The sequence below is a fragment of the Opisthocomus hoazin genome, chromosome 2 (assembly GCF_030867145.1).
Source record: "Opisthocomus hoazin isolate bOpiHoa1 chromosome 2, bOpiHoa1.hap1, whole genome shotgun sequence".
Lineage (NCBI taxonomy): Eukaryota > Metazoa > Chordata > Aves > Opisthocomiformes > Opisthocomidae > Opisthocomus > Opisthocomus hoazin.
Genome location: NC_134415.1, coordinates 118,472,911 through 118,544,999, shown reverse-complemented (window position 1 = coordinate 118,544,999; position 72,089 = coordinate 118,472,911). Strand labels below are relative to the sequence as shown.

At 43.0% G+C, this 72,089-nt stretch overlaps 1 protein-coding gene across 1 annotated transcript; it reads right to left on the bottom strand.

Annotated features, from left to right (window-relative positions):
- Positions 1–56,250: 56,250 nt before the first annotated feature.
- Positions 56,251–61,292, bottom strand: MYCN (MYCN proto-oncogene, bHLH transcription factor). The gene is given in 4 exon segments (XM_075410833.1): positions 56,251–57,769; positions 58,885–59,114; positions 59,116–59,707; positions 61,277–61,292. Coding segments are annotated over 3 exon segments (1,329 nt in total). The 5' UTR covers positions 59,601–59,707; positions 61,277–61,292; the 3' UTR covers positions 56,251–57,155.
- Positions 61,293–72,089: the final 10,797 nt, after the last annotated feature.

Genomic DNA, 72,089 nt, shown 5'->3' with positions numbered 1-72,089 from the left:
ACAAAAACCCCACATTTTTGCCTTCAGAAGCTCCTGACTATCAAAGTTATGGACAGTGGAAGAATATCCTGAGGAAATATCACTATCTGCTTATTCCTTAAGCTTTTTGCAAGACAACTGGTTTTGGTCTGTGTAGAAGAAAGGAGGACTTGAGACTGTCCTAGAATGATGTTTTTATGCAAGTACACTGCAGTAGGACACAGCTGCTGTTAAGTCCCGGTTTCTGGCTCTCTTACACAACTCCTGTGTGATCTGGCAAATCTCTTAGCAGATCCACTCACTGGCACAAATTGTGTCTTTTTCATATTGAAGCCTCTGGGAATGAAATGGCTGATTGCTATTTGTAAACTTGAAAATCAGTCACCGTTGCCTCAGTTGCAAGTTTTGCAATAAAATACTTCCTTACCTACCTGACATGTCGGTGAATGACAGTCTGCAAAGCTCTCAGACACCCTCAGAGTTCAGACCTTGGACAGAAAAACACAGCTCTTACAAAACAGGCACACTGTGTTCTGCTTCATCCCATCCCACACTCCGTGTGCCCAGCCCACAAAGGGGTAAGCTGTAAGTGCTCAGAGTAGTAGCGTTTGGATCACTTGGCATTTGGGCGAGGAGGGGAGCAGAAGTCTGTGTTCAGAAGGCAATAACCTGGGATAGGAAAACCTATTTTCACTCTTGACATCATTCACGTGATATGACTGTCAGAAGATAAAATCATCAAACCATAAATTTCAGAAAGTTAACCTGATTCGGTGAAGAATTTGCCATATAAGATGTTGAGCATTTTGGTCCTGCTCAGGGCAAGTTCTGAAGGATATGCTTTAAACATTAAAAATATTCAGTCACAGGGGTTTTAAGTGGCAAACTGTAAATAGAGAAGCACCTGGTAAAGAGTCATTAGCTTCAAAAGATAGGTAGCCTGGCTTTCACCACAAGAGTAGTTACTTCTTCACCACTTTGGCTACAAAAGTTCTTAGGCAACTCTTGATCTTTCTGTATGCTCTTAATCTTCAGAAGATCTTAGTTCTCTTGCCTCCCAGCAGCTTCCTTGAATTACTTGCAGTGGATGAATCAGTTTTGTATTTCTAAGGCAGGAAAGACCAGCTCTCTTTCAAAAGTTACAGTTACGGCGATTATTTCCATTTCCACTAGGCTCCAACTCGATGAAGGCTCTTTTACACCTTCTAGCTCTATCAAACACCAATGCTACCAGATCTTGCATTGACAACAACCAGTAAAAAATGAGAGATGTGCTAAAGACTTTGTAAATTGCTGTGGAATGACTGTGAGTTAAATGCATTTGAAATTGAGATGCCACAAAGCATGCAATCATATAGCTTAAGAATTAGAACTGGAGTAGTTTATTTTGGAGTACACACACAACACACAATACCCACATCCTGTTCACAAAACCACATTAGTAAAAATATATATTCAGTCATTTTAGCATATTGTGTACCCTACAGAAATGGCCATTCTTACTTACTACCACAGCTGCAGTAGACAGCATTGTGCCTGCAAGCACCAGAGCAATAAGAACCTAAGATGCTAATTATGCCAAGGAATACTAAGCCATTAAACTGTTTCTGGTAGACCCAGCCCATACTATTCAGCACAATTATGTAAAGCAGTGAAATGGTAATTAGTGACAAAGCTTGGTACGTGTGAGCTTTACAACATGACTCACATATCTGGAGATAAGATTTCATTAGTCAGTTATTGACCATTAAAGCATGAAATTTTTGCAACACTTTCACCTTACCAAGATTACTATCTCCACTTCACTACCAAAAGTCAGTTCCTGAAGTTATAATGCTATAATGCGAATGTCAGAAAAGCTGCAGTAAGAGTTTTCATAGCAGTCAATCAGACCAAGCTTAAGGTTAACACAATATATAGTGATGTTAGATGCCTCCTTTCCAAAATACATTTTTATGTAATTATATGGAATCACTGTGAATGGGGGTGTTCACTTCAAACAAAAAGTAAAACCAACAGACAATTGAAAACCAAACACTTTAAGAAACAGATGAATGAAAGAAGAATGGAGAAGAGAAAGGAGAAAAGGAGGAAAGGAAGGGGGGAGGGACAAGAAAAGAAGGAAGGAAAGCAGAAAGGAAGGCAGGGAGGGAAAGAAGGAGGGAAGGTGGGAAGGCGGGAGGGAGGGAGGGAGGGAGGGAGGAAGGAAGGAAAGAAGGAAGGAAGGAAGGAAGGAAGGAAGGAAGGAAGGAAGGAAGGAAGGAAGGAAGGAAGGAAGGAAGGAAGGAAGGAAGGAAGGAAGGAAGGAAGGAAGGAAGGAAGGAAGGAAGGAAGGAAGGAAGGAAGGAAGGAAGGAAGGAAGGAAGGAAGGAAGGAAGGAAGGGTTTCTTTCATTTCTATATCTGTATGGCAGATCAGAAGACCGAAGTCATGAACTAATTCAGTGTTCTCAAGCAATGAACACTGCAATACCGTATTATTAACAAAACTGATAAAATTTTGTTTCACATATGTGCAAAGGGGAAAAATCAAAACATTTCGCTGATTATATACAACATTTTAGTACGGATTGCATGTTATAAATTTTAAATGAAATAAAAAATAATTTGACAAATATTCCTAGAAGTTTTGATCATAAGCTTGTGCAAAGGGTGCCCATCTGGCTATTTGTGTGCATTTAGTTGGGGAGGCAAGTAGTTTGACATTAGCTTTTTTTGAACTGTTCTCTTCACAGGTTTTAGACAGAAATCTTAGTCTGATAATAAAGCTGGATTTTATTACACTTCTTCACACTGAGTAGTGCCTTGTCCTCTGCAAATTAAAAGTGGTAAATCAGCAGTAATGTTCTAATGGCTTTGAATGGTCTTTGGGTTTGGGCCTCTACAAAAGTCTCACTAACATAGTGTGATTTTTTGCATAGAAAGGTTTTAGTCGGTAAAAAAAAATATTGATCGTTACCATACATTATTTGTAGCCTATTTTAAGTACACTTTTAGTCTGAAAAGACCGAGGCTACATGAGTATGTGCTGTTCTTAAAGGGACTTCCTCCCTCCGCCTCTGCGTCTTGTCTGTGTCCTTCCTACATAGCATAAGATCTGGTTTAAATGAGCTGGTACTGCCATTCAGTGTGAGTTGTATAATTCTGTACCTATGCAAAACATGCCATAATCAGTGGCACAAAAAAAGCCCTAAAAGTGAGGCCTGTGGCTTGAAGATACCACCTATGCTAGAGAGGGTGAGTGAGGCTAGAAATCAGCCCAAGAAGGAAGGGCACTTCCCTGGGATGCAAAATGAATGCCTGAGAAGCAGCATGCAGCGGTACTTACCTTCTTCTGACCCTGGTTGATGACTAGCGAAGTATAGTGTCAAAATCCTCCTCACATGCATCTCCTGTAGATGAAAATGCAAATAAGAAATGCCCCTATGGGACAGTTCGACTATTTTTTCCAAATGGCTTGCACAGTCTTGCATGTGCAGAGGTTTTATCTCAAAATATATGGATCTCACCATGCAGAGATGGAGGTGCACTTCCTTGGTTCCTTCTAAGTCTGTTCTGTACAGCTCAGCTAGTACCACTTAAACTTTAATCGGTTGACTTTCATGAGACAAGCAGAACTTTGTTTCATACTTAACTTCAGAGACATAAGTTGGATCAAGTTTTCGATTCAGTTCAACCTACACAACAGCAGCAGAATCTTGTCCAGTTTTCTGCTTTGCTCAGAGTGTCCATGCTGTAAACTACAGACAAGCTACATCACAGTAGGATCAGTGATTTGTTTTGCTTGTGTTCTTGCCTAGGGTGGCATTTTTATCAAAATACAAAAATGTATATAAAAAAAAAAGACAACTGATTTGAATGTACACTATGATTAATTTGGTTTTCAGGATAGACAAAATCATCTTTCAGTGATGCTCTTTCAAAGAATAGATATACAAATCTGTACTTGATACAGGAGAAAGAAGTATACATATATGTAGAAATACAAAAATAAAATAAATTTCCTTGGTGTTTTTGAAACAAAACTGTGCAACATATAAGATGATTCATGTGTGCAACTAAAAAGAAAATGATAAATGACAGCCAACTGGAGGAAGCTTCTTAGTGACACCTAGCAAGGATTGGTCTTAGCTACCATGTCATTAAAAATCTTCATTCATGCTCTCAAACAAAAAAAAACCAGCATGTTGATGAATCCATGACTGCTCACACATTAGGAAGTACATGATAGCACAGAGCAATGATGTACAAGACCTGCAGAGACTAACAAAAATTAGTGTCTTTGACAAATACATGTTAGAATATCTCAGGGAAAAGAATCAGAAAAACAAAATATTTGTTGGCAACAGAAATCTGGAAAATAATGCTGTCAACGAGCAATTACATGCGAAATTTCATCACAAAAAGTCATGAGAATGCTACAGTTTGTCATGGCACACACAAACGTCTGATCACAGAACACAGCACTTCCACGTGACTCCTGCCCAACCACATGTACAGTTCTGTATCAGACCCTCATCCCACCATAACTAATGAAAAGTTGAGTTCTGCAGGGTTTTTCACTAACAAAAGGAAATTGGGGGTGCTGTGCAGTGTTTCATTAATGCAGTCCTGTTCGTTAGCACTGATGTGCAGAGCCTTCTTTCCTTGAGCACCAAGGAATGAAACTACAAGCCACACGTCAGATTTCAAAGCCTGTTTTGTGGCAAGCACCTATTCAAGAGCTACCTGAAATTTTCTGTAAGCTGCTGACTGTGCTCACCAGCTGTGCCTACGCTAGTAAATTTAGCAAGACCAGGGTGCAGGTCTACAGCGGTCCGTACCACAACCATTGCACTGTCTCTATAGCCTACGTTGTGACAATTATCACTCTCCCAGCCAACACTGAGGTATAGTTCAGGAGTTAGCATGGCCCAGGGACCATTGCCAGTGAGAACTTTGATACAGCCAACATATTTTGGGAAGGTATGAGAGTTTAGCTGTATGTTCAAGAACGATGCCAGACCAGTTCACGGACTGTTTTATTATTTAGTATATATCTAGGCACATTCTCAAAGGTCTTCTGTTTCAGACTGCTGGCATTTTGCCCTGCTTCTTGCTTCTTGCAAACACATTTATTTAGCTGTACACTTTCTCTGTCATTACCTTGTCTTCTACTCAGCTCTGCCATGCAGATTTTCCTTAGGACACAATAGTTATATCAGATCTTTGTAAACAACCATCTCTTTGCTTGTTCCGTCACTTAATTTAAACTGATTTACGCCCTATCCCCTCTGACACAAATCCAGCATTTCACAGAATCACAGAATCACAGAATCACATTTTCAAATGAAATTCAAAATAATAATCTCTCAAAGCCTCTTTCAGACAGAAAGAAAAGGTTAATTATGCATGTATACAGAAAGCGTCTTTTTATCAGGTATTTCCAGTCACTAAATCAAATCAAATCCTGTCTCCATTCCTTTAGAAATATTCCTGTGCATGCCCCACTTTTTTCCTAACTATTGGGTGGAGTGGGAGTGGGGAGCTGCTTCCTACGAGCCCTTAGAGAATTTGTGCTGTTTTCTGCAGAGTTTCTTGGCTGTGATAAACAAGTCCAGAATATTTGGGTTTCCCTATGCAATGTCTTGCAGAACAACTTTGTCTGGGAAACTGTATTAAACTTCAGCACCATGGTATATAGATTATCTTTTTGCATATATTTAATTGTATTCATAACGCAAATCTTAAAAACAGCTTTATTGGCAATGGGCTGTTACTGTGGAGGACACCTTCCAAATTTAAACAAGTTCTGAGCACTTAGCTTACCTTGTGCAAGACTGCCTTAGCAATCTAAACCTTCTGTTTTAAAATTTTCTAGTCTCAGATCACAGAGTCGTAATTTTAGAGGAGACTATGCTTGTTTTCTTTAATAAAATTATGACTTTTTCCAGTTTAAGTTAAAATAATCAAATTAGTCAGAGGTTTCTGATCCCTTTTAGGAGCACCACAGGCCAGGTTGCTGCAAGTTTTTAGCTTTTTCCCAAGTATAACTAATTCTGAGTACTGTTTTATACCCTTTCTAACTGACATTCTAAATCTATCAAAAGAAATGCATTTTTTTTTGCCAAGAAAGTTTGGACAAGATAATCCTTGAGGCCCCTTCCAACCTAGTGTTCTATGATTCTATGAAATGCTTTTTTTTTTTTGAGATGATAGGTGGCTGTCAATATCATGGGTACTTGTCCCAGAGCTGTTCCACAAAGGTGAATCTTCAAAATCCAACCAAAGCTTCCTATCATCCTGCTAGTCAGCAGCTATGCTGGCCTTCCCAGTCTGGACAAAATAACTTTAAAACCTCACAAGCTTTCCCAAAATATTTTACGAGTTATCACTGAGGATCTCATTTCCTTTCTACAAATTTGGTATATGAATCATTTTAAACTCAAATGACACTTTAAATTCTCTTGCATCATTGGCATACGAATTTATTATTGTGTTTGAAAATGATTTGGTGTCAAACAGTCCTAAGATATTAGTGACAAAAGAAAAATCACTGCCACTCTGGGAAAGAAGCTGTGTTTATCCACACATTTCCAGGATATGTAGTAGATGTAGGTCCTGTACTTGCATCTGAGGACTCAGGCATACCACTACACTGCATATGTTAAATTATGATAGTACTTTAATAGCGATAGTAGAAAATACCACCAAAAAGAGCCTTTGAATAAAAAGCTTTGGCACCTTATTGTATCTAACAGTAGTTGAATGCCACTGAGAAGATTTTAGAAATTAATTTCAAGCTGATGCTTCCAAATGGAAGCAAATGTCATAGTGGAACCATGGTTTTAGTGAACAGCAATTGTGTGATTTTCTTATTGGAACTAACTTGCAAACTTGTTCTTTGACGTTATCTAGCATGGTTCACATATTATTCGGTTCCCCTGCATTTCAGACTGATATTCCTTGCTGAGGTACTTAACATAAGAGGCAGAATATGCAGCATGCTTCAGTCCTTCTGATTTACTATTAGCAGTCGCAGCTAAGGGTTAAGATTCTGGACCACAGCCTGTTATTATTAATTCAAGCCTTACAGTCACCATTAAAATAGGCAAAAGATTTGCCATACTTTTACCAGAAAGGTATGAGGTAAATGGTTGTACAGGGCTATTGGCCAACAAATGTTAAAAATAAAAAAATGGATCTCTTTTAAAAATATATTTTGAACAGAACATTGAGCTCCCTCAGGCCATAAATCCTCTGGTCCCCTCTGTGTGGTCCTCCAGAATAAATTAATCACTTGTTATAAAAGCACCCATGAATTAAAGCAGTCATAAGCACAAAACATAGGTTTGATTACCAGTTCTCGATACCTTAGTTAAAGCAGCAATGTCGGTTACATTGACAGTGTCTGGGACTAATAAAAGCCATGAAATATTTAACTGTCTAACAAATAGACAGGCCATGTTAGCTTTCTCTTCTCATTACAACTTGTATCTACTATAAAACCTTTCCTTTCAAAAGTGCAATACTGAGTAAAGCTCTTTCCTGTGGAAGGCAGTGTATGTCAATATAACTTTTGATCAGAAATCAGGAAACAGAGTACCTTACAAAACCCTGAAGAAGATGGGTAGCTCCTATATTGCTGATTTCTGGAGCTTTCTTCTGGAAAAAAAAAAACCAACCATAAACACCTGCATCAAAATTTGCAATAGATAGCTCATTATTTCAGGCTGTCCTTTCTCCAGTGGCATTAGTTATTATCTGGAAATATAGAATTTTTTCATTTAATTGAGTCAACATTGATTAATGAATATTTATGAACTACCAAGGAGCTTCATAGGAATTGTAATTCCTGCTGCTTTACATCACTAGACTACTTTCTGAATCATGTACATTATATAGAATATCTCTCTAGGCAAGATGTTCCAGTATCTCATGCACATGAAGTTTAGCAGTTGAATATTTTTCTGACAAAAAAAAGGATTTTTTTTTTTTAACACCGTCCTGCCCTATTAAAAAAAATAGCATTTGGACTAGAAGCATACATCTGTTGCTTTACTGAAATAAATGTATTCTCCTCGTGGTCAACAGGTTCTGCTGTGCTAAGAGCCAAAGGCATTTTATAATTCTGCAATGCACTGGCTAGTTCTCACATTGCTGCTTTTTAAAGCCATGTTTCACAGAATCACAGAATCACAGAATGTTCGGGGTTGGAAGGGACCTCTGTGGGTCATCTAGTCCAAACCCCTGCTGAAGCAGGGTCACCTACAGCAGGCTGCACAGGGTCACCTACAGCAGGCTGCACAGGACCGTGTCCAGGCGGGTCTTGAAATTTCTACTTCAGGAAGAAAAGATGCATCCGAAAAATGGCACATCCTTTAGAACCGCTTTCCCAATCTGACCTGCAAGTGGAATTTTTCTAAACACAAAACTATGCTACAAGGAGAAAAAGGAAAAATGTATTTGGATTGAGTAGAGGGACCTTCTCTTCTACCAGGAATTCATTTATTCTTCCTCAGACTACCATACTGTGATCTCAGTCCACGCCTTTGAAAAAAAGAAGTCTATAAAAAATTGTGAGATACGACAACATTTTTCCAGATGTGCTGCAACCAAGGAAGAAGTAAACATCTAGCTTGGGAAAAGACAACTGTAGAGGGGAAAAAACACTTTTAAACAGTATTACTGGTCTTAAACAATACTATTTGGAAAGTCATCTCCTTCTCCACCTATCCCAAATAGTAAAATACATCATCTTATAGACATTTTCAAATGTTCATAATTATTCATATTATTTTACTAAATAAGGTCCAGCCTACAGGATTGTGGGGTGGATTTGTATTGTCCTTTATTACACTTTTCCTACCTTATACAGTCAAAAGCTACAAGGCACAGGTCTTTGTTCTTTTGTTTTAATCCACTACCACTATAAAAATTTCCCCTAAGCAAACTCTTCTTCCAGTTAACTTGTGGAGGCTACAAATTGCAGAGGGGAGGGGACTGGACCTGCCGACTTCTCCCACAAATTCTCCAGTATCTAGAGACTACGGGGGATACTGCCTCTGGCTCATCTCACCCTTTTTCCCCCTGGAAAACACTGCTTAAAAGGCATGACCCCTCATGAGAGGCTTTATAAAATTAGAGTGTCATTTCTAAAAGCACTGAAGTATTTGGCTCAGTTCTGCTCCCACTGAAATGAAAGCTAGGACTCTCGCTGGCACCAAGGGGAAAAAATAACTTCTTCAGCAGGGGCTAGCACGCAATATGTTTCACAAGCCCAGCCCCCACAAGTTACACCCATTACCGTAAAACTAAAGATTTGAAGCATTTCTTTCAATGCATTCATACTCTTCCATTCACGTATATGTCTTGCAAATGGGAATACAGTCACTTATGCCTGTAGTTAAAACAGTGCCTATTTTGTCAGCTCAGCAGCTGAAGACTGGGGCAATTAACAGGTAAGATCAAAGAGTTTAAATAGCCTCTGCGGTCAGAATGACAAAATGCTTACAGCCTCGAATAGGATGTAGTCATTAGGCTGAGGAAATTAACGATTTTGCTGAATGGGCGCAACGGTAACTGATTTGGAGTGAAACAATGGGCCTTCACTTCATTGTAAGATCAGGAAGATTTGCTAGGTACACAGGAACGCTGCAGCTTCGTTTTGAAGTTAATATGGGATGAATAAAACAATGGGAGAAATGATCCAAGCAGGGCAACTTTAGAGCAAGAACATTGATGGGGTCAGGGTATTTTGACCTTTAGGGTTAACCAGATCAAAGGGTTTTCTGATTAGCAAACTCGCTATTTTTCTTATTTTAATTACCGTAAAATTGGCGTCTCCATGGTTATTCTTTTAGTTACCTTTGCAGGTAGACATTGTCTATATGAAGCAGAAGAAAACATTCTCGACAAGCTCTTTGTAATTTGAGAAGAGAAGGTGCATCCACTACAGGAAAACAAATCTATGGAATGTGTTTTCTTAAGGAGGACACTAATTCCTCCTTTAGCGTAAATGCCTGATCAAGTGCCCACTGCAGTCAATGGAAAAACTGCTTAATGGCTTAAGAAAAGTTTGTCTCAGCCTTTAAAAGAAGTTACTTGGCTTATTTTATCAAGTAACTAGGCCTCTTTTGCTGTTTTGAATCCATAATATTTTAAATGTGTGAGAAAGTGAAGTCATTATTTTCATTGCAAAAATGGTGCAATAATAATAGGGGAGAAGAGGGCTAAGAAGGTGCATTTTTACAAATGAATGTAGTGTCCCACCATATCAATATGTCATACTTCTATGGTCCTTTTAATTTCTGGAGTATGAGAGGTGGACCCACATTATGGGTCTGCCCGTTTTGCAAGACAATGGGAAGGTACAATTAAAAAATTCACTTACTAGAATTAGGCACCTTAATCCATATTTAGGCAAATAGATTTAAGAGTGTGGCCCTAAATGACATGCCTATGGCCACCAAAACTTTCCATGTTACTCTACCTCTTCAGAGTTGTTTCTCTTATCTTACATGAAGCAATTACAGAATCACAGAATCACAGAATCACAGAATCACAGAATAGTAGGGGCTGGAAGGGACCTCTGTGGGTCATCTAGTCCAACCCTCCTGCCGAAGCAGGGTCACCTGCAGCAGGCTGCACAGGACCTTGTCCAGGCGGGTCTTGAATATCTCCAGAGAAGGAGACTCCACTACCTCCCTGGGCAGCCTGTTCCAGTGCTCCCTCACCCTCAGAGGGAAGAAGTTCTTCCTCATGTTCAGACGGAACTTCCTGTGCCTCAGTTTGTGCCTGTTGCCCCTTGTCCTGTCACTGGGCACCACTGAAAAGAGCTTGGCCCCATCCTCCTGACACCCAACCTTCAGATATTTGTAGGCATTTATAAGGTCCCCTCGCAGCCTTCTCTTCTTCAGGCTGAACAAGCCCAGTTCCCTCAACCTCTCCTCGTAGTGGAGATGCTCCAGTCCCCTCACCATCCTCGTAGTCCTCCGCTGGACTCTCTCCAGTAGCTCTTCATCTTTCTTGAACTGGGGAGCCCAGAACTGGACACAGTACTCCAGATGAGGCCTCACCAGGGCAGTGTAGAGGGGAAGGAGAACCTCCCTTGTCCTGCTGGCCACACTTTTCTTGATGCACCCCAGGATCCCATTGGCTTTCTTGGCAGCCAGGGCACACTGCTGGCTCATGGTTAACCTGTCGTCCACCAGGACACCCAGGTCCCTCTCCGCAGAGCTGCTCTCCAGCAGGTCCGCCCCAAGCCTGTACTGGTGCTTGGGGTTGTTCCTCCCCAGGTGCAGGACCCTGCATTTGCCTTTGTTGAACGTCATCAGGTTCCTCTCTGCCCAGCTTTCCAGCCTATCCAGGTCACGCTGAATGGCAGCACAGCCTTCTGGTGTATCTACCACACCTCCCAGTTTGGTGTCGTCAGCAAACTTGCTGAGGGTACATTCTAACTCTTCATCCAGGTCACTGATGAAGAAGTTAAACAAGACTGGGCCCAGTACTGACCCCTGGGGGACACCACTAGCTACAAGCCTCCAACTAAACTCAGCGCCGCTGATGACAACCCTCTGAGTTCTGCCATTCAGCCAGTTCTCTATCCACCTCACCGACCACTCATCCAGCCCACACTTCCTGAGCTTCCCTAGGAGGATGTCATGGGAGACTGTGTCGAAAGCCTTGCTGAAGTCGAGGTAGACAACATCCACAGCTCTCCCTTTGTCTACCCAGCCAGTCATGTCATCGTAGAAAGCTATCAGATTGGTCAGGCATGATTTCCCCTTGGCGAATCCATGCTGGCTACTCCTGATAACCTTCTTTTCCTCCACTTGCTTGATGATGGCCTCCAGGATAAGCTGCTCCATCACCTTTCCCGGGATGGAGGTGAGGCTGACCGGCCTGTAGTTCCCTGGGTCCTCCTTCTTGCCCTTTTTGAAGATTGGGGTGACATTGGCCTTTCTCCAGTCCTCGGGCACCTCTCCTGTCCTCCAGGACCTCTCAAAGATGATGGAGAGTGGCTCAGCAATGACATCCGCCAGCTCCCTCAGCACTCGTGGGTGCATTCCATCGGGGCCCATGGATTTGTGGACATCCAGATCACTTAAGTGATCCCTCACACCGTCCTCCTCGACCAAGGGAAAGTCGTCCTCTTTGTAGGCTTCTTCTCTTACCTCCGGGGCCTGGGATTCCTGAGGGCCAGTCTTAGCACTGAAGACTGAAGCAAAGAAGGCATTCAGTAGCTCTGCCTTCTCCGCATCCTCCGTCACCAGGACACCCGCCTCATTCAGCAGCAGCCCCACGTTGTCCCTAGCCTTCCTTTTGCTGCTGATGTAGTTGAAGAAGCCCTTCTTGTTGTTTTTGACATCCCTTGCCAGCTTCAATTCCAGGTGAGCCTTGGCCTTCCTCGTCGCATCCAGTATAAACTTCAGTTCTTCTCACTCCCACAGATAAGGAAAATCAGTGCAACCAAGGCATTTAAAAAAATACTCAGTTAGCTCCAACTATTGCATTGCTTCCTTGGTTATTTGGAAGCTGTTTCAAGTTAGAACAGTTGTCCAGGAAAAAAGAAAGAAGATTTAGATGCAAAAAGCCAGGTACCTTTTAGGAAAAGACCTGGAGCTCTGCAGTCCTTCCTCCATTGTCTTCTTGTTTTCTGGGAACTTCTGATGCTGAAACCTCATAGCATTTCCTAATAAGTCTGTGAATGACCTACAGCCTCATCCTCTCCACACCTGCAAGTGACCTGTTCTCCTTCAGAAAATCCTGTCTATCAGTTAAAGGTCTAGGTCCAAGGGACCTGGTTCTTTATCCTTGGACTTCTAATTAAAAACCAGCCCTTTGACACTGGAAATCTCAAAACTCTAAACAAAATTCACATGCTTTTGTTATCACTTGGACGATAAACCCATTTTTATATTTCTAAGACAGCTGAAAAAAAATCTGCCAAATTCAGATGGGGACTGTATCTTCATATCTCCCAGATGTTATTCAGCATAAGATCTGTGCACATTTTGTAGACAACTGCATCTGTGCTTGCCTGCTGCAAGAGAGAAAGGTGTTTTCCAAGTCATATTTGTAACGGAAAAGTAGCAGAACATAAATTTTTCAGATGAGAAAAAGGGCATGATTTATCAAAGGGTAATAATATATTCAGATTACTCTTGCACCAGTACTGTTAGAACCCCAACATACCTTTGCCTTCCATCTAGAAGTGATTGCTATCTAGAGGCTGTCTAGATATTTAGTTTGAAAGACTGATCCCTTCTACTGAGCCACTGCTGTCAGATCTATACATGTTCACATACAAGTAATGCCTATTAGTGGTCATGCGCCCACTGGATTTTTTTAAAAGACTCCTTAGTAGAAATATCTTCCAAATATATTTATATTTGTAGTTGGATGGGCTGACTTATTTAAAGTATGTATTTCAAATTGGAATTTCTGAAGTAATTTGTCTTTGAGAATTACAGGTTTACAGACCAAAATGCAAGTTTTAAGGAAAGTTATGGAATAGAGAGGAAGTCAAAATGTAATAAATCTTGCCTCAGACATTAAATGCTTTCTAGGTATGTCCTATACTTTGTTCAAGAAAATTATTTATCTGTACCACAGTTTCCTTGGGATGTAAGAAAAGTGAGGGACATACATTTTTCTTCCATATTTGTTAAACATTTTCTACTAACTGCATTTTAAGAAGCAGATAAGTATACTTTAAATCCCTATCTTTCTGAATTCTAGAATATTTTGTGAACTCAGCGCAAGTCATATCCAAGAAAATTCAGGTTTACAATATGCTTCCATGGGGAGGATTAGACCAAATGCAACATCAACAGATGAAATCAGAAGATGTTCTGAACTGGAAAGTGTATATACACACTTAGAATTACTGCAGCCTTTCTACATTAAACCAAAAAAAGAAAGCAGGCGTTTTTCCAAAGCAGCTAGGAGAGCTAGCACTGAGCTGTACATGAGTATCTCATAAATGTTAATGCATCTATCCTGAAGTAAGAAAGTTATGTTATCTCTGCTTTGGAGAAAGATAACTGAGAAGTAGAAATTCTAATGCTGTAGTTGTCAGTGGCCATCTTACTGCTTCGAGTGAGGTCCGGGTTTCACGTAGACACATTTCTAATTTCATTTCAATTTCAGTGATTTATTTTTAAGCTCTAAGCCTCAAACATTAGCTACTGATTCTAGATTTTACCAGGGACATAAAACTTTTTCTAGATTTTACCAGGGACATAAAACTTTTTGGGGAGTTGAGTCTTAGAATTTTTATGGCATTTAATCACTCGTGATAAACATTTGCTTTAGAATAAAAAGTTCAGCAGGGGTCAGTACTGGGCCCAGTCTTGTTTAACTTCTTCATCAACGACCTGGATGAAGAGTTAGAATGTACCCTCAGCAAGTTTGCTGACGACACCAAACTGGGAGGTGTGGTAGATACGCCAGAAGGCTGTGCTGCCATTCAGCGTGACCTGGATAGGCTGGAGAGCTGGGCAGAGAGGAACCTGATGAGGTTCAACAAGGGCAAGTGCAGGGTCCTGCACCTGGGGAGGAACAACCTCATGCACCAGTACAGGCTTGGGGTGGACCTGCTGGAGAGCAGCTCTGCGGAGAGGGACCTGGGTGTCCTGGTGGACGACAGGTTAACTATGAGCCAGCAGTGTGCCCTGGCTGCCAAGAAGGCCAATGGGATCCTGGGGTGCATCAAGAAGAGTGTGGCCAGCAGGACAAGGGAGGTTCTCCTTCCCCTCTACACTGCCCTGGTGAGGCCTCATCTGGAGTACTGTGTCCAGTTCTGGGCTCCCCAGTTCAAGAAGGATGAAGAGCTACTGGAGAGAGTCCAGCGGAGGGCTACAAGGATGGTGAGGGGACTGGAGCATCTCCACTACGAGGAGAGGTTGAGGGAACTGGGCTTGTTCAGCCTGAAGAAGAGAAGGCTGCGAGGGGACCTTATAAATGCCTACAAATATCTGAAGGTTGGGTGTCAGGAGGATGGGGCCAAGCTCTTTTCAGTGGTGCCCAGTGACAGGACAAGGGGCAATGGGCACAAACTGAAACATAGGAAGTTCCGTCTGAACATGAGGAAGAACTTCTTCCCTCTGAGGGTGACGGAGCACTGGAACAGGCTGCCCAGGGAGGTTGTGGAGTCTCCTTCTCTGGAGATATTCAAGACCCGCCTGGACAAGATCCTGTGCAGCCTGCTGTAGGTGACCCTGCTTCGGCAGGAGGGTTGGACTAGATGACCCACAGAGGTCCCTTCCAACCCCTACTATTCTGTGATTCTGTGATTCTGTGATTCTGTAATAATTTCCACATTAGCTCTGTGGTACTTGTTAAAGACGTAGCAGTGGACCACAGCACCCCAGATGATACCAGTATGGGGGAGTGCCCAGGAGGACACTCCTGCTGGACACTCCTCCTAACCACTGTCCTCCTCCTGCTCAGAAGGACAGTGGTTAGGACATTCTTGGAGATCCTGTGATTGCTTTGAAAGATTTTGGAAAGCAGCCTTTATGGAAAATATCTGGAACTCCCTCAGACTGGCATAATTTCAGACCTCATAGACCAAGAAGGCATTCAAAGCAAAACCCAGCTCCTGAAGGGATAATTTACATGGAAATTTTGCAGTGTTTGGTATTTAGGAACCTGGATTCTATCCATTGCTAACTTATTATTTTTTTCCTAACTTGCCCAGAAGGCTTGTGAAATGCATTATAAATCCTACATTTAAGAAAACCGATACTATTGTGTTCTCCCATAGTCATGTTGTCACTTTAAGTACACGGCTCTCAAAAAGACGTCTGCGATTGTACCCATCCTTGTTCTAGCCAGCATTTATGAGGTAGTCCTACACAAAATGAACAACGTGTTCAAAGAAAAGATCAAGTTAAATGTGTAACTCAGGCTCCAGCTTGGCATCTACATCTACCATGTTATACCCTAAATCATCTGCTAGAACATACCTGGTGAGCAGCTGCGGACTGCTGCTGAGTTATTGGAGACCTCCCACTTGGTTACTCTCTGTCTGCTGGATCTACCTCTACACTCTAATGGTACATGAAGTGTCATGAAAGGGGAATTCCAGTGCTCAGAGGGGAGAGGTGGAGGTTTGCTTTGGGAAAAGATGATCTGACTTGCTGTGCAGACACAATGCCTTAAGAAAGTACAATGTCTGGGGCGCTGGTCAAATGAAAACCCCTTACACCAGGCAAATAACAAAACTAAAGTATTGGTGGGTCTAGTGCACATAAATATTTCAGGTTTATTTTGCCTGTTAAAGTTCCAATTTTATGTAAGTGACATGATTTATTGATTTCAAAGTATGGACCTGCGTCCAAGTGTAGTCTCAGGGAATCCTTGACATGACATGCAAAACCTGGAATTAAGTGTTTGAGATAAAAAAAACTCTCCCTCCTCCCTGCAGTCCCATGCATCATTACAGTTTCCACTACTGCTAGCTTTTGAAAGCCTAAAGGAAGCAGTGCTTGTGATGAAACCATTATTAGGAGTAGCAATGCAAATCTCAGGCCCCTGGGTACTGAAAGCATAGTGGAGGACCCGATCACTCCAGCTCTATGCTTTGCCCAGGAGGAGCTGGTGCGGTGTAAAAGCTAAAGAAACACACATTACATAGCTACAAAACACGCACTAGGTAGCTACAAGGTGAGTGCAAGAGGAGGCAGGGAGGAAGCACTCGCCACTACAGTAATCAAAACTCTGGAAAAGCCTCTCCGCTGCTGCCCTTTTCATCCTGCCCCAGACCTCAGCCCCACATTCTGCAGGAGACAAACAGCCCTGAAAATCAGGCCCCTTTAAAGAGCTCATGCTAAGCAGTCAAAATCAATTAGCACTCTCAAAGTAGGATGAATGATAATGGATACAGAATTGCCTTGGTACTCAGGGGACTGGGATTCCATTCTTACCTCTCTTAGACTTCCTCTGTGACCTTGGGCAAGCCTATCTGTTGCTCTTTTCCTCTAAATCATGTTTTATGTATTATTACCTCACTGAGCTTTTGCAAGCTTTTTGAATCCTTTGATTGCAAAGTACTCAAATTCTACACTTCATGGATCTATACAGCGTTTTGGAAATGCAAGGTTGTGTGATTTTCTCCTCTAGACACACTGAGCTAACTGAAGTATCTTTCGGAGCTGTATTGCTATTTTCTAAAATGATCTATAAAAAAACATATGCAATGAAATAAGGTGAGTACAATAATCACATTTTCTCAAAAGTCTCTGATAAGGGACAGAAAGAGAATATTTCTTTTTCACTGAGACAGGTGAACAGCCCAGACAACTAATACTCTTTTCTTTCAGAATCAGGAACAGATTCACAGGTGCTGATGAAACCACCAGGGTGCAAACAGCAAGGAAAAAACTGAACCACACACCTAGGATACTGAACTGTTTCAAAGGCAAAAATGATAGTTAGTCATACTTGAAAATCCATAAGAGATGAGCAGCTTTGAAAATCACCCTCTATTCACATGTAATGTTTGTGAAGGTACCGACTATAGCTGTAAATAAACACTGACACCTGCCGTAAGTATTCTGTGCAAGGTGGTATAGTTCTGGATTTTGTGGTCAGGAAGTCACAGATGTTTTCTAGAAAAAAAAATGTTTCATAAATTCATGGCAAACTCTTAGAGCAATGTTTTAAAATGTAAAGTATCTAACTATATTAGAAGGTACCTACACATGTGTACGTACACACACATGTACACTTTCAGATCCACACATACACAAAGAAAATCCACTAAATTCAAGGTTTGTGTCTTCACGTTCTTAGTTGAAGGGAAATTTCTTGCTGCTTAACCTTTGGGTTTGTTTTATTTTAAGACAGTTACACTTTTCTTTATACTTTAAAAATTAGGGTGCTTTTTCTTCCCCCTATCCTTGTTTCATGCAGATGATGAACCCTTTGAAATGTGCTTGCTCTTGTTGCCCACTAGAAGGAGAGGGGTGAATGCCACATATCTAATTGTGTGTCTCCACAGAAACTTTCCTCTAATTCCTGGTTGCTAACCCACATTCTTCAAGTCCTCTGGCCTCTTTCCCAACACTCCTCCTCTGTCTCACAAAGAAAAGAATTTGCTTTTTTTCCCCCCTATCCAAGGTCTTTTCTCATTTCAAAGCAAGCTACTTGAATGACTATTCAGTGTGTGCAGAATGAGGTCTCTCCACAACACTATGCTATAGTAAAAGCCGTGTGTGCTTATAAAGGCTGCTTGAAGGCAGCCCTACCCCACAGTGGCCCAGGCGGCATACACAGCACCCTGACCTAGCCATCTGTATGCAAATCTCCACAGACTAAGTAAACTTTCATAAAAATGTTCTGGCCCCTCTTTCTGTGTGTTTAGCAATTATTAGCGCACATTGGTCCTTTGTGTTATATTATTACGCTTTGTGTGCAGAGGAGACTCCCTGGCACCTGCGCTTGTAGGTGGCAGATGGCAGTTCTTGGCAGCAATACGGAAGTTTTCCTGAATGCAGCTAAGCCACAAACTGGCATCTTTTATTTCTTTATGCGTGTACTGAGGAGAAAGGATTAGTGGTAGCTTACCAGTAGTCTATCAAGGTATTTAACCAAAAAAAAAAAAAAAAAAAAAGAGGGGGGAAAAAATTCCAGCAAATGTTTTGAAAAAGAAAAGGGGAAAAAAAGAGGACACTGTACAGCAATAACACGCATTAAAAATTGCTGACAAATAGCTATGTATTAATTCAGTCTCTTACACACAGAGGTTACAATTTTACCTTTCTCACAGGGGTGAAAAACAGATGCCTTGCTGCTAAATCCATGTTTCTGGAGCATTTACTATGCTTTGCTCCTGCGTACTCACATGGAGGTTTAACAGGATTGCCATGTTATTGATAGAGTGTCTGTTATCACAAACAATCACAAGGTGTCCAACAATCAGATAACACACAGAGCAATCAAAATGCAGCTGGGGTGTGGAGAGCCATTAAATCAACCACTGCAGCTCAGGGTGCTGCACAGTATGGGTGGAAGAGAGAAAAGTTGGCTAATAACACCTACTTGTGAATACTTAAAGGCAGGGGTGGTTTTTGCCTGAAATTAGACACTAAAGAAATCAAGAAATCAATGAAGTGCATATAAAACTTCTAGATGCTAAAAGAGGGCATATCGATAAGATGCGTATGAGCTAGGAATGGTGGGCCCAGTAAAACAGAAGAGAGAATGATTCCTACACAAAGAAATAGCTGGAAGGATGAGGATCTGGGAAGTTGTTCTTGGTTTCTTCCTACCTCTGACAGCTCTTGAGGAAGAAGGCCAGCTCTGATTTCTATGGCTTATATCATCTTTCTCAGTAACCACATTTCCAGGACTACAAACAGCATCTTAAAAGAACCTTTTTCTGTATGTTTCATTTTTATAGCATGTTTCCGTGGTAGATGATTTCTGCCTTTTAAACCATTTTTAATAAATGCTATCATTCTCTTTGACTATGTCCAGTGTAAGACTTCTCAGAAGATCACACAGAAGCATAATACTCAAGGGAGAAATAGTCTGCTATGGATAGAGCAGTTCTCACCCCTTTTGGTGGGCAAAAGTGAGAGTGTTTGAACCACAGACCTCAGAGCACAGGGAAAATATTGTCTCATTCCAAGGTAAGCCAGGGAGACTGTACCACAGCAGTGCAACCTTAGGTGGCCTTTTTAGAGCAAAGATATAGAAAAAAATACATGGAAATGGACCAAGGCACACAAAACAGGAAAAAGGATGGGGAGAAAAAAGAAGGGGCACAGAAGGGAGAGGAAAAATTAAAATAAAAGATCAAAATATTAGTGACAAAAATAGTAAAATAATTTAAAAAAACCACATACACATGCAAAAAAGCCCACACCACACAAAACAAAACAAATAAAAAAATCACCAAAGCCCAAGATGGATAAAAACATGCAGGGAGAGAAAAAGAATTAAGGGAAAACAGAGACTGAGTGAAACATAGACTGATGATATTGTACCCAGACATAGATAAGAAAAAGGGTCTCACTCCAAAAAAGAGTAGAAATAATTGTTGTTGGAATAGTATAACCACAGACAGTCTACCCATGCAAAAAACACCTCACCTTTGGAAGTGACAAGGAAGTTCAAAACCTACCAGTGTTAACCAGTACAGAACACACTGCTATGTATTATGTGATAAAACCCCATGGCTGTTCAGATACCTTCAAAAACCCCACTCAGAAACATACTTAACCTTGCTCTGTGTGTGTTTTAATTGTGGCTCAATGTGGTTAATATTGTTGCTGTAGGTTTCTTATTACCTTCCTGAAGACACATGTAGTCCAGCAAATGCAGGGATGGAGCCAACACAAAGGCACAGTGCCCATCTTTCTGTTACTTCTATCCCTCCACAAAGCACATGGCTCTAACAGCACAGGTTAAACTTGTTAATTTATTTTTTAACATTTCTGTCTTACTACAGAAAATGACATGGTCTTGTAAACACTGGGGCAATATTCCAGCTATGTTAATTATAGTAAAGGCTGAGAAGTGAGGAAAAAAATGAAGGTATTTTGCAATTAGACTAAAAGGATTCAGCCTACTTGCTACTGTGAGATATATTGTACAATAACTTGAACAATTACTTTGATTTCCCATGTACAGGCAATAAAATTTTTCCAGAAGCTAAATTAAAATATGTATTTATGCAGAATGCAAAACTTAAAATAAGGACATCAGGCGGTAGTGTAAAGCCTATAAAAGGAAGCTATCTATCCTAAAGAAAGAAAGTGTTGATTTTATTGCAGTTCAGTTAATTCTTAAAGACAGGGGATCCTCTCCAGGGCAGACAGAAGAGCAACTGCTGACACAGGCTTTCTTACTCAGAGAATTGCTTATTATTATTTGTGGAACAAAAGTTATTTTGGTTATATTTTTGAACTAGTAAACTTCTGACTCAGTAACTATACATACATATATATACACATGCATATATACATACACACACACAAACACACACATATATATTTATAAAAAGGCCTTTTTGGTGTAACATTTGAAAGGAATTTAGTTGAAGAACTTTATAAATGACAGCCCTAAGGCACTAGCAGAAACTGAGGAGCTTGTGACCTCTGCTAGATTGAGCTATTATGAATGCAACATACTGTAAAGCAGATGTCCAGACTCAGAAGTGCCTCAGGTGCATCATTCTTCCTCAAACATATGGCAGAGACATTGAGCCTACATTATCTGAAAACTTCTTGAGTTTAGTATTAATTCTCCCTCCCAATAACAATTGTCTTATGCAGCTGTCAGAAATTGCAGCAAGACTGAAAGGAAGAGTATTATTTCTGTTTCCATTTATTTTCTTTTCAGTGATAAGAGGGTAAAGTGATTTTACAGAACACAGATCTGTATTTACTAAGGACCAGTGCTCACCATTGTTATCTGAGCGTGATGCTCTAGAAGTTAATAAAAAAGCAGGCAGACAGTCTCCTTTGGATGACTCAAAAGGCATCTGCTTCTCTCCAGTGGATAACAGGGCACCTAGCCACTTACTTGAGTTTACAAAGCATTTAAACTGTAAGTTCAAGTAAGGTCCCAATTCAAAGCAAGCTCAAAGACATTCAATGGGTACTAAAGTGTCACTTCAACTTCAAATTTTTGTTTAGCCAAAGATATAGGAACTGAAATTCTGTTAGTTCTCTTGGGAAATTGTTCAATATGTTGGTTGACATCACTTTGGTATCTTTTCAGAAGATGCCTACAGTTCTGTTGCATCGCTGCTTCCTCCTCTGCTTTGGTCTATCTAATGAACCTACAGTTTCTATAACTTGTAGTTACAGAAGAAAAAGTATCATATTGCGAGGTACCAAAACCACATGGCACTCCTTAAAACTACCATTTCTAACAACACACAATGCTTGATGTCCAACACAGGCCCATCCAAAGGCTCAGCTTTCCCCTGGTCACCTCCCTCATCTCCTGCGTGTACTAGATTGTGGAGACATCTGAGCTGAACATTCACTCCTATGCAAAGTCAAGGGCTAGTAGTGTCATCTGTGGAGATCAGCCAGCTTTGTAGTCTCATCCCCTGTTCTGAAATGTATGAGCCCATACTGAAAAGCACATTGATTTTTCTGAATTAATGGCTGGAAGTTCTGGTACTAGAGAAATCAGTTTTTAGATGCTAGATTGAAGTTTAAATCAGTAAAAAAGTAATTCCTACAACAGAAAGTACCTTTTTAAACTGGAAATATGTAAATTTATATAAACTGTCCCACATAAACTCCTCATAGCTTTGTCATGATTGTATTTTTACTGTTCCTCTAAAGAAAAAAAGTTATAATGGCACCAGAGGAAATAATAAAAAAACCAAAACCCTTGGTCCTGATTCTTATAATATTTGTACTCTGGAGCCAAGGAAAATTTTTTTCACATCATGTACACTGAGATCATAGCACACTCTGCCCCAGGAAATGACTGGCAACATCCTTACTGATGAACTGAACCTTGCCAGGGCTCGTTCCTTGGCCCAGAGGCCAGCTGGTGTGGTCTGGTCAAGTCTATGCTATTCAACTTTCTTAGTTTCCAAAACAAGATGGCCACGTCCAAATTACCTATTGGGAGTGGTCCCTGGCCTGTTCAAACTCCTGAACTTTGCCTGGGAATTGTCTGGGAGACAGTTAATTGGCCTTGGCCAAAGTTGTGCCAGGGAATGTTCTTCAGCAGAATAAATTATTGAGTTCCAGTAACTGCTCTGGCTCCGGCTCCTGTTAGTTTGCTAGTATAAATACAACCAGCAAGAATGGAATAAGGATTGATCTTTACATGCCTGTATTTCTTTCCCTTTCATGACATAAGGAGATCAAAGAACAGTATTTTATGCATTAGAGACCAGTGCTCACCAGAATGATCTGAATACAACCTTTCTAGATAACTCCATATAGCCATATATAAATATGCATATCTGTATGTGGATATGGCTATATTAATTCATGTATATAAATGGTAAAAAAGGCTTTGGAGGGGCCATTTAATCTCATACTTCAAAGCCAGTCGCAATCTGTTAGAGGCCAGGAGAAGATATAATGTTTGGGCATAGTCTCTTTGTTTCATCTGGTACTGGCCATTGCTGAAGTGATCCTGGACTTGATGAACCTGAGATCTTATCCTATGCAACAATACCGGTGTTTAGAAAGTCTGTCCAGGTTATAGGAAAGGTAGGAAATGCATTTTTTCAGTCACCCAATCATACATACACAGACCCATAATGTGAGAACTTTCCTTTTGATGGTTTCATTTTACATTTCTATCCACCATCTTAGATATCCTTTATGGTGAACATCCTAAAAAACTGTCAGTATAATAAGGGAAATGAAGTCTTGTCCCTTATGTTTGACTGCAAAATTCTATTCCTAAACTATTTATAGTTCATAAGAGTTCAAGATCTGATCATTAATGAAGATCTAACTTATTCTGTGTCTTAACTCTGTGAGATGTGCGCATCTACAATGCTATTCAGTAAAGTCACTTCAGACTTTCCCAGCAAATTATTTGAAGTCCTCCACGCATGTTGTCTAAGGTAGGTCTCCTTTTAAATTAAGCAAGGCATCCTCATGAATTCGTGTAGTAGCAGCCTCGCCCAAAAACCACGGAAAACAATTGGAATTTTTCCATTGACTTTGTGAGGTTTGATTCAGACTCTATCTAATCTCTTCCAGTTATTGTCTGATGAGAAAATATGTGTGTGCTTCAAAATTCTCCCACACTTTGGAAAAGGGATGGGAGTTGGATGAAAAAAAACTACAGGAAACACTTATCTGAGCAAGCAACCTTTGAAACTGATCATCACAAGTTAAAATCCAGTATCACCAAAAAGGTGAAACCCATCCAAATCTTGATTGAATAATTTTTGATCCAGGCTATCAAGATACTTCATTCCTTTCATGAAATAGTCAGCACTGTCAAGTCTTGCTGAACTCAAGTAATTCAGAAAATGCTCGGCACCTTGCAGAACTGAAGCAAAGCACCTTTTGAGGGAAGACACCATCTCACAAATACGCTTATGCAAAAGCTTACTATTATTTTCATACACCCAGTTGAAATAGGTGAGATTTGTCTCATCTTACTGTAACCACTGAGAAGTTAGGCATTATTCACCTTGGATTTCCCTTATGTTAAAGAGAGATTGGCATCTCAGAAGAGATTTCTCACAGCTCCCTTAGACACCTGTCTTGGTACGAGATGAATTACCTTTTGGGGGTGTCCATCTCTCACCATCGGCTGCTGGGAGACCCTAGAAGATCTGCTTGGAATACACAAGAAGCTGAAGTTAATTGAGATGGATCACAGTCTGAGAATATTGGTATTTATCCGCATGTTATGTAAGTTATTGCCTACTTTACTGTGCAGATTTGATCATTCATGCCCCAGCTTTACAGGGCTAATAGGACTGTCTATTTCCATTCCATTATCATTTACAATTTTCACATGGGACCTGATACACTTCTGTAAAATCAATGAGAGCTGTATCAAGTATCGTGCCAAAACCAGAGCTCCAGAAACTTTAAAGAAGTCCTTTCCTGGGAATTTCCCTCTCTGCCAGGGGAATTCCACTGACATACCCCCTCTCCCCCCCAAAAAAAACCCCCACACAACAAAATAAAAAACCCACAAACAAATAAAAAAAACCCAAACCCACAACCATAAGCACCAACTTCCTGCAGAACAAGCCAATACATGATGCTCCAGGATTGCACATCCAAGAAAAAAATTTAGCAATTAAAAGCGGTGTCTGGTGAGGAAATTTTGGGGAAAACAACACACAGGAGAATTAAATGAGGAATGTAATAGAAGTTTACCTGTAGAGAAAAAGCTGAATGATTCACCTTACCCCCTTTACAGTGAACATGAACAAACTTTGTACCACCATGTGCTCCTAAATACATGTGGTGCGGAACACACTTAAAAACTTTGAGATTGCAGGTGAAACCATGGTCCTAACAAACTGAAAACCTGTAATGAAACTTGATTAGGCTAGCTAAAACAAAAATAGAGTCAATTTTTACATAAATCATACTGCATTATATCCATAAACTTGAGACTTATTACAAGTGAGAGATTTTTAAATGTTGCTTGGCATTCTTTCATTGGGAGGAATTAACTCTACTGGCCTTGAGATAGATTGAGGGCAACAGGAGGATGTAAAAGGCAAGGCTCATATTCACTGGAGGTTCGTGGCATTACCAGTGTTTTAAACAATCATGTTCTAAGGTTGATTTTGCAGGCTGTCTTAGTCACTATCTCTAGTCAAGGCTCTTGTGTAAATGGGGTTTGTTCTACCCCGACAGTGTGCCTATTGTAACTTGGGGCCACCTGTTAGACAGCATGAAGTGTTGCCCAAAAAAATACACAATAAGCAGATTGTTTGTTGCAGTTGTGCACAGACAACTGTATTAGTGTTCTTCACACCATATGTCTATATAAACAGAGCTGCAGTGAGCTATTCACCAGAGACTCAAACACTGATGAAGAAGCTTCTCTTAAAAGACCCGGGGCTTACAAGCATTGGTTCACCTGTTAGGCTTACATCATGGTTTCAAATGCCTGGCTTCAAAGGAGAAACGTTCCTTCAGAAGTTTCTGCAGGAAGTTTTATGCCAGAAGCAAAAAAAAAGAAAAAAAACACCCACACAAACAAAAAAACCCCACCCCAATCCAAAATAAACCCCACAGTTGGTGATTTTAGTAGTTCTGTGCAAGGGGAAGGGGAGGGAAATTGGCTTCACAGAAGCAGTTTGACTGCTTTTCAGAAGAAAAAATAGTATTGTATCATTTTATAATACGTGTGATAATCACTGTTGTTATTGCTATTATGAAATAAAACTTCATCCATGTGTCAAGACTAAATCTAACATCTTACAAGATGAATTTGTGAGCTCAGTCATATCCAGGGTTCTTGCAGTCTTGGTGAGACTACCTTGGACAGCCTCTTTTATTCATTCACTTTTTCACAAGGACAGGTTTTGAGGGAGGGCAAGGAATGAAAATGTCTCTTTTTGTTTTGTGCAAGGAAAAATGTTACAGTAAAATAAGCAACAGACACCACTGATAGCCATGGTGTAAGAAAGAATAGAATAGAATAGAATAGAATAGAATAGAATAGAATAGAATAGAATAGAATAGAATAGAAATTACTCAGGTCTTTTATCAAGGTCCATTCAAGGATAATCAATTCTATAAACCTAGATCTCAGTAGTTATTGTGTAATGTGATCACAAATGGCATGCTCAAGGCCTAACAAGCTGTGTTACACAACTGCCTGACAATACTGGAGTATCTGTGAGGAGGCATATATTAATGTCTATTCCTTCTGTCGCTCTGGTAGCAGAGAAGAGGCATGGAGCAAAAGTCTCTTTGGCTACCGTACCCCTGTATCAGCTTGCCTCCTGGAGCTGCTGCACGTGTGGGACATAAACTCGTCCAGCAGAAAAGTCCATTACACCTTAGTCTTCCTAGAGCAAGGACACAGAACCAGAACATGAAACAGGGTTCACAATCTGGTGTCTGCTCTGCTCCTATAGCAGCCTCACTCTATATTGTGCTCTCCAAGGCTAAACTATTACATGACTATCCAGCCCCTACAAAGAAGGATTTTTGCAGCACTCTTCCTACACCACTAAAGCTGATCCCCAACATACAAAGCACTTACCAGAGGAAAAAAAAATACGAGGGGATTTTTATTTTCCAACTTAGAACAAAAGAACCACAGCAATTTATTTTCTAATGACTGTTATAAAAGTTCACTTTATAGCTGAATTCCTCTAAGCAGCACAGATCAACCGTTCTAGCTCCAAACATTGTGATTATTTTAAGCCTGGTTTTCATGTATGAAGTGTTTACTCTGATGTTAAAAAACAAGCTGTGCAGGTTTTGATTCCATTCAAAACAAAAATATTATGAACCCATCTTCTATCTTTTTTTCTTTTTTTTTTTTTTTCGTTTTCAGAAAGGCGTGTTTGCTCTAAGGAACAGCATTAAAGAGAAGATTTTTAAAAGGTTCTGCTTCAAGGTTGGTTAACCCACATTTTTTCACAAATTACCATGAAAGCTTTCTCCCTGTGCTGGTTTCTTTCTATTAACACAAAGAATACAATGCCTTCCAGTTTTACACATTATACTGAAATCTGTTTGGAATAATATTTTATTTCATAATATAGGCATCGTTTAAAAAATCAAGCTATTGTGTTTTCTCAGCACCTTTCTGTGTAATATTTCTGAATTTCTTTTTCCTTCATTGTAGAAATATTTTTTATCCCCATATGCATGTTAAAGTTTGAAGCTGTGCATGTTTCACGTCCTTCTTTCCCAGGTTAAATATCTAAATTAGTTTATGCTTAAATAAGTCCAGTTTAGAAACAGTTTTCCTAACTATGTATACAGTGGAACTTTGGATCAGTGCTGAAATCAGTTTATAATGGTAATACCCTGACACCCTTAGAGAGATGTTATTGCACTTTCAGCAGTCTACAGCATGGAGAGCTACAGCATAGAGGATATGGCTTCACAATAAATGGAGAAAGCGTGATTGTATCTCATGTACAGTTTTGGCCTACCTACTACAGTTAAGAGTAGCAATGAAGATACCATGGCATGATTTCTACTTTAATGCTAGCAACCAGAGAGAGAGCTGTTGCTCAAAGTTCTGCAGCAGGGAACACTTCTTTGTCACTAAAAATCTCAGGCTTCTGGATAGAAAATGGCAGACGGAGCAGAGTGAAGACTGGTAACAGGTTACAGAGAGATTCCTGTTTTCTTTGCTCTCCCAAGATCCATCCAACCATGCCAACTGATGTCCACTGAGCAACTTATGTTTCATATTTTCATTAATATTACATGCCAGAGCCCATACTGCCACTCTTCGTTTTGTAACTAGAGATTAAGACCATCATGGCTATGAAAGCATGCACCGTAATCCTACATACTGCCTCTGCTGGACAGCCCTCCCTAGAGAGACACAAAGTGGATAGGAGAAGTTTTATGAACCCGATTTTGCAGAGTAAGTTAAAAGACTGTGACCACGTCTGAACCAAATCACAGCAGGTCCCAGAAACAGCAGGAAACACAGGCAGGAGGAAGGGCTGCAAAGTGGTGGGAGTCCGTCAGACTGCTGTCACTGTTAGCTGGATTGCTCCAAAACAGAACTGAAGGAGTTTATGCAAACGAGCAATGCAGGTGGGTGGCAAATTTGGCCTCAAATCCCAGTCCAGGACTGACACTTTCACAAAGTCACTTAGACATTTCATAGGAGAACTCACAGCGAATCCAAGTCTCTAGTCAAGAGACCAGTCCTAGCACAAAATCCTAAGTAAAAAAAGGGGGAAATGAGCTTCCTTAGAGTGGCGAGACTTGTGAATTGAGTAAAATGTGATCATTTTCCTGGCAGAACAGCAAAAGAGAATCCCTTTCACTCCCAAATTCTGTCTTGGGTTATATGAAATCTTTAATTTTGATATTGAAACTGTTTTCTTATACACTTGTGTTTGCTTTATTTTCTTATTTTCAAAATCTAATTACATTTAGCATAGAAACTTTGATAATAAAAATTTGAGACGTTTATTAATAATATTAAAGTGAATGCTTGTTTTTTTTGCAATATTTTGGTTTTAGTGGATGAGAAGAACATAAAGTGGAGGAAGAAGAAAGTTTCCACAGTTTAATCTAATAATGACATTAATTTCTTTTTACTTCAAAAACACATTTCTTGATGATTTTAAGAGGTGCTACATACAGGATTCCTCTTTTGAGTATTGCTAATACAATGAAACTATAGAGTTCAGCTGCTGAAGAAATGGAATTTTTCAACAGCAATTTTTAAATTTTATCCTGCATTTACAGGTTTCCTTGAAAATGAAGCAGTAATGTCAAGGTGTACAGCAGAATTATAAATCATAGATTCATAGAATGGTAAGGGTTGGAAGGGACCTTAAGATCATCTGGTTCCAACCCCCCTGCCATGAGCAGGGACACCTTCCACCAGACCAGGTTGCTCAGAGCTCCATCCAACCTGGCCTTAAACACTGCCACGGAGGGGGCATCCACTGCTTCTCTGGGCAACCTGTGCCAGTGTTTCACCACCCTCATGGTGAAGAATCTCTTCCTTATATAAAATCTAAATCTGCCCTCATTTAGTTTAAAGCCGTTCCCCCTTGTCCTATCACTACACACCCTTGTGAAAAGTCCCTCTCCATCCTTCCTGTAGGCCCCTTCAGGTACTGGAAGGCTGCTCTAAGGTCACCCCGGAGCCTTCTCTTCTCCTGGCTGAACAGCCCCAACTCCCTCAGCCTGTCCTTGTAGGAGGGGTACTCCATCCCTCTGATCATCTTCGTGGCCCTCCTCTGGACCTGCTCCAACACATCCATGTCCTTCTTATGTTGGGGGGCTCCAGAGCTGGACACAGTACTCCAGGTGGGGTCTCACGAGAGCAGAGTAAAGGGGCAGAATCCCCTCCCTCGACCTGCTGGCCACGCTTCTCTTGATGCAGCCCAGGGTACAGTTGGCTTGCTGGGCTGCAAGCGCACATTGCCAGCTCATGTTGAGCTTCTCATCCACCAATAACTCCAAATCCTTCTTCTCAGGGCTGCTCTCGAGCCACTCTCCGCCCAGCCTGTACTTGTGTTTGGGATTGCCCCAACCCATGTGCAGGACCTAATAAAACCTGTTTTCATTCAACACTAAATACGACTGCAGATGTATCTAATTCTATCTGGAAATTTGTGTATAAAACAGCCAACAGAAAAGTTGCAAGGCTATGCATGATACTCCAGTACATGTGGCCATGCCCCTCTTTGCTTCATGGGGAACTTTCAGAACTTTCAGCTCCTTTGTCATCCAGTTCTTCATGCAGCTTTGCTCTGGGAGAGATGGGGACAGGGAATAAATAACAAAAGCAAGAAACAGTGGCAAGGCAAATATATGAAGGGGTCTGGCAAAGGCAGTCAGCACAGCTCCTACGGCACGTGATAGCTGAGATATCAAGAGTATGCATCAGAAATGGGGAAAACAATATGCTAGAATCAGAGGTACTATGTGTTAGCAGCAGCCAACCTGGCTTCATATCTGGCTAATGAATACATACACAGGTTTCAGCCCTGTTGGTGACATTCACACAAGATGATGAGTGGGAAAATAGGAGCTATTTTTACTGAAAACAAATATTTTTACTGAAAATGTCAATGTTCAACTGAAAAAAAACAAAAACAGAAAAGTAAAAATCTGCAAACTTTTCTCATTTATTTATTTTGCTTAAATCTTTTAATTTGAGCATTTAGGGGATTTTGACCAAAAAGAAAAAATAAAATCAAAAAGAAAAAAAGAAAAACCCAAAACCTATACTTTTCTAGAAAGGCAGAGGGTTTTTTTGCGATTTGGCAGAGGATTTCTGGGATTGGTCTTTACCTGAATGAAATTTCATCAGCTTCTTCATTTGCTTGTATGTTACCGATTCAACACCAATCCTTTCATGCTGTTAAATGTTCTGTTATTTAGGTTGCAAACACCCTGAATCAAAGTCAATGTCAATGGGGGCTCGACAATATTCCTGGCATGCACTTTATATTGAGAGCTTCCTGGCTGCTCCTTTAGCATATATGCCCATCCTTATTTGCTCAGCTTTTTCTGGGATTAGAGTTTATCCAACAACAGAACAAAAAGCAAGCAAAACAAGACAAGAAAATCTCAGACCAAGGTCACATTTCCTTATAACTGTCTACTTTCTTCTGTGTCATTAGGAACCAGTTTCTTACAGGTACTGCAGAGGTGTCTTAAGATACTGGAGTATTGCTGGTAACCTGTGTCCCCCCTGCATTCAGCAATAGCCCTGTTGTTGCTGTAACTGGAATATTAGAAGACTGAACTCTTCTGGGCATGAAACTGGTTGTTTACTTTTGTTTTATTTTTGCTTTGGCTTTTGTCTGCTGGGTGCCTAAACGTATATTGAAGCTCTAAAAATGCAGATCTGAATAGTGACAATGATGCATCTAAATGGTTTTCTGCACAGCAGGTTTAGAGGTATATCCTTACATAGCACTGTCCTGTGCTGGTTGGCATACTGGCTTACCAGGGGCCAGTTGGAGCATTTCTGTACAGTGAGAGTTTGTTCTAGTTAAGCAATGAATTTAATTGACTACTGTATGATTCAGGAGAAATCACAGAAAATCAACCTTCTGCTAAAGCTGAAGTCATTCATCTCTCAAGGTTTTAGGACCCCATCTGCAAAATATACACATATTGCCTTGTTCTGCTGGACTGCAAAAAAAGGCTCAATCTGAATTTTTAGTGGGATCTCGAACCCTTGCATAGTGACATCAAAATTTTCCTATTTTTGATCAAAGTATGAATAGTGTTGTCTAATGGTCTGTCTGGCCGCTGGAGAGTACCATGTGTACCACCAGACTAAGATGTTAAACAAGTGACTCTGCATTCAAAATATCATTTCAATTCACGTCCACAACTAAAACAATACACGTTTGCCCCCAGTGAGAGAGAAAGAAAGTGGGGTGGCGATACCAGACAGACAGCAGAAATTAATCCAGGTTTTCAGTTTTCCAACTATCTCCTAATTTTCTTGTTACATTTCAAAAGTGTTTAACAACTCGTTACTAGAAATCCTAAAACTTTTTAAAAATGTTATTGCAACCTTTTGATTCTTTCTTGGAATGTTTCTTGGTATAATTGATTATAGTCACAAAACATGACTATAATTCTCTGAGAGATGGGATGGATAATATGAATATGAATTTTTCATGAGACGTTTTACTGAAGATCGAAATTTAATAATATCTGTATTTAATTCTGTGGTTTCTTATTTTATCTTTTTGACCTATTTGCAACACACTGTTTCTGAAAAGTAGGCTTCCATGATGTGCTACTGATAATTAGGTAATACTGCTCTTTTCCATGGTTTCTGTGTTAATATATCCATTTCACACTAGAAGGTCTTACATTGCTGGAGCTGGCCATTCAAACTGTGAAGGAATATATAGAATAAGGAATAAGGAAGCTATTGAAGTGGCCACGTACATTTAAGGATTCCAAGGCACTGTTACTGACTTTCCTGTGTTTGACATATTTTGATTTAAATGGTTACTTTCTGCCTATCAGGAAAATTTCCTGCCATTTTGCTTACTTTAATCCACTCCTCGCTACTGCTGGATGGTGCTAGTCTGCATTTTAAAAAGCAAGAGCCAGCTCCTGAGTCGGTGTGAGCATCATTGCTCCATGGGATTACACTGATTTACACCAGCCCAGGATCTGCTCCATATTTTGTATCTCTGTGACATGATTTAGGCTAACTTACACGCTATAAATCTATTCTCAGTTGTTATTTTCTGCATCTCGGGCTTCCAGTAGGAGAGCTTGTATTCAGGTTTCACAGCCAGGCAACAAAAGGCTTCCCCTGGGTACTATGCTACTCTTTCAAAAACGAAAGCACACGGGCGGTGGAGGCACAGCATTTAAATAGCAACATTCATTACCCCGGCTGCAGGAAAAAAGGTCAGCCCCAGCAGTAATCTCCTGCTGTAAATTTGCTAGAGAAACAACATGCCAGTAAAAAGTACGCGTTAAACAGTATTGTCGGCACCGGGGCGCTCGCTGGCGACATCGATAGCGTTCAACCTGGCAGCTGGGGGAACGCCGCGAGGTCGGCCGAAGCGGGGCCCGGCCACCCTAAGCACGCACGCAGATCCGCGCGTGCGTCCCCGTAGGCACCCACACGTGGCGGCCGGCGAGGAGGGTGCGGGGAGAGGCGCACGCCGGCCGTCAGGCAGGATCCCTGGCTGGCGGGATGGCGGTGGCGGCCGCCGCTGAGAGACTTCTCGGCCGGTTGCAGGCGGGTTGGCCGGCTGCCTGGCAGTCCACTGGGACTGACACATTTTGGGCAGGGCGGCGGTGTGCAGGGAGCCATGTGGCCGATGTTGGTAAACACCATCCCGTAGAGCCTGGCGTGCCACCACAGGCAGCGGGAGGGAAGGAGGGAGGGCGAGCGGCTGGCGGCACGCAGGGCCCGGCCGGGGCGGCCGAGCTGCCCGGGGACGACGGCCAAGGCCGGCATCCAGCAGCTGCTCCCGTCTCCGCAGCAACGGCGAGGAACAATGGGCTGGCAATCCAGCCGGCGGCCTGTATGGGGAGGGCCCTATAGAGGCAGAGGGCCCGCTGCCCAGCCTGCCCGCACCCCCAAAAAGAGTACACCCAGAAATACACAAAAAGGCACGCAAAAGGGCACCAGGCTGTGTTACCTCCTCCAGCGCGCCTTCGGGCATGTTCTCCCTCGCCATCCAGGTGATCAGGCTCCATTTTGATCGCACCTACCCCAGCGGAGGAGCAGGTTTAACAGTAAAGGCTGGATGGCACAGTGTTACAATAAAGGGGGTTGGGTTTCAATGGAAATTTGTTGGGCTTTCTCTCTTCTGTCACGATTTTAGACCTGGGTCTGTGTGGCAGAGAATAGGCTTCGGTTTGTACCTCATTGCTCTGGGAGGCGGCGGGGCTTCTGTCCCCACCTGGGGCCAGTCCTCTTGGTTTTACACCAAAATTTCCAGCTTTCAGCTTGAATCTGCTTTCACATGTAACCCTTCTCCCCACAGGCAACTAAAAAAAGACATAGATTTAATGCACCTCAAAATACTCCTGACAAGTAACTGGTTTGTCCTGAGGTTGCCACTCAGAAACCTGGGGAAAGCAAAAGCAGCCTCCCTCGTGCACCTGCAGCAAGATGAATTTCTCCCACTTGTAAGATCTCTACATCTGTGCACAAACAAGGAAATCTTTACAAGAGAAGTGGACACAGTCATAAACTTGGAAAAATACAGCAGCAGTCTCTATACGCAAATAAAAACCCCCATCCTCTCCTAGTAAGTCCAATATTCATTTACCGAAGTATTTTCCTATCAAGCTGAAGTATTCTCCTATGTCATTTTACCCAGACAACAAATCCCACTTGCCATTCAGACAGCAAGTCCAGATTTTGGGGAAGCTTTATAGAGATAAGCAGCACTTCCCTGGAATACGTTCAAGTCTCCTGCACTTTATCAGCTAAAAAATCTTCACTGCTTCTTACAACACAGCCCTTTCTCCATACAAAATTAGGCCTTTGGGACCAATGTCTCTTGTTGTACAAGTCTTCCATGGATATCTTATGACTTTTAGGAGCAATTGGCTCTTTTTACACAACCAAGAAACACTTGTGCTTTCCTCAAAACCTCTTGGGAATCTGTTTCCTAGCAGAAATCTGTATCCTTGTATAATTATATTGACTTACCAAGTGACACTAAAAGAATTGTGTGTCATAAAGGACAAGTGTCCTTGTGTGATGATAAAGGATTGTATGGAATTGTCTACTCCTTTTCTGCAGGAGTACGTGTATGCATGTGTGCGAGATGACAAGAACCTTACCTAAGGCATGGAAGTAATCAAGAAAAATCTCTCCAAATGCCAGGTATGTCATCTCTATTGGTAATATGTCATATGTAGTCCTGTGAAGATCCAAGAGAGCTAGAGCTTTTGAGTTTGATATAATGTATGTGCAATTAATATTTATTATGATCATGATTTACAAAATGTAGTAATGCTCTTAGGAATGTTCCAAACTGAAGAAAGTTCACTGTGTGCAGAAAGAGCATGCTAATTAAGAGATACCATACACATGTCACTGCATGGAACCTTTCAATCGGGAACGTAATTCATTGACTATCTGTGCATTTTGCGTCCAAGACCAAGTTCTGAAAACAAGGGAAGAAGGAAGGTAAGATGTTACAGCCTTGTCTGGCTGCATTCCTGTTGCATAAAAGAACCAAGAAGAATGAGGAAGAGTGTCCCGGAGCGATACAGGGGCAAGAGACGGAGCTGAGAGGCAAAACTGGAGGCTGGATTTCATACCTGGCTCTGTACGTCAACTGGGACCTGTAAATGTCCAAATACCAGAACAGCAGGAGAGACCCTTTGACTTTGGAAAAACTGCTTTTGGCACCACACATCAATACAAGCTGTAATTAATTAATTTACTTGGTATAAAAACAAAAAGCTCTGTTAGAAGACATCTAAATTTGGATGGGTCTGGTTGCTGTAAAAGTAACTAAAAGACTGAAACTGAAAACCCTTTGTCCTTTGGGGCATGAAAATTTGTTGGTTATTGCTATATTTTCAGTGGACTGTCTCTGGACCTAAGTCACACTGGCATGGCGTGATGCACCATATACACTTACACGCAGCTGTTTGCGTTGATAGAGCTAAGTCCCCTTACCTTCCAGCACAGGGCGGCCACATCCAGCCTCCTCATCAGGGGTGCTCCCTGGCCCCTGCTAACCCCCCTCCTGTCCCTGACCACTGGTTGTGTCAAAGCCCTGCCAGGGGACAGTCACAAGCCACTGCCAGTGTCTGTGGCCTGGGCCTCTTTCACTTGCTAGCTCACAGATAATCTGACAGATCCAAATGCTAAATCAATAGGCTTTGGTGGGAACTGGGACAAGCTCAGTAGGTCTTTCCCTGTTTAATTTTTCTAATTACATTCTTAATTACATTCTTAATTTTCACAGGTCTAATTTCTTGTAGTACAATGACAACATTGCCAAGAGAAAGAAAAAAGAAATGTGATGAAGAAGTTCAAAACAACAAAAAAAATCTTGCATTTCTGAAAATATATGACAGACCCTTCTGTCGGGGCCAGATCCTGCTCTCTGCACCTAGACAACAAGGCTATTGTATCCAGGGTTGAGTCCACGAAAATATGGCTGGGCTTCACAACTCAGCTGAGCAACTGAGGAGACTACTGGTAAACTCACAATTTTAGTGTAGAAAATTGAGGATGGGTCATAGTCTGAAGAGGGCTTTCAAAAGCTACTGTGTTTCTTTGAAAGAAAACTGGGGAAGAAAGAGAACAAGAGAGAAGGAGGGAAGGTCTGGGCACAGGATTGGGAGCAACAGCTTCCACGTCGAAGCCACGATACCTTATTCTCCAACAGCTACGCACAAGTCACTTGGTCCTTCTGCCTCACCTGCCCACCTCGGCACAGCAGGGAGCAGAAAGCATTGTGGAGCATTCAGCAGTCTGAAATACCAAGGAAGCCTGTCCATGAAGAGTGCTCATAACTCCAGTGAAGTCAGTGGAGCATCACAGATCTACCAGAGGCCTAAAGTCTAGTGTGAATGGCCCTAAAAATGTTGTTCTGCCTGGGTATGGGAATGTACATGTAAAAATTTTTGGTAAACCCTGCACTGCATTGCATATTTAGGTGAAGAAAAATAATGAAATTGCCTTCCCCAAAGAAACAGCTCACTGTGGTTAGGTCCCGATTCATAATCCAATGAAGTAAAAAATATTCCTGCTGTTTCATCGGTTGGTTCACAGGTACTTGGTGTTATTATTGTTATTGTCCCATTTTTATTCCTTCTTTTATGGTCTTTCTAGTCTCTGGCTCATTTGTCAATACATTACATGTAATGCTCCTAGTAACAAAGCACAATAAAAATCAAAATATACTGAATTGGTTCTACTCACAATAGAAAACAGATGGGATATTTTTCAGCATGTTTGAAAAATCAACATATTTCCTTTATAATATCTAATAACTAGCATTATCCTCAGTTTACAGTTTACACCAGAAATAAACATTAAGTCACTAACCTGGATGAGGTCCCTGTAGCTCTGTGAGGTGCGTCTCACTTTACGAGTCTTGGGTTACACACCCTGCACTGAGGGAAGTGAATCCAGATTTTTCCAAGGTTCCACTGCTGCTGTAAGGACTGCAGTATCATTACTTCTTTTAAGTCAAGCAATTTGGAATGACATTTCCAGCTTTTGTTTTCTTACTTAGTTGCATTTTACTTTCTTCTTCTACAAAACTAGGCCCAATATAACATGAGGATAAAATTGGAAGGCTTCCCTAATTACTACTGCATTACACTTGTATGAATAGTGCAGATACTGAACATTGGACAAATTACTAATACAACAACGCAGCAGTTCTTCTGTGACACAAGATTTCTCTGGGTATGTTATTTTATGGTATTTATTTAGTGGTTGTTTGTTTAAGAGGGAAGAACTGACATTGCTGTATTTCAGTTTGATTCAGCAAGCATTCTGGCCTCAGTCCAGCAAATCATTTAAGCGTGCGCTTAAATATAATGAGATGAAATTTAAGTTCATTGTACTGCCTACGTATTTAAAATACAGCATGGGCTTAAGTGCTTTATACAAGGCAGGACCACAATGATGAAAAACCTTAAAAATAAGGCCCGTGCATTTTTACACACACAGTTTTTAAAACCCTAATACTGTTAGAAGGGACATTTTCCACTGCCTATGCTATGAAAACACCATGTAGTTCCCCCCCACTCGCCTCCCCTCCAAAAGCCAACTAACTTCTCTTGATCTGACAATCTGACAGCTATATCCTGTGTAACTGGTAGTCTGGCCCTTTTTAAAAATATCCTATTAAGTTAAGTGGAAGCTTTGCCTGAGCAAGGTATGCAGAAATGAGTCACAGGGAGTATATGGAATTTTCTCAGGACTTAGGGCTGTGCCTGTTGTAGCCAAAGGCTAAATCTCTGGTGGAACTCAGTAGTGTTCCTCTGAGTACATTCGCTTTTCATACCAGTCTCTGTTTTAGTGGGAAATATAAAACCAACATGAAAGTCATACGGAAACACACCACAAAGAAAGGTGTGTTCTTAACTTGGGTTACCTAACCCAGGTTAGATAATTTAAGCTGCGGTTGCACAGCAATTTAAACCAATCTAACTACTGGCTGCCAGGGAGGGTGGAACCACCGCAGCCAAGAGCTAGATGTGCATCAGCTGCTGCCGCGCTGCAGCCCCAGCTTCAACCAGCAACCAAGATAGACAGGGTAGCTGGAGTTGGCTAATACGGAACATGAAATGCTAACAGTGCTTAAAGACCCCACTGCTTTAACCTGTCCATGTAAAGATATTACTGAATTTTTACAAGTTTTTGCAATGTAGACGGACCTGGAGAACATTTCCAGAGACACAGAAGCTCAATAGAGCTGACTGCTGTCCACAGTAAAAGAAAAACACAGTTCCTTACTCAGAAGGTTTACAGTCCATGGATTTCCACTATAAAGGCCATAAGCTCCTAGCCAAAGGAAAAAAAGAAAAAAAAAAAAAAAAAAAGCTGGCTTTACTATTTATCAGAAGCTCCCAGTGTAAAAAAAAAAAAAAAGAGGAAAAAAGCGCTGTTTTGTTTTGCAGGTTAGATGCCTAGGGATTTATTTGTTTGTATGTTTGTTTGTTTGTTACTGCCAAGAGCAGAAACAACCTTGAATTACTCTGCAGTGAACCAATCTCTTTTCAGCAGAAGCACCAAAAACCTCTAGATTTCATTCACTAACAGAATAATACATATATTTTGCTCATTAGTATTTGTTTGAATTACAGCCACACGGAATTCAGAACAAAGCTAGTGTGGCTGCATGGACCTGCTCAAAATTCTCAAAGTTCCATTTTAGATTGCTTCTGCTACAAGACCTGATTAAGCATACCAGTTACCTAAAATATGCTAGTTTTTCTGCTGCTCAATTTTTCTTGCCATCTCCAGTCACAGTTTGCCAAAAATAATTTTTAAATGGCTTTTGTTTTGCATTCCTAGCACATCTCAGATCAGTGAGGAAACAATTACGCTTTTGATCAAAGGACAGAGCATGAGCTAATCATACGTATTCTCTCAGCTATGCTCATGCCTTCCTGCTAGAGAAAATGTCTTTCTCATACTTATCACTTGCTTAGTATAGACTTAAAGAATATACTCATGCGTTTTACATAATATAGAAGGAGTTGAGTGGCTTTGGCTTGGTTTCTGTAGCTGTCACTCATAAATAAAGAGGTGGGAATAAAGAAAGCAGAGAAAAACATGCACAGGTACATATGAACAGATGTTGGCTTTGGTTTTCCAAATAATGCTATATTGCTCCACTTATCTGAAGGTTTCTTGGTATTTTGAATGATAAAGGCAGGCACAGATTTGCTTCTCTTGCCTTCTTATGTGTTTAAATTTCATTTCTGAATGCTGACATCAGCAGGAGATTTCTCTGCACACCAGAGGTGTGGTCTCTGAGGACAGAGGGAAGGGGAAAGGTTTATGAGATATAGATCTTATGCCTGGTCATATAAAAATGTTCAAGGACTCTGTTCCTATCCAGGATGCTGTACAGAAGAAAACAGGCACTGTAAGCCCCAAGGCACGCCTCTGTGGCTCCTTGTGCAGAATGTCTGTCCCTGAGACCTACAGAAACGCTCACAACCAGGACAAAGGATTTAGCCCAGCGCTGAAAGAGGGTAGTGTTAGGAAATGGAAAACATATTAAAAATGTGTGTCAATCCGAACTGGAAAACCTAAGCAACTCATTTTACTTCCAGCCAACAAAACCTTCAAAAAAGCTCGTGCTGCTTTATGTTCAGGTGTCTACACTTGGCTCTCCACCTTATCTCTCTGGGTAAGGCTTCAGGTTTGATTCAGCATAGGGTTGAAGTAAGACAATGTTCTAGGTGTTTGTATGTTGGATTTTCCCATCTTTTGTAAGAGCTTTAGAATTTCCTGTCTGAAAATTGTTGGTTCACTTTCATCTTCTTATCTCTAATTACATTTATTATATTCCAGGAGACTAGAAATGAACCAAATTCTATGCTAACCTGAAATTTAAGAGCAGAGGATGAGGATTAGGGCACAGAATTTGTTTACTTTTGATCTAAGGTAGATCAAACCCAAACAAATCTTTGAGGCCTGAGAAATGAATCTACTGACTCAAAATTCCTTCATGCACTCCAGATCTTCTGCCTCGACCTACTGCTAAAAAATCACGGAGCTAGAAAAAATTGGCTGGTTTTATATCTTGCTTTTGCTCCTTTGCAGTTTCCTGTAGGTCAGTGAGCTGTACACCAGCCTGCCTGGTCCAGTGTGGCCCAGGAAATTGCAAGTATTTTCAGCTGTGTCAGGTTCTGCATATGCAAGTTAGGAGGTTCAAAGGGAAGCTTAATTGACACTAATCCTCATCTTGACTTTTGCTCACCTCCTCCTCTTTTCCCACTAAGCCTTCCCACCTTCCCACCTCAAAGCCACAGAAGCTTTACAATTTTTGTTATAAAAATATATATATTTAACCCTTTGGCAATCTCTTAATGCCCTTTTATTAAACCCCTTAACTCCTTTTATTAAGTCCAGGGTAATTAAAATGATTATAAAGTTCTCTTGAGAGATTATACCCTTTAATCACAGTGCATATTTGCTGAGAAGTAGGCGACATTTGTGGTATATCAAATACAAAAATACTTTGGGCAAAGATGTTTAATAACAATTTTTAAAACTAAGTTCTTGATTAAGGAGTTTTAGGGCATTAAAGATCGTATCTACATGTGGTCACAGCAAAACATTGAAGGGCTTCAAATACTTTTCCACATGTACAATGGCACAGCTATAATCAGATTTCTCCATTTATTTCAACTCCAGCTCCTCAGCTGGCACAATGTATCCTAATGCCATTGACTCCCAAGGTGCTACACTACTTGTTACCAGCTCAGTTTTCTGGGCAACCAGAATAAATGCAAAAGTAAAATCCCTCCTTGGGTCATTACCCCCCAGCCAATGAAAGAAAAATCAAGGACTTTTCTTCTGGAGTGAGCTTAGATTGCCAGTCTGGAACTCCCAAACTGTGCACTCATCCCATCAGCAGCAACAGTAAGGTGAATGCAGCCCTTGAAAATACATATGTTTGGATGTTGTTGCAGTATGGTTGTGCATAAAGTAAGTAAGTTTAGGAACCTCTGTTCCAGTGTAAAATACAAATATGCACTGAGTATTTATCATCGAGGTTTGGGGTTTAAGTAGGACATTATCAGTTAGAACTTCTATCACACAAAAGTATGCTTCATTGTCACGTGCATAGGTCATCAAATGGGATCAAGTGATACGTAGTCAGCCCTCAGCTGTTACCAATCTTTTCTTTAACTGTTGGTAAGTCATTTAATCTCCATATTCCTTCTGTTTCTTCCTGCCTGTTAATATACAACTTGAATTTCAGTTGACACTTCTAAGACCAACCTCTCAAGTGTTCAAAAGCTGAGTCTTCTTTGAGGGAAACTTGTAAGTGATAATAAAATCATAGAATCATAAGAATCATAGGATGGTTTGGATTGGAAGGGAACTTATATATCACCTAATTCCGACACCCTTGCCACAGGCAGGGACACCTTCTACTAGACCAGGTTGCTCAGAGTCCCGTCCAACCTGGCCTTGAACACTTCCAGGGAGGGGGCAGCCACTTATAGTAAAAAATTTCTTGCTAATATCTAATCTAAATCTACCCTCTTTCAGTTTAAAGCCATTACCCCTTGTCCTATTGCAACAGGCCCTGCTAAAAAGCCCATCCACATCTTTCTTATAAGCCCCCTCTAAGTGCTGAAAGGCCGCAGTAAGGTTTCCTTGGAGCCTTCTCTTCTCCAGGCTGAACAACCCCAACTCTCTCAGCCTGTTCTCGTAGGAGAGGTGCTCCAGCCCTCTGATCATTTTTGTGGCCCTCCTCTGGACCCGCTCCAACAGGTCCATATCCTTCCTGTGCTGAGGGCTCCAGAGCTGGACACAGGACTCCAGGTGGAGTCTCACCAGTGGAGTAAAGGGGCAGAATCCCCTCCCTCGACCTGCTGGCCACGCTGCTTTTGATGCAGCCCAGGGTACAGCTGGCTTTCTGGGCTGTGAGTGCACATTGCCAGGTCATGTCCAGCTTTTCATCCACCAGTATCCCCAAGTCTTTCTCAGCAAGGCTGCTCTCCATCCATTCTCAATATAGCCTGTATTTGTGCTTCAGATTGCCCTGACGCATGCACAGGACCTTGTATTTGGCCTTGTTGAACTTCATGAGGTTCACACAGGCCCACCAAGCCTGTCAAGGTCCCTCTGGATGGCATCCCTTCCCTCCAGCGTGTCGACCACACCACACAGCTTGGTGCCATCGGCAAACTTGCAGGCGGTGCACTCAGTCCCAGTGTTCATGTCGCTGACAAAGATGTTAAACAGCGCCAGTCCCAATATCGACCCCTGAGGAATGCCACTCATCACTGGTCTCCACTTGGACATCAAGCCATTAACTACAACTCTTGGAGTGCAATCACCGAGCCAGTTCTTATCCACCAAGTGGTCCATTCATCAAAACCATGTCTCTCCAATTTAGAGACAAGAATGTCCTATAGAATAGTGTCAAATGTTTTGCTAAAGTCCAGGTAGGTGATACCAGGTGCTCCTCCCTTATCCACCAATGCAATAACCCCGTCATAAAAGGTGTCCAAATTTCTTCAGGCATGATTTGCCTGTAGTGAAGCCATGTTTGCTACCACCAATCACCTCCTTATTTTCTAGGTGCCTTAGCATAGTTTCCAGGAGGATCTGCTTCATGATCTGGCCGGGCACAGAGGTGAGACTGACTGGCCTGTAGGCACAACAACAAAAAGAGGGCCAAGGAGAGTCTCCATCCCTTATTGGATGCAAGGGGGAATATTGTCAAAAACTATTAGGAAAAGGCTGAGGTACTTAATGCCTTCTTCGCCTCAGTCTTTAATAGTCAGACTGCTAATTCCCAGGGTAGTCAGCCCCCAGTGCTGGAAGACAGGAAGGAGTGAGGAATAAACCTCCCGTAATCCCGTAGTAAACAGTTAATGACCTGCTATGCCACCTGGACACTCACAAGTCCATGGGGCTGGATGGGATCCACCAAAGAGTGCTGGAGAAGCTGGTGAGCAGCTGGCCAAGACACTCTCCATCATCTATCCACAGTCCTGGCTAACTGGGGAGGTCCCAGATAATTGGAGGATAACACCCATCTACAAGAAGAGCCAGAAGGAGGATCCCGGGAACTACAGGCCTATCAGCCTGACGTCTGTGCCGGCCAAGATTATGGAGCTGTTCATCCTGAGTGCACTCACCGGGCATGTGAAGGACAAGCAGGGTATCAGGCCCAGCCAGCATGGGTTCATGAAAGGCAGGTCCTGCTTGACCAACCTGATCTCCTTCTATGACCAGGTGACCCACCTAATGGATGAAGGTAAGGCTTTGGACATCATTTACCTGGACATTAGTAAGGACTTTGACACTGTTCCCCACAAAACCCTCCTGGAGAAATTGGCTGCCCATGGTTTGGATATGTGTACTCTTTGTTGGATAAAGAACTGGCTGAATGCCCAAGCGCAGATGGTGGTGGTGAATGGGGTTAAATCCAGCTGGCAGCCGGTCACGAGTGGTGATCCCCAGGGCTCAGTTTTGGGTCCGGTCTTGTTTAACATCTTTATCAATGATCTGGATGAGGGGATTGAGTGCTCCCTCAGTAAGTTTGCAGATGGCCCCAAGTTGGGCGGGAGTGTCGATCTGCTCAAGGGTAAGAAGGCTCTGCAGAGGGATCTGGACAGGCTGGATTGACGGGTTGAGGCCAACTGTATGAGGTTCAACAAGTCAAAGTGCTGGATCCTGCACTTGGATCACAACAACCCCATGCAATGCTACAGGTTTGGGGAGGAGTGGCTGGAAAGCTGCCCTGCGGAAAAGGACCTGGGGGTGCTGGTCAATAGGCGGCTGAACATGAGCCAGCAGTATGTCCAGGTGACCAAGAAGGCCAATGGCATCCTGGCTTGTATCAGGAATAGCGTGGACAGTAGGGAGGTGATGGTGCCCCTGTACTCGGCACTGGTGAGGCCGCACCTCGAGTACTGTGTGCGTGGTTTTGGGCCCCTCAGTACAAGAAGGACATTGATGTGCTGGAGCGTGTCCAGAGAAGGGCAACAGGGCTGGTGAAGGGTCTGGAGAACAAGTCTTACGAGGAGCAGCTGACGGAGTTGGGACTGTTTAGTCTGGAGAAGAGGAGGCTGAGGGGGCACCTTATTACTCTCTACAACTACCTGAAAAGAGGTTGTAGTGAGGCAGGTGTTGGTCTCTTCTCCCAGATAACTAGTGATAGGATGAGAAGCAATGGCCTGAAGTTGCATCAGGGGAGGTTTAGATTGGATATTAGAAAAAATTTCTTTATTGAAAGAGTGGGCAGGCATTGGAACAGGCTGTCCAGGGAGGCGGTTGAGTCACCATCCCTGGAGGTGTTAAAAAAAACATGTAGATGTGGCACATCAGGACATGGTTTAGTAGGAATGGTGGTGTTGGGTTGATGGTTGGACTCAATGATCTTAGAGGTCTTTTCCAACCTATGATTCAATGATTCACATTAATTAACATAATACACACATTATAGACCAAAGGCACTCTTACAAAGTTGTAGAATGACATGGATCCGTATAGAAAGTATTTGTTTACCCTGACACTTCCTACTAGACTGATTCCTGGAATTTCAACATTAAAGAATTGTGATGACAAGTAAGCTAAGCATCCAAGATTTATTTTTTTTTATTGCTATTCTTTATTAACAGTGAGGAAAAACATTTAAAAAAATTTCTGTAGGGTAGATGGCCAAATGCCTTATGCACGACCACTTCTAATTGCTATTTATTGTCACTGGTGCTTACATAACTAAAGCATCCCAGCACTGCATATTGTCAACACCAGCAGCAGAAAAGAAAGGTATCATTTTCTTTTCCAAAGGAGTTAACGATAATTTGACTGGTCCTGGGTTAATAGTGAATGCATATGCTTAAATTACTCCAGAAAACGACATTCAGTCTTTAAATTGTGCTACTGACAGAAGTGAAAAAACATTAATAAATATGCACTGTTCTGGCTATTTCATTTTAACTGCGTGCTTGTGTTTTCATAAAGTAGTCTTTCAAAAACATCAGTAAAAAATTAAGAACTCAAATATGGTAAAGAATATAAAATACAGCACAATTTAACTTGACATACCTACAATTCTCATTTAGAAGTCTTGGAAGGTGAGTTCTTTTTACACTCCTACTGAAGTCAACAGACCTATAGCCACTCAGCAAGTGTTCAGCAGTGTGCAGAATGGGGCCCTTTATTTTAGGCTTAAATAAAAAAAAACACAGCAAGACATAATATAAGTAGTAGGAAAGGTGAGACTGCAAAGCAAAAAAGATGTGACTCATTTAAGTGTTTGAATGAAAGGAGGAATTGACACAGGGTGATATGGAACAGCTACTGAAGACCACAGGAGCTGTGAAAAGAAATACTTTTTTTAAAGGAACAGCGAAATAAAGTTGTAAGGACTAGTTGAGTAAAGTTATAGAAACAAGTGAAGGGAAACACTGAAACAGAACTGTAAGAGTTCAAATAACAGATCTGACTGCAAAAAGTTAATAATGATTTTCCTAAATGTTCATCTACTTTCTGTTTTTCTTCTGTGTTTTCTTCTGTGTTTCTTTTACATTGAAAAGAATGTGATATGTGCTATCATTCAATTTATTTTAAAATGTTGTCAGTACATCAACACCTGAAATGTATCAACATGCCCTGTAAATGAGCTTTGTGTAGGTGTGAGAAGGAGAAAATAAGGTCCTGCCCACCATGCAATATGGTAACAGGAGAGATGTTTTAGGAAGTTTTATCAGTAATGCAAGCAATTTTCTGACAACGATGAATATTGCCATACAGTGATAAGCAGGACTTGTGAGAGGATAAAAGAAATCAAAAGATGCTAAAGTTACGGAGATGTTGTCATAGACGACCAAAGCAAAAAGGATATGAGTGTTGCAGAACAGATGAACTGGACAGAGCTGGGTTTAAGATTACTTGACTAGTTCAAGGAAAATCTTTAAGATATATAAGTGAAATAACCTAAGTGGGAGACAGGAGCAGTAGGACTTATAACTTAAGGCACTGAAATTAGGTGTTAATGCATAGGCGTTCACATGTTTACTATATACCTGTAGTTCCTTTTCTAGCCAATGGAGAGAAAATCAACACAGTCAACTGAAGCTAGAGAACTATTTAGTTCATCCTAAAACAGACACTTACACTGAATCCCACTCCAGACTCCGCTGACTATAATCGCACCTAGATATCAAGCTTCCAGTTAGATCTACAAACAGACATCTGGATTTAGGTCTTTTAAGCTGAACCCTACATTAGACATCTATAATGCTGGTATATGTGTCTGGTCACCCAAGGCCTCTCTATAACTAACACAGAGTTCTTCAAGGATGAGATTAATTGGTGTTATTCTAAATATTTATTTACGGATGAAATTAATTGTGCACTAAAAATACCTGTTTTCTTTATTGACTAAAGAGAGAAAGAGGACGTTTAAGCAAACTGGACACCCACAAATCCTTGCACCCTGACAGGATGTACCTACGAGTGCTGAGGGAGCTGGCAGATGTCATTGCTAAGTCACTCTCCGTCATCTTTGAAAGCTCATGGAGAACAGGAGAAGTGCCTGAGGACTGAAGGAAAGCCAATGTCACCCCAATCTTCAAAAAGGGCAAGAAGGAGGACCCAGAGAACTACAGGCTGGCCACACCCACCTCCGTCCCTGAAAAGGTCATGGAACAGCTCATTCTGGATGTCATCTCTAAGAAAGTGGAGGAAAAGAAGGTTATCAGGAGTAGTCAGCATGGATTCACCAAGGGGAAATCATGCTTGACCAATCTGATAGCCTTCTGTGATGGTGTGACTGGCTGAGCAGATGAGGAGAGAGCAGTGGATGCTGTCTACCTTGACTTCAGCAAGGCTTTCAACACTGTCTCCCATAACATCCTCCTAGGGAAGATCAGGAAGTATGGGCTAGATGAGTGGTCGGTGAGGTGGATTGAGAACTGGCTGAATAGCAGAGCTCAGAGGGTTGTCATCAGCAGTGCAGAGTCAAGTTGGAGGCCTGTGACTAGTGGTGTCTCCCAGGGGTCAGTACTTGGCCCAGTCTTATTCAACTTCTTCATCAATGACCTGGATGAAGGGACAGAGTGTACCCTCAGCAAGTTTGCTGATGACACCAAACTGGGAGCAGTGGTAGATACACTAGAAGGCTGTGCTGCCATTCAGCAAGACCTGGACAGGCTGGAGAGTTGGGCAGAGAGGAACCTGATGATGTTCAACACGGGCAAATGCAGGGTCCTGCACCTGGGGAGGAACAACCTCATGCACCAGTACAGGCTTGGGGCAGACCTGCTGCAGAGCAGCTCTGTGGAGAGGGACCTGGGTGTCCTGGTGGATGACAGGTTAACCATGAGCCAGCAGTGCGCCCTGGCTGCCAAGAAGGCCAATGGTCTCCTGGGGTGCATTAAGAGGAGTGTGGCCAGTGGGTCAAGGGAGGTTCTCCTTCCCCTCTACTCAGCCCTAGTGAGGCCCCATCTGCAGTACTGTGTCCAGTTCTGGGCTCCCCAGTTCACGAAAGACGAGTGGAGGGCTACAAAGATGATGATGGGACTGGAGCATCTCTCCTACGAGGAAAGACTGAGGGAACTGGGCTTGTTTAGCCTGGAGAAGAGAAGGCTGAGAGGGGATCTTCTAAATGCCTAGAAATATCTGAAGGGTGGGTGTCAGGAGGATGGTGCCAAACTCTTTTCAGTGGTGCCCAGCGACAGGGCAAGGGGCAACAGGCACAAACTGAAGCACAGGAAGTTCCGTCTGACCATGAGGAAGAACTTCTTCCCTCTGAGGGTGACGGAGCCCTGGAACAGGTTGCCCAGAGGGGTTGTGGAGTCTCCTTCTCTGGAGATATTCAAGACCCGCCTGGATGAGGTCCCGTGCAGTCTGCTCTAGGTGAACCTTCTTTGGCAGGGGCATTGGACTATAGATGATCTCCAGAGGCCTCTTCCAACCCCTATCATTCTGTGATTCTGTGTGACTAAAAAGAGTTGGTATCTGGTCAGATGAATCCCCCTTGCCTCCTACATGGCTACTTAGCTAAGGAAGTCAAAAGGAAAGACAAGAAGTAATAAATCTGATCAGCATAAAAGTGTTTAAAGGCTGAAGATAATAGAAATTATTGAAGTACATTACATCATTACATAGCTCCATTTGCAGTATTAATGTATGTTGGAAATAAATGTTCATAAATATATAGGTTTACAACACTACGATATGTCCAGTATTATCTTGTACACTTCTGTTCCTGTTCCACTCATGAAAAAAAAACCACATTGGAGTTGAAGCACAGTGTGGTTTACCCAGGTTTGTCTGGCTTGAAGTAGAGCTTTTAGAGAAATGTTTCTAATCATAATTATTAAAAATGTGACTGAGGAATGGTGCCTGGGAACCCTGACCAAAACCAATGATTGCAGGAAAAAATGAGAAACATAAAGCCCTCAGAAACACAGTTTACAGTACATTTTTGATGACCAGGTTTCTAAATAAAACTGAATGCGTTTGCATCCCTATTAGATTTTGGTTTACACTAAGAATTGTTTAACTCTTACTTAAGATCACATGCTATTTTAAAGGGATCAACAACCATGTTCCTAAGTTCTCAGAGCGGAGGAATATCAAGCACAAGCCTCCAAACAGTGCTTTAAAAATAAAAATTAAAAAAGCATGGCCACTTTCAGGGACAGGCTGTTGGATATCACCATTCTCATTTTAGCTCCTGATTTAATAATTAAAATATTGTTTTTTAGCTCTTTAGGACAAAATTCACAGATGCTGTACAGGTGCCTAAACTCCTTTTAGTTTCATGACCCACAGAGGTCCCTTCCAAGCCCTAACATTCTGTGGTTCTGTGATTCTGTGATTCACAGGAAATACAGCTGTTCAAACCATTTGTTATTACGAAACTTTGTAGATTTGAGTATTTCATGCTGTCACATCTATGTCTATATTTAATAATTGTGACGTTCTCAACCCTATCAACTGCTACTAACTCTATTCTCCTGACTTTTCACTGATCACATTTGTAAAAGTGGCCAAAATACTGCTGAAGCTCCGAACATAATGAACTGCTCAAAGATCTACTTAGCTGCAGCCAAAGCTTCATGATATTCTTGAACCAAGAAAGAAAACTCCCATCTCAGTAGTAGCGCAAAATCCTGTAGATATGCTCTGATCACATCTAAGGCATTAACACCCTATGGGTGTCTCCACATTACAGCTGGAAATAGATGATCGACAGAAAGACTGCATGATGCCGCTCACAAAATCTGTGGAAATTGCATGTGCTGGTTGCTAGGACAGCCATTCTGGAGATAACACAAAGCTGAGTGGTGCAGTTGACGCACTTGAGGGACAGGATGTCAGCCAGAGGGACCTGGACAGGCTTGAGAGGTGGTCCTGTGTGAACCTCATGAGGTTTAACAAGGCCAAGTGCAGGGCCCTACACATGGCTCAGGGCAACCCCCAGTATCAGTAGAGGGTGGGGATTGAAGGGATTGAGATCAGCCCTGAGGAGAAGGACTTGGGGGTACTGGTGGATGAAAAGCTCAAAGTGAGCCAGCAATGTGCGCTCACAGCCCAGAAGGCCAGCCGTATGCTGGGCTGCATCAAAAGCAATGCGACCAGCAGGTCAAGGGAGGGCATTCTGCCCCTCCACTCCACTCTGGTGAGACTCCACCTGGAGTCCTGCATCCAGCTCTGGAGTCCTCAGCACAAGAAGGACATGCAGCTGTTGGAGCAGGTCCACAGGAGGCCACAAAAATGATCAGAGGCTGGAGCACCTCTCCTACGAGGAAAGGCGGAGAGAGTTGGAGTTGTTCAGGCTGGAGAAGAGAAGACCTTGCTGTGGCTTTCAGCACTTAGAGGGGGCTTATAAGAAAGATGTGGATGGGCTTTTTAGCAAGGCCTGTTACAACAGAACAAGGGGTAATGGTTTTAAACTGAAAGAGGGTAGATTCAGACTTGATATAAAGAAGAAATTTTTTACTGTAAGTGTGGTGAAACACTGGCACAGGTTGCCCAGAGAGGTGGTAGATGCTCCATCCCTGGAAACATTCAAGGTCAGGTTGAACGGGTCTCTGAGCAACCTGGTCTAGTTGAAGATGTCCCTGCTCACTGCAGGTCTAGATGACCTTTAGAGGTGTCTTCATACCCAAACTATTCTACAGTTGTATAAAACATCTAGTTTTAATTCTTGCTGTGGAACACCTGCAAGAATACACTCCAGCATCAGCACTGGATATTAGGTCTGGTCTCATTCCCTCATTTGCATGGTTAATTACCTTACATTTGTGGGGAAAATAATGAAGTCTTTCTCATTGGCACTTTTTTTTCATTTTTTTCCTTCACATTTCTTGTACTGAATCTACGTTTCTCCCACCCCCACCCCACCCCCAGTCTACAGATTCATTTCTACCTTAAAGTCACTGGCATGTAACTCCAGGGATGTGAATATCAAAGACGGTGCAATTTCCTTTCTTTGACACTGTTCCCTTCTGAACATTTGTTCCAGAAAGAATATTAATAAAGTTCCCAATCTAATGAGAATTTTAGAAGAGAGAGATAATATCTAAACTAAAAAGAAAATTCATAATAGTATTTCAAGGTTATTCTAAGATTGCTCTTGGGAATTTAAAAGAAAGGCATTATCTAAGTGGTTTTTAAAATGTTTCATGATACTTCCCAGCTACTAGTCACCACTGAATTCTGTATATGACATTGGATATATCCCTCATCTCCTACGTCATTAATTGCAATATTAATTACATATTAAAATTAAATTAATTACAATATTAGTTACAATGTAGTTAAGTCTATGTCTGAAGAAACAAGGTTATGCCTAAACGTAATTGCCATGTATTGCACAAGAAAAAAGCTATGTGGATACACATACTAAAAATATCTGTCCAAGTAATATTCTAGTTTGCTACACACATACACTGCTTTGTTTTACGAGGAAGTGAAATCTTTGAATGCTAAAACATCATACGTATTTTTGATGGTGCTAGGAAGCAAAATGGAGATAAGTGCCATTGAAATATTTTACTTAATTGCAACTAAAATGACTATGCCAATTAAATTAACTACATACCCTACACTCATCCACTGTTTTATTCTAAGAAAGAAATCTATTAACCTGCAGTTTTCTCCAAATCATTGCTTTACATTTCATCTGGTAAGTAAGATCAGCTATGAATCAAGCAACTTGTTGACGGTACCCAGCAGCAATAACAAAGCCCTTAACATAGTTCATGTAATCACCCCTTTCACATTGTAATCACTCTCTCTCCACGGTACAGAGCAGTGTTGGGCCCATTCCTGTAAGAGCCCAGTGCAGATGCTCCGAACTGTCCTCTGGGAAGAGCCTGTGTCTCTCTGGTGACTGCATAAGGAGAATTAGGAAGCTAAGCAGCCAGGTGCTTGAAATTGTGTGATGCTTGTAGACTAGATGGTATAACTGGTGTAGAAAATGTGATTCATCCTACCTCTGATTTAAAACTACACTGTATTTAGCTGTTAGACACTGTTCTTTTGGACAAGAGGACTCCTGTCATAATTTTGTAATGATTGATACAGCAACTCAGAGGAACACAATCTAACCTCAGCTACAGATAGATAACACAGAAGACAGATCCTCTCTCTAAATGCATGCAGTACAGAAGACAGAAAGCACAAAGTAGTAAATACTTACAGCAGACAAATGAGTTTGGGAAACGGGGAGCATAGAATAAGAAAAAATAAATAATCTTATTTTACTGTAAAATGAAAATGTCTCCACCTCTCTAAACAATGTCAGATGGAAGAACTAGATCACGGCAAATGATACAGCTCACAAATGGAGCAGCTGTAATAGTATACATGGAGCCTAACAATGATTATGCATATGAAAAGTAACTCAACAGTTCAGAGATCAGTAACAAATAGGTCATAATTCAGTTACAAGTCTGATAAATTTTAAGTCTGAGAAGTCTACACACCCATCCATTTCATCATGGAGTTAAATCTTGCCATTAATTGTACTTACTTTCTAGGTACTTTTTTTTCTCATTTCTGCATTATTTAGGTGTGTCATATTGTGATCATAAATACAGGAAACAAAACATCTTTCTTTGCTTTTTCTTCAAAGGACCAAGTGGACAGACTGGTTACTTCCTCTGTTAAAACACACACTTGGCTTTATTTAGCAGGGTTCATGAATCAACACATATGGAATCCCTTGTGTGCATGCAGCATTTATGTTATTCTGTACATACAGCACACATTCAAGGCATCTTCACAGCTCGGAGATCAGGAATTCGTTTTATCTTCTCTGAGTTGACTGTTGCTCAAATATATATCTAACTAATCTCATTGAATGAAGGATCTGGCTAGTAGGGGCACAAAGCTGGATAAGAATCACAGATCTGCAGGCAGTGGAAATCAATCACCTCGTGCAACCTGACAGCAGAACGGCTCGGAATTCAGGCAACTCAGGCAAGCTGGTGCTTTGCTTACCAATGCTCCAGTTCCAGCCAGAAGTGCTGTCAAAAACCGCTGTGCTAGCCCCACAATCAGCTTCTCTTCCAGTTTTTGCACCATTGCTTTCCTGTGAGGTTTCTGGAAGTGCTGTGCATCTCCTCTTTCTACTGAAATCTCTGCTTACTTTAAAGGGGTCGTTATGACACCTCAAATCCCTTTAATTTTCATGGCTTTGGGCTGCTGAGAGAAGAGACACCACATGTGGTTCAGCTATAAAGGGGAAGAGAAAGGGGAAAGGGAAGGGGAAAAAGGAAAGGGGAAATGGGCACAAGGAAAAGAAAGGAACACAGGTATAAATCATGAAGCATTTGCCAAGAGTGTGATAACATGGTATATTAAAAAGCCGTTAAATTCATTATCTCGAACTTAAAACTTTGCACAAAATTAATTCTTCTAATTAAAACCAGCCACAAGACAGGAAATTCGGGCGTAGGAGTGGGATCTTCTTAAAGTGATCTTCTTCTAGCTTGGTTTATCAGTGTACTTACCGGGAGCAAGCGCGCCCTCTGCAAATTATACACATCATGAAATCTCAAGTAGTCCTGCCAGGACCTGGTGATAAGTTGCTATAACAGCAGCTTGGGCTTTGAGAAATGCACTTTCCTTCGCACTCATGGCAACAGGTGACCTAGTGGTAATGACATCATTAACACATTTCACCTTTTTAAGCTCTCCCGCTGGTCTTTTGCTTATACTAGTTTATGGAGGAATCATTTAATTTTGGTGTTTCAAGTCCCTTGTGTTCTTAGTGGTATTTTTAAGAAAATAAACAGAAAAGTGGAAGGAGACCATCCTCTGGGATATGTGATTTGGGAGGAAACCATCTGATTCCATCAGCAGATTCTGTCTTGGGAATTTTTGCGGCAGATCAGATAAAGATTGCGATCATCTAATTCAGTTTTCCCTTCAGGAATCAGCAATACCTGCTTTTTAATAAGTAGTTACTAGATACTTGCTACATTTTCTAACAGATTCTCCAGGCAGATATGCTTGTATTTGTTATGCAAATGGAGGCATGTATATTAAAAAAGAAGGAATAGTGTCTTAATTTATTATTTGTCTAAGTCTTTATGGACTCTTCACTCTAGATACGCAGGCAGAAGGATCTTTTGTTACTGTTGTTGCTATGTCTCCACGTCCTTCTCTATATACCCTTCTGGGTACTGATTCTTCAGAAAAATATTACTAAATGGTTTACCTCTTCTTTTCAAAAGCTATCTTTCCTACACCTCTCGAATAGTGTACATACAAAAGAACAAAAACCCACTAGCTTCTGTTTAACAATTGTAACTTAATAACATCCTACAACTGAGATTTTTGTTTACAAAAACATTTGTCCTTGACAACTTGCTCCCTACCTATTAACTACTGAAAGTTATTTAGAAGAAGAAAAAAAAAATCAAAAAGAGATAAACCCGTACTGGTAGTACAGCATGCAGCAGTGAACAGTACAGTTCATGGGAGCCTTTCTGAACTGCATGGGGCTAGATTCTATCTCCATTGACATCAGCCGGGCGTTTATCACCGAATTCAAAAGGATCAGGCCAAGACTCCCACACTGAAAAAGAGCCTTTCACATGGGATTTGTGTTGAATATCCAAACAAATCTGGGTATTTGACACCTTTATTATACTCTAAATGCTTGGATACCACAACAATACAAGACAGAACTGGGTTGTCTCAAGAAGAGAAAGAAGTAATTGCTGTCTTCAACTACCTAAGGGAGGTTACAGAGAAGGTGGAGCCAGAGTCTTCTGAGGTTAAACACAAAAAGACAGGAGGCAATGGACAAGGGATGCAACATTGAAAATTCAAAACAGATAGTAGGAAAATTTATGTCAGTCGTGGTAGTCAAAAAGTGAAATGTGTTGCCGGAGCGGCAGTCAAAAAACGAAATGTGGTGCCCAGAGAGGCTGTAGAATCCGCATACTTGAAGACGTTGGCTGCATACGACCCTGAGCAACCTGATCTGACCGAGAATTTGGCCCTGCTCTCAGTGGAGGAGTTGGACCAGATGTTCTCCAGGAGACAGGGAAGGGAAGGGGAAGGGAAGGGGAAGGGAAGGGAAGGGAAGGGAAGGGAAGGGAAGGGAAGGGAAGGGAAGGGAAGGGAAGGGAAGGGAAGGGAAGGGAAGGGAAGGGAAGGGAAGGGAAGGGAAGGGAAGGGAAGGGAAGGGAAGGGAAGGGAAGGGAAGGGATCTCTTAAATTTTGCGTGTTCAGTCCCTAGTACATTCTTAGACTGCAAAGAAACAGTGACAAATCATTGTGTGATTTATTTTTGCTCAGAATATGATTTGCATCTGATAGGAAACTATTTGGCCAGTAAACAGCTGTTACTTTTTTTTTAGTGTTGTACTAACTCTAAACTCATGTTAAGAAGCATTTGTTGGAAGTCAAGCAGACACAATTAGAAAGACAATACAATGGATGTTTGAAAAGCTTTCCTTCTCCTGCAAGAAGACTCATGTGACTTGTACCTTGTTTGAAAACAGTACAACAGCAGTACAACAGAAATTGCTAATAAAATGAGGTTTGAAATTTTTTTGTTATAGCTAGTAAAATTAAATGTACCCTGTGATTGTCCGTACCAATTATCTCTGGTTAGGCTTTTGTCTTCCACTGTTTTTTTCACTGTACTGGGAAAGTGGAAGAAGCATGATCAAGCTACATACATCAGGGGAATGAAAACAGTGATTCTATTTATGGAATGACTGTGCTCCTGAAGTCTGAATTTAGAAGATACTCAGTCTATATAATTTTCAAGTGGGATAGACTTGTGTAGGTCTAGCTGAATCTAACTGGTGTTACACCAGTTTGTGCCTGTTGAGGATCTGGAGTTATTGCACTGAAAGGTTAGGAAGTACTGTTGTTCTTCGTACAGAAGCTGGCTGGGGCCCAAGAATGCACAGGTTATGGGTACACCAACAAGCTACTGTGTGGTATGGACATGTGGCACATCCATTACTGGGACTATTTTGTGCCCGTACTGCTTCTACTGTGACTTCATGGCAAATATGAGATGTTCTGTACCTCTGTCACCAAGGAAGTTACACCCTTGGTGGCTCAAGTAGGGGCAGATGTCCCAGACCAGCTCCTTGCAAGCTGATCCTTAAACTACTTACTGGCCGCTTGGATCATTAATCTGTACCGTATTTTTCAGGTTCAGTGTGGGGAAAGACAATGTCAGAAATACCTGCACAGACTAGAAAATAAAACAACTCCTTGGTCTCAAGCTTACCAAAATGACCAAACTTATTTCACAGACGTCTTGTTCCTGTCACACCAAATGCCATCACACCTTTCGAGACAACCACCTGCTAAGTTTCCTTGTTCAGACTCCTTGCCATTTGGCACACACTTCATAGCTCTACGTACCTCAGAACCGTATCTCCCATGATTTTTAATTTTCCTAACATAGCACAAGCAGTAACAAACAAGATCTTTGGCTACACACAAGAACATTAATTTTCCTATGCAATGATGGACCACTTTAAGGGTAAGTCTTTTGTAATGCAGCTAAGAACAGCAGTCAAATAAAATAGATCTTTGTTTAAGTATTTAATTTTCTGTGCTGTAGCGAAGTGTACCTCCATCATTTACTTCTCCACCTGTCTACCACACTGAGGCCAGTCCTGTAGCAGAAGGATGCTACCTGTGTTTCTGAGCCCTCACAACGCTCTGCATACAGTGGACAAGACGACACAGGAGTCTTTCCATTAACTGTGGGACGTTCAGTCCCCTGGGATGGTCTTGACATCACGGAAGACATCTGAAGCATGACAGAATAGGAAGATTGTTCTTACTACAATCACTTTTTAACCAGAAATGGGAATGTCCTGCCTAGCTGACTTTTCGTAGTTTGAGAGTTTAAGTGCCCGGGATATGGGACCATGTTTTTGTATTTCATGAACATTTCAAAGTTAAAGACTTTATTTAAAAGAACTTCATTTAAAAGAAAAATAGTAAATGGCACATCATGTAATTGCTATTTATTTTCATAAACATGAGGTATTTCAAAGTGCTATAAGACGCAGCACTAAATGTACATCGCTGGAAGAAATTAAACACAGAACTTTGCAGTTACCCAGTTCTATGCACCAAACATTAACAAATACATTAACTGGAAGAAACAGGCTAGGAAAAGGCATATATAGTAAATTTCTTTACAAAAGTTTCTTAGTTCAAAAAAGTGATAAAGTAATATCTACTCAAAACTTTCACAACTCATTTTCATACGAAAATATAAGTATCAAATTTAGTTATGTATCAGCATCATACTAAAGTATACAGGCAATGTAAGAATTAGTACAGTACATAACAGAGATTAACAATATATTTGTATACAAAAACATGCTCCTCAAACATTGAGGTATTACAGTACTTAGGTATGAACTTCCAGTCTAACACTGGCAGCAAAAGCCACCTCTCATAACCCAAGACATGTACAAAAGGCAAGTGTGTAGATGGTATTTACAGAAAATTCCCACAGGGGTACAAATGCCAACCCCTAAAGTAACATCTGTTAGAACATAAGCACCATAAAACTTAGGAATGAACATTTTAAAACTCAACTAGATGTCATCAGCAGCTCCAAATGCTCACAATTTAAAAAAAAAAAAAATCCCCACCATCTACAGTTCTTAAAAAGAAAAACGAAGGCAGTCCATTCTTGTTTGGTGGTCTTGCAATAAACTCCTTGCAAGAACATCCATTTGCTCCGTACCCGGATAATATAGTTTGTCGATTACTTCAGGGACTGGATTGAAAGTAAAACCAACATTCTTAACGTCAAAAAACACAATTTTTTTCAAAGAATCAAAAATGTGCAAAGTGGCAATGACTGTCCTGGTCAGCAAAAACAAAACAAAACTAAGCAAAAGTTTAGCAAGTCCGCTTGTATTCTATTTTCTTTAGCAATTGTTGTTGTCTGGCTTGCAATTTTTCCTTTTCTAACAATAACTTCTGCTCCTCTGCCTGAAGGGAGTGAACATATTCAGTGGCTTTTTTCAAGATCACAACTTTTGCAGCTTTCTCATTTTTAACCAGTTCTGGAACATGGTCCCTTAATGTGAGGAAACTTGACCGTAGATCATTACGCCGCTGACGCTCCAGGATATTGTGGTTGCGTCGACGTTCGCTATCCTCTGAATCAGAGTTTCGAGGACTTGAACTCTTAGACTTTGGTTGGATCGTGGGTTTTACTGGACGGGGCACCTCGGTTTTTAGCTTTTTCTGCGGTGGAGCATCTTCACTCTCCATGTAGGGAGAAGGAGCCGCATAATTATGCTGCTGGTGAATCGGTGCGCAACGCTTTAAAATCAGTTCATTCTGCTGTGTCCTGACTGATGGAAAAGTGGCATTTTTAGGACGCACTGTAATCGTAAGGGTGGTAACAGCCTTGTTGGAGGAGGAGCGTCTTTTCTCCACTGTCACAACATCTATTTCTTCTTCTTCTTCTTCTTCTTCTTCATCCTCTTCCTCCTCATCTTCATCATCTTTTGGTAACAGAAAATGGAAAGTAAAATAGACGTTATTTTCACAGAAAACACTCTGAAGAAGTATCAACCCAGACATATTTACTGACAAAATATGTACAGTAAAAGCAGCGATGGAATAACTGGTGGCAAAAACAGGGTGTGCCCACCATCTGTAGTCAGATACAGATCTGGAAAAGCATGTAATACACCCGAAGTGACTGAAGAACTGCGGTTTCTTAAAGTTTAGTACGTTTAATGAGGGTTTTTTTTAAAAAAAACATTTATTTTCAACCTGAGCAGGGCTACCACACACACAACGGCAGCGGCAGCGAAGGGTTTTTAGACAGAATGCGTGTATTTCGAACGGGGCCGCGGAGCTGCGGTACAGGAGGCCCGCACAGTGCCACCACGCAGCCCGCGCTCGGCAGGAAAGCAGCCGGAAAAACGGAAACAATCGCTGGGTTTGTTCTGAGGCAGAAGGTGAAGCTGCTCCAGCCGGGGACCCTTTAAGCCGGCGCTTGGTGCACTGCCAAGAAGACAGCTGTTGGAAGTGCTTCCTCACCCAAAGCTGTCAGACCAGACGTTAAAGGGACAGCAGGCTTCGCAGCCCGGGCCGCATCGCCCAGCCCACGGCGGCGGGCGCAGGGACCGGATGCCACCCTCCGCCCGGGCGGGCTGCTCTGCGACACGGGGATGTCGCCGGGCATTCGAGGTCCTGTCAGCCCCAGCGCTGCTCCGAGGGGTCACCGGCCGGCTCCAGCCGCCCCGGATCACGCCTCAGAGCACACACGGCCGTGTCCCCGTCACGAACCCCGTCCCCGTGGGGGGCGGACACAGCGGCGGCCCGCTCAGCCCCCCCGCTGGGACGGGGCGCGCCAGCCGCCGGGGCAGAAAGGAAGGAAGCCGCGGTGCGTCCCCACTCCCCCCGGGCCGGGCCCGCTGCCCGGTGAGGCTCCGGCCCCGCAGACCAGGACCCGGCCGCCCTCGGCCCCGCCGCCGCCGCGCCTGCTGCCGCCTGCCGGCCAGCCGGCGCCCACCCCGCCCCGCCCGCCGGGGACCGAACCGGGGCGCCGCCACCCCCTGCCCCCCCCCCCCAGCCCGGGACGGGGCGGCCGCATACGGCGAGCGCTCACCCGAGTCGCTGAGGGTGTCGTCCCCGGAGCTGCTGCTGGCGCGGCTGTCGCCGGCGGGGCGCGGCGGGCGGCCGCCCCGGGGAGCGCCGCCGCCCGCCGCCTCCCGCTTGTTGACGGGGAAGGGGAAGACCACGGCCGGGTCCACGCACTCGGGCACGGCGCCGCCCAGCTCCGGGCGGCCGGTGGCGGCGGCGGCGCTGCCCGCGGCGGCGGCGGCGGCCCCCGGGGGGGGGGGGCGGCGGCGGGGCGGCGGCGGCGGGCGCCTTGCCCTGGAGCTTCTCGCTGACCGCCCGCTCCAGCTTCTCGCGGGCGGAGAAGCCGCTCCACATGCAGTCCTGGATGATGATGGAGTTGAGGTTGCTGGTCACGCCGAGGCCCGTCTCGAAGGTGTCCCCTCCGTCCGGGCCCCCCCACAGGTCGGCCTCGGGGGGCAGCAGGAGCAGCTCGGACGCCCAGTCCAGGGAGTCGGCGGGGCGGCAGCCCCCCAGGGCCGCCCCTCCCCACGGCGCCGGGGCCCCCCCCGGGGGCTGCTCCTGGAGCCCGGCCCGGCTGGGAGACAGCGGAGGGGTGGGCAGCAGCTCAAACTTCTTCCAGATGTCCTCCCCGGGGGGAGCGGAGTCCGGCCCGCACAAATAAAAATCATCTTCGTCCGGGTAGAAACAGGGCTGCAAGGAGTCGAACTCGAGGTCTGGGTTTTTACTGACCATTCCTGGCATCACGGGGCTCTTCTCGCCGATCCCTGGGGTCGGGCAATGGTGTTGGAGACAGGCTTTATGGGTATTTCCACCAAGGGGAAGAAGAGAGGTTCTCCCAAGACCTGAAACTACACCAAAAATAAAAAAAAAAAAAAAGAAACCACAGTTAAATCACGAAGCAACACACGAATGTGACTCCCTTCCTTTTAACCGGAGGAAAAAAACAACCAACCAAACAACACAAAAACAATCCCATCACCAACAGCAAGAAAGACGGAGCCTTTTGCAAGCGGAGAAAAAACACATCTCGCACACCTTTCCTCCCGACTGAAGGCATTCAAAAAAAAGCCACGGGGTAGGGCTCCCGCGGGCAACGCTTCCCGCCCTCCCCGGCGCCCCGAGAGACGGAGCCAGCCGGCGAGGTGCCGCCAGGACGCGGCGCAGCCCGGTGCCCCCGCACATTGCACCCGCCCGCTCCCCCCGCACCGCCTCCGACCCTCGGAGCGGCAGAGTCAGCTGCGGGCAGTTGCGAGGCTTTGATACCGTAATCTCTCCAGAAAGCCCTCTCGATATGCCAGCAAAAGTAGGGGAAGTTTACTCCTTTTGTCATCTACGGAGCAGTGGGAAAGGGAGAGGGAAGGGTGCAGCGAAGGGGGCGGAGGGGCTCTTTGCAACTTCGCAAATCGCCGGTTCATTCACTCAAAGCGAGCCGGAGAAATCCGCACAAAACACAAGGGGGGGGGGGGCGGGGAAGAGGAGGGGAAATTCAGCAGCAACAGAAATCATCAACCTTGTGTAATAATCTCACGCACAAAAATGCATTAATACCACCCCGGCGCCACCAACAAAGCCGCCTGATTTGCCAAGAAGGTACGGGAAGTTTTTTGGTTGTTTTTTTTTTCCTGCCCCCTTTTCCCCGTTTCAGACGAGAGCAGCGGCGAGGCTGCAAGCACGACAACTTTGCTCATTTCGCCACCGCACGCAATGAAACCTCCCGCGACCACGGCAGCTTCCCGCAGCCCTCTCACCTCCGGCAGCCGCACGCTGCTGCCCTCGCCTCGGCCGGACCCCCCGCTCGCTAGCCACGACCGCTCAGCCACAGCCCCATGCCTCTTCCGAGACCTCAGTTGCATCAGGCATTAAAAAAATAATAATTAAAAATATAAAAAATGATTTGAAATCCGAAGGAGACGCTCGGCGGCTCCCTGCGGCGCGGTGAAGGTAACGCGGAGGGAAATCGTTCTGCGGGGCTCCGAACAGCTGACGCTGAAACGGAGACCAAGACCGGAGGGGGGGGGGGGGGGATATCCATTAAAAGCCTTATGATGAAACGCAAAGAAACGAGCCCGGCTCAGCTGCTCTCCCCCTGCCCCGCCCCCTGATCACTTCCAGTATTGTACATTTTCCTACTCCTGAAACACATTAAACCGTTAAAAATGCAAAGCGGTAAAAGAGGCACCTACAAGACACAGGCGATCTCAGCACGACAGCTCCGAAACAAACTCAAAATATCCTCCGGGATCTTCTTCTGCTCAATGAAAAACCCATTCGGGCACTGCGATGCCCCCGCGCCTCCTTCCCCTTCCCATCCTCCCCAGTCCAGCAACTCAAACGCGATGTGGAATTGTATTTATTGGATTGGATTTTTTTGTCCTCCTGCTTGTTACAGCCCAGACCCTGCAGCTTCCTCTTCTTACCTCCTCGGTGATGGTGGTGGGTGTTGCAAGGGGGAGGAGTGGCGGGGGGGGGAAAGGGGGGGGAAGGGGAAAGAAAAAAAAAAAACCGGCAAAAAAAAAAAAAAAATAAAGGCAGATGCTCTTGTGTGTTGCACTTTAGCGAGCTCCAGCCCGCCCGGCCCCGCGGCTGGCCCAAGCCTCCGCATTCACCCTCTGCCCGCAGACAGATGACTGTCACCGGCTGCCTTTGAAGCTGCGGGATATTATTAACCCCCCCGAAAAAGGCACTAAAAAAAAAAAAAAAGGAAAAAAAAAAAAAAGCTGACACGCCCGGGGAGGGGAGCATGAAAGAGAAGGAACGCGGGGAGCCTGGCCCCGCCCCGCCATTTCCATACCGCAGGGCGGCGCCTGCCGTTTGGCGCCAAAAGCCCCGCTCCCTCTTTATTCTCCGCGAGCGGAGCGAGGTCCCGTGCCGGCCCGGCCCGGGGAAGGCGCCCGGCGCCGCGGGGGGCCCGGGCTGGGCCGCGGTCGGGGCCGACCCCGCTGCGCGCCGGCCCGCGGCCCCCGGTCCCTTTGTGTCGCCCCCTCCCCGCGCCACCCCGGCCCCCGGGCTTGGGGGAAGCGTCGCCGGCGGGCCGCCGCTTCCCCCTCCCCCCCCCCAACCAAAGAGGCGCGGAGGAAGCGGCGGGCGAGGGACCCGCTCCGATACGGAGCTTCGCGAACCGCCAGCACCGCTACTCCTGCCGGGGCCGCCTCCCCTCGGGCGAGCGGGGGACCACGCCACCGCGCTCCTCGGGCTGTCCCGGGCGCGGCCGCCGGCTGGGCCCGCTCCCCCGCGCACACCTCTCCGCGGCGCGGCCCGGCCCGGCCCCGCGGCACTGACACGGACACTGGGCGGGAGCCGGCGTGGCCGCTGTCCCGCTGCCGACGGCGACACCTTGCGGAGGGCCGGCAGGAGCAGCGGCGCGGCGCTCGCCCGGCGCCTCCGCGCATCACCCCCGGCGGCGGGGCACCCACCGCTCTCTCGCCTCCTCTCCCCGCCTCGGGGCGCGGGGGCCGCGGCGGGGCCGGCCGCGGGACGCGACGGGACGGGAGCGCGGTGCTCTCCTCTGCAGTGCGCGGCGGCGGCGGCTGCGGCCGCGATCCCGGTCCGCCGGCCGCGCGGGGCGGTGCCTCCTCGCTCATAGGCTGCAGGTTGAGGCGGGGACTGGGCGTCGCTGGCGGGGAGGCCGGCGGCCGCGGCGGGCGGGCGCTTTGTGTGCGGCAGTGGCGGGGCCGCCTCCCCCCCGACCCGCCTCGGCCGGCCGTAGGGGCGAGCCCGGGGTCCTCCACACCGGCGGCTTCGAGAGGCGTGGCAGGGAGGGCGCTCGGCGTCGAGGGGCAGCCGGCGGCGGCGGCGGCGGCGGCTCCTCCCGAGAGGGGAGAACAAGCCCCGAGGGGAGGCAGGGTTAGCACGCCCCCGCCTTCACCACGTCCCCTCCGGCCGGGACGCCCTGCCTGTCCCGTGTGGTGGTGCCCCCATCGCCTCCATCTCCAGCGACCGAAACAGGGAGGCTCCTCCGCTCTCCGGGTGTCCGGAGGCGGTTTTGGAAACGGGCCGTGGTGCCCGGTGCGGCCCTGAGCCCGGTCGGTGTCCGGGGCCGCGGCAGCAGGGCTGGCCGGGTGCGGCACAGCGCTGCTGGAGGTGGCCCTGTGGCGGTGGACGGACTGCCTGTGCTGCCCGCGCAGGCCCGGCTGGGTGGGTTGGCTGGCCAAAGGGGACAACTGCTTTGAAATGGCCCCAAGCAGAGCAGTGAGCTGCTGCTGCTGGACTCTTTGCTCCTCCAGCCCTCTCCCGCCCGCCGTTTCCCCTCAGCGCAGAGGTGGCTGGGTGCGGTTTTGCTGAGAAGCCCCTTGGCTGGCCTCAGCTGAGAGCAGAAAGGGCACCTGGAAGGTGAATCCTCTGTACCAGAGCTTCTGAGCAAGCGCAATTCGAGCAGGGGGTGCTGGAGGTGACTTTCAGGTAACCTGCTATGAGTTGTGGGTTGGGTGGGAGGTAGCAGCTGGCTGGAGTTGGCGGTGGAAGGGGCAGCGCACCATGAAGCAGAGGAGCGCTGGACCGACGCCTGCCGGGGTTTCAGTCAGGCCCCGTGGCAGCAAGCTGGCGAGATGTTTGAGGTCAGGCTTGCCTGAACTTTCGTGATTTGGCTCCGTTCCTCTAATGCAGTTTGCGTTCAGCACAGGGGAGTTCATTGATAAACTGATGTATGCTCAGTACTTTGAAGATGTGAAGTCTTATGAAAGCGCTGGGCTTTATTAATTTGTGTTTGGATGATTTGGCTGGACAAAAAAAGGTGTGCATGGTTGGGGGTTTTTCCCCCCTCACACTTCAGTAGCCTTGAACAGGTTGCAGCTTGTGAGGAGACGTGAACAGATAGTATGTGTTTCACTGAATGTGTGAACAATTTGTTTATACTCAGCAGTCGAGGACCTTCCTTAATTTAAACAATTGTATATGATTTTCTCTTTTAAATTAATTCTTTTTGTCCTCCACATTTCCTTTAATTTTTTTGCATACACAAATATTAATATGTCTATACCTTAGAGGTGGACATGGGCTACTATCTGATTTGTTGTTAATTCTCTCCTAGTTTTTTCTCAGCAGCCTTTTTAAATTTTCCTTTGTTTTGTATGTATGTACACGGGAATAAAGCTATCAACTTTTAGGAAAGTTCTACTGTGGTGCGTGATATCTTTTGTTGTACCCTGGATGTGAATGTTAATGAGGGCTAACACTCAAGACAAAGCTTTTAAAATACCTTTCATTGAAAAAAAAAAAAACCCAAAACAACCAAACAAAACCCAAAACTAACACCAAACAGGAAATGGAAAGCCGTGCGCTGAGAAGCATTGCACCAACTTATGAGCACTAACTCTGTTTAGGTAAAAAGACTTGTTAAATCCCCAGATCTCTTGCTTTGTCTTGTACAGTTGAGAAAGACATGGAAAACATCGCACACAGCTTTGGGAGGGCTGCACAAATCTGTGTGATATTTTGGCTGATGCTTACTTTGGGCTATTTTGTCATCATTTTTTTTCTCTGATCCCTTCTGTCCCTGAAATGGAAGCCTCAAGGCAAATGGAAACGTGAAACTACTTGTAGTTACTGTGGATTTTTGTGAATAACTTGGGAATTAAAATGTGCTGATACTGGAACTGGGTCCCAATGTAGACCAGTTGTGTAGTGAAAATTTTAAGGCATTGTGAGAATTGTCTATCTGGAAAAGTAGAAAAAGGTGTATAAAAAAGTGTATAAAAGGCTAAAAGATACTTTTGCTTATACATCGGTAAGAATCCAAGCAGATCCTGTGGTCTCCAATTTTGCCTAACGAGCCTGCCAATGCACTGTGCTGAGAGCTTGGACATACACACCTGGGCGTAACACAGGGGTGAGTTGCTGGTGTGCAGGGCTGCTGAACATTTTCCCTTCCGTCGTTATTGATTCATTAAGGAATGCTCTGTAAGGCAAATGTCTCTGGCCACCCACGCCTCTCTCTCACCCTTGCAGCCTTCAGCTACCAAGCAGATCAAAAGAAACAGCACAATATTATTTGATAAGTGTGCAGCTGTCTTCCTGACAGACAGCCAGGCTTTGGTGCGTTTCTGAGTTTTCTTTGCTAGTCAGAAGTGATGTATATACTCTCATGACTCCATGTTAAATTGTAAAAGGATTTGTAAAGGATTTCCTGAGTCAGGAGGTGGTGGGGGCAGGTGTGTCATCTAAGTGTACTTGGCAAAAGCGTTTCAAAATTGGAATGATTTATCCCTGTTCTGTCTCAACCACAAGAAATGACATGTGAGACTCTCTGTGTAGGACTAGAAAGGATGTCAGTATGAACACTCATAGATCTGGGTTTTCTTTTTTTTTTTTTTCATCCCGTTAAACAAGGACCTGATACACTACTACTACTAGCAGTAGTAATGTTTTCAGGCAGGTGAAGTATTTGGAGGTAGCTGTTAAAGTTAATGTAACAGTTACAGAAGCTGCCAGATTTAGAGCAGCAGATTTATTCCTGCATGCCTCCAATGAACTTGCTAGGTAGTTGTACTGATCCCTGCTGTGGCTGCTGAGTGTGTGCAATCTAAAATGTTTATCTTGGCAGTTTCCCTGCAAGTAGAGTCTGGCATTACTTTTACGCTCATTCAGGTGAGACCGGGTAAGGGACTTGCCCAGTGTCGCATATGGAAATTGAAGCAGATTTCCCCAGTATGCCAATGGTAACAGTCCGAGGTAGCGATTGCTTTCCTAAAGGCTCTTGCAGAGCGCATCATCATCACCATTGAGATGAAAGCTTCTCAAAGCCATTAAATGTCACCTCTGCAAAGAATCCACCGCCAGTGTTACATTCACAGTTCTTGTGACATAAAAACCCTCAAATACCAACCAGAATACCTAGTGCTTGTGTAACGTTTTACATGACCAAGGCATTGTACAAACACAGACAGTGAAAAACTTGAGCTATTTCACTTACAATCACTGCAGAGGTCACCAGCCAATCTCACCTGTGCATTCAGAAGCATTTTAAAGAGCACCTAATAATCAGAGCACTAATTATACTTAAAACTAATTTTGAGGTCAAGTTATTCACAAGAAATACTCTGACAATAGAATATCACTCTGGCTGCTAAGAACAGAGGAGATACTGGATTTGACCGGGTAACTGTGGTTGAATGCTCCACCTTTAAGTGTTCCTAGATATATCAGAAACCATCTTTCAGTAGTTACTGAAAAGAAAAAGAGCTTTCTTCCTTCTGTGCTTTCTGTGTACATTTGGTTTCTTCAAAAGCGGTTGGTCAGGCCAGCATTTGTGTAGCAGTCGCCTCCCTCAGCTTGCTTGCTAGCTGCTCAGAGAGCATTGGAAGATTTTCGTTAAAAGCAGAAGGACTAGAAATGTATTTTTTAGATTTGGCAGACGCTGATAGCAGTTGCTCAGGAAAACATCCTACTTACAACAGATTTTTCAAACCCTATATATGGCTAGATAAACATCTAAGCATTTGGTATCTTACAGTTGTATTCTAAAGCAAAACAAAACAAAAAGAACTTCAAAAAGTTATAGATAAGACAACTAAGTGAAATGTAATAGGAAGGAGGAATTTTGAGAACCTGGTTTCTGATGTCTCTCTTTTATGAGCATTCTTGATGTCTAATTAAGAATGAGCTTATTAACTTTTCTTGGTTGAAATATTAATAGGATCTCTTTTCTCTCTCTGGTTTCCAACTTTAAAGAAAACTGTAAGAGTTTTCAGATTTTTTAGACCTTTCCCCCTCAGTAAAGTGCGATTGAAACTGCCTAGTGAATTCAAAATTCATGTCAGGGAATGACAGACAGATAACTGTTGAATGTGCTTTTTTCTTCTGAAACTGGGCCAAGAGGAAATCAAATACCTGAATTTAAAAATTATTAATTTATTAGATTTCACTGTCCAAATATTTCCTTTGTGCACAAAAAAAATGATTATAGAAAAAAATACCTCCGTGTTCCACTTAGGCTGCCACAAGAAACATTATTAATACAAAATCTGCGGATAAATTCATTTTTTCAATATTGTAAACCCCCTCACACTATTACAGTAATTACTTCCTCCAAAATGTATACACAGTGCATGAAAATATATCTTAATTGTAAAATCACTTACAAGCATTTAGCATTCTTGCAAGTATTCCTTTGTGAGTAGGAAGGTAGAACTTTCCTCACTTTAATTGCTGCAGAAGTGTCTGCTGCTTAGCGACGTACAGCATCAGTGACCTAACAGTAGAGTCGGATTGTTTTTGTGTCATATTCCTGGTTTTATAAAGACCTGTGACACAGTGAATGCATTTGATATGCACATGCATTTCAGGACAACAGCTGTGGCAAAATATTTTTTCTGTAACAGGTGAGTTGGCCAGTTAAAAATAGCTTGATGTTACCTAATCAGAGCAATGATAATCTTGTTATTTGTTAGAATAATTTGTTAAATTTTGCAAAAAGTTAACAAAAGTAGATCAGTACAGTTGCCTCTTTTTCACTTTTTTTATTTTAAATTATGGTGAACGTAATTTGTGTTCAGCACACTGAGACACTGATCTGTATTACCATGTTGCAAATAAAGAGTAAATGTCATCTACCAGTAATTCTGAATATATCAATGATGCAAATTTGTACTGTGTCCTTCAGCCACAGCAAATATGGTAGACTTCTTGCAGGGTGGATGTCTTTATAAAATAATCTTCTCACAGATCTTCAGTATTTCTTTGAAAGTCAAGGGTTTGAGCCTATTCAGTCAATACCTGCTCCACTGCTGGTTAAAGCTGGGGAAAAACTCTGCGGAAGGTTAATTTGGTGAAGCCCCAGAGAGTCATGCTTATATTTTGCAGTTTGTAAGCACGGAGAGCAGAGAGCGACGCTGAAGGGCAGCTTCCTGCTTCTCTTGACCCGCTGCAGGTGATGGGCAGGTTGGGAAGAGGACTGGTGAGGTCTGACAGTTTCGTCGGGTGAGGTTTTTCCCTCGCAGCGGTCCATGGTAATGCCGCAATGCCACTTCGTCACGAAGAATGGCTGATCTCAGTTGGTTTAATTCTCTGAAAAACTTGGTTTAGTTAAAATCTGTAAGAAAGACGGGGTAGTGAACACTGGAAAATCTCTGAGGTTGTTCACATGGCTTCTAAAGCGGGCTGCTTAAATGGTTTGACCCTGAATCTTACCCAGTTCCTTTCCTACCTGCCCCCCTCTGTTTTGCCACCATATATTCAATCATTTAGTGGTTTGAAGCATTACAACATTTTATGCTTGTACATACCTATGTTTTAACTTTTTTTGAGCAATTAGCCATTTGTGCATTTTTTGCAAGCTCACGTTGCTGACTGTTTTTGAAACTAGCTCAGAATATTTCACTTGTTGCAAACCCTGTTAAAGAATTCATTATTATGAAATATTTTACCAGATAATTCACTGAGACAAATGTGAAATGTGCAGTTGGGAAGGTAAAATTATAACCAGCCACATAAACCTGTCTTCGTTAGCTGCCTTTCAAACATCTCCAAATGTTACCAATAGAGAAAGACATCCTCGGAGAGTGGTTTGAAGCGTGAATTCTTTAGTTTTTGTTTGGAATCTGCTTTATGTTTGAGAGGAAGGCTTTCATTTCCTGCATCTGAAATTCATTTTTAAATGCAAGCTAACTGGAAGATTAGCCTTTAAGGACTATTAGTGCTTGGCCAGAATGGTGTTGGTGACTAGAACATAAAAGGGAACAAAGAAGAAAAATATAGACTGGAGTGAGCGAATAAGGGGATGCATCAAACTGTGTTCTCAGCTGGTGTCAACTGATATGGCTGCCTTCCACTGGGACCGTGCCAGATGAGACCAGCAACAGATCTGTCCTGTCATGATTCTAACTTTAGTCCTGGGCCACAACTTAGAAGTAGTTTTCTGGATTGTTTAGTTTCTTCTTATTTTATGTGCCACAGATAGGCCTTTACTGATAACCTGTGGGACATTCTTCAAAGCTTTGCCATAAAAATTGCTAACAGCAAAGGAGACGCTTAACACTTATTGCAGTAATGAAAATATCTTCAGACACATTGAAGGCCTTTATGGAGTTTTGATGGTTTTATTATTATTGCCATTCCCGCTTTAGTAAATCAGCGTGTCAAAGTTTTGTTTATTTATGTGTCACAGAAGTTATTGGTGTATCTCTGGCTGTAAACAGAAACGTATGCCATAGTCTTCATGTCTCTTACGCTTTCCTCCTCCTCCTGCATGCCTTTCATCACCTCCCAGAGAGGCTGACCATGCTTTAGTGTCCCTAGGGCTCATTCTCATGCGCTGCTGTGAAACTCTCAGCCCCCTTGCCAAATCACGGTCACTCGAGTCTTGGAAAAGGTGTTTGCCTCCCGGTAAAGCAAATAAATAATTGCTAGAGATGAGAAACCAGGCACAACAGACCCAGGTTTGCATGTGTTTTGGCAATTCCTGCTATGTATTCTTACATTTAACATATTCATATGTCTTTCCAGGCAAATGCAAGAGAGTTTTGTATGAACTGCAGTCAGAAAATAGCTTTGAAGTGAACCATGATCAATAGGAGGCTGAAAGAAATGTCTAGTTCTGATCATTGTAGACAATTATTGTAAAATTGTGTGACAGTTTGCAGACTTTCAGAAGCAGAGAGTTTTAGAAGCAAGTGCCACAACAAGCGTGGTTTATGAATTTGATCTTTTTTCTCGTTGTTGAATAATAAACCTTTTTATTGTGCTGATCGTATTTGACATGGGATTCCTGTTGTTTGCAGTGTTCTGCTTTGAATGTCTTAGGGCTCTTCAGCGTTGTAACTTTGGCCTTGGCTGTCCATATAAAGATTTTGTGTTGCCACATACTGCTGTAAGTTTCTGAAGACACACTGTAAGATCTAGACCTGTACACTTCCGTCTAAACCTATCTCTCATGGCATTATAAAGGCAGTTCTGCTGCCTCACGACTCGGTACCTAAAGCGACAGGGAATAAGGAGAGAAAACCTGAACAAGCAGCATCCACTATGTGGCAAGCCAGGGTGCAGTCAGAAAAAGGACAGTATGGGACAGGAGACAGGGCAGCACGTTAGTCTTCTAGCCACCCGGAAGAGGGTATCAACGAGAGAAGAAAAAACTGCATGCAGTTTTGACTGAATGATATTATAAAGCGTCGTAACAACAACTTCCCTTTGAAACTGCTTACTTGTTTTGTTTTTGTTTTTATCAGAATGGATTATGTGGTGCTCTTTAATGACTTTTGATTTGGGCAACTTGAAACGGCATGGCAGAAGAAGCAGTTAAAGACAGAATGTCCTTGCAGCCCTTAATTAAAAGAGTTGAAAAATGTTGCTATTTAACTTTGAGCTGAGGAAAATGCAAAACATACATTTAGTGTTGTTTCCTCTATTATAGAAGTATATCCTTGATTGCTGACTGTTTGTTAATTTGTTTTTTGATCATAGTATAGGAGGGACTTCCTTGTCTCACCATTAACTGAAATATGCAAATCTGTAATCCTGGTTTCGTAGTGCACAGCTAGGTTTGTGTGATCAGACTTTGTATGTTAAATGTTTTTTCATCAGTAATCTAATATTTATGAGCCATTGCAGTTACTGAGGTTTAGCTGGAGGTTTTCTGTACTGATAGTGCATATATTTGTTTTCCATTGACTTAATATCATTGCTAAGGACAATTTCTGTTTAACAGAACTGAAATGTTCTCAATATCCGCAAATGTAATTCTGCATAGTATTGAGGTTTACAATGGATGAGCCACATCAGCAAAGGAATACAGAAATGTACATTATTTCAAAAGAGCTGAAATAATGTTAAAGGAAGAAAATAATGGTCAATATTTGTTATGTTTTGTTTCCATCCTGACATCACCCAAGTCTTCTAACAACAATTTTCATTGCACCGGTTCCAGAATGCTAAATACGTAGCCTTTCGGCAAGATCATTGTCTCAGACATACCAGTACAGTGCTGGCATTCCCTCTCCTTTGACTTGTATTCTGGGTGCAGGCAGCTAGATCAGTATTAATCAGTGCAGAATATCGCGTTCATGCGCCAGGGTTTCAGACTACCGGTAAAGACTTGTTCTTGGCAGGACAGCAGTACAGATAACAAGGTTGGAAGACATCCTCCTTCCAGTGCGTGACGGTGCTGAGGTGCAGTTTTCTGCCTACTCTGGAAAAAATATTACTGAAATTAGTCTTTTGTAGGTAGTTAAGAAAAAACCATGCTTTAGTAGTTAAATGTACTTACAAGAAGTAGCAATGAAGTGAACAGAAGTAAACATATCAATGGGAGAAGAGTATGGTATTTATATAGAAGTGTGTATCTGTGTATATGTTCATGTACACATGTATGTATGTGTGTTTGTGTACAGGTGTGTTTTTGTACTCCAACTTATGCTATAGTAAATAATTAAACCTGTTTATCTGTTTCAGAAATGTAACAACAACAAAAAAGACATTTAATCCTTGTCTATACTGTTTTTCTTTTTTATAGGATGATCTGCACTATTATATTAATTAACTTCCCTTACAGAGAATTTAGAAGATGTCTACCTGGGGCGGTAGAGTATGAAAGCTGTCCCCAACTCACCTCGCCTGGGCTGATAAATCTATGAAGCACACTGCACTGGAGCTAGCTCAAGTACTAAAAGATATATAAACTGTATTTGCTTGGCCCACTGCTCCGGGTAGGAAGTTTTATCTCTTCACAAGCCTAATAACTTGGGCTCAGCATCAGTTTCAAACTGCTGTAGCGTGTTTCATCTGGCGCTAGCTTTACTGGTGCCAGCCAGGCACCTGCATCATGCTCCAGTGTGCTGTGTGGATGCAGCGTGTGATAAACAGGGATAGCGTTGGTCTTAAGCTGTTAAAAGAAAATAAATCATTTTGTTCACTGTATATTTTATTTTTCTTATTAATCTTCAGAGTCACTTTTCAGACCTACGGATTTGTCGAATAGTATGCAGCAGTCGGATTGACAGTAGATCATGATCATTCTAAAGTAGGATGAAATGTACAGTGGAAGATTGTGACCTAGGGTTTTGATTCTAGTTTTAGTTTAACCTTTTGACCTGTAGCAGCTCATGGGCAAGGCCACGTTAACTTTCACATTAAATTTCAGTTTTCCTGACTTGTAAAACGGGGGTAATGATAGTTACCGCCTCTGTGAACTGTTTTTGAGAAATTCTGGAAAATTGAAAGTTACTAATTAAGCCGGTAAAAATATACTAGATTTTTGGTTTGTAGTATGTTTCTTACGATGAGATGGGGCAACAGTGTTCT